Consider the following 71,313-nt stretch of genomic DNA (forward strand, 5'->3'; position numbering starts at 1 on the left):
TGTCTGTCCTGAGGGGGCTGGGCGAGTCTGTCCTGAGGGCAGAAAACGGCCCGCGCCCACCCTGCCCGCCACCGCCGGAAGTAGGCCCGCTCGCCCTCACCCAGCACGGGCGGAAGCAGCTTCCGCCAGGGCAACGTCCAAAAGGGAGGGGGGAGACCGGCCGCCGCTTCCGGGCCCGAAGTCTCGCGAGAGCCGAGAGTTGGGGCCGAGCAAGATGTCGGCGCCCGCGCAAGGAGGAGGCGGCGGCGGCGGCGGAGGCGGCGGCTCCTCTTCGGGGGAAGCCGAATCCCGCGCCCGGCCGAGGCTGGAGGCGACGCGCGCCGGAGCCGCTCCCGCCGGGCTTGCCTGGGGACCCGGCGTGAACGCGGCCCAGCGAGGGCTGAAGGTCCGCAACGCCCTCACGGCCCTCGCCATCGGCGCCGTCGTCGTCGGCATCTGTATCCCTCTCGGCGGCGGGGGGGGGGGGCGGGCGCGCGCGCGCTCTCAAGGGCTGCTGGGCGGGTGGGCTTCGGAGGGGCGCGCCGCCTCCCCTGCACCGCCCACGTGCCCGGGGTCTTCTTCCAGCCCAGGTCTGCGCGCAAGTGGGGACGGGCCCCGGGCCCCGCTTTCCCCCCTGGCCGTCCCCACTTGCGTCACGCTATAAGCCAGTCAGGTGTGCCACACACATGTGCAGGGCCGGTGCCACCATGAGGCGAACTAGGCGGTCGCCCAGGGCGCAGGCCTCACAGGGGCACAGAAATGGCCTGAGAGGCAGAGTTTTAAACAGGTTAGTTTCTTGGGGGAAGGAATGCAACTGACAATTTTCAACTTTTGTTTTAATTTTAAGATAGGTACCACAACGGTGCTATGGAATACAATTCGGGCTCTTACACACAGCCCAAATATTGCACTTCCAATCGACTTTCAGTGCGCCTTAAAAATCGTTTGCAAGTGGATTTTGCCAGTTCACACAGTAAAACCCACCTTCAAAGTGCATTGAAAGTGCCCTTAATTATAACATCTTATAAAAAAGTGTTGCATTTAATTTTTTTCCACAAGTAGGCTTACCAGGTCCTGTGTCAGCGAGGGCACCCCGTCGGGCCCTGGATAGCAAGCTCCGTGTTCTCCCCCCCCCCCCCGTCTCATGGGAAAGTTCTCTTCAGTTTGAGAAGAAGGGAGGAAGGCCGGAGGCAGTAGCACTTCCACTTCAAAGCCTTCCTATTGTAAATCAGCTATCTGTTCTCAAGGTGTCAATTCTGTCAAAGGTGTCAGTACTGTCAAAGTTCAGTACCACGTTGCATTTCAGCAATAGTAAACTCCACTCCAGACGTTGCAGAGAGTTTTTAAAAGTTTTATTAAGAAAGCAAACGGGTCAGTAGCTCTATACAAACTTAAGGTCAGAATGCCGATGGGGAGGATAGAGGCTATATAGAGAACACACACTAGAATTGGCTACACGTAATCTTTGAAATGCAAAACATCAGGGTTCTTTCAAGCTCCAAGAGGTGCCAGGCTTCTGGCAGAATTGACACCTTGAGAACAGATAGCTGATTTACAATAGGAAGGCTTTGAAGTGGAAGTGTTACTGCCTCCGGCCTTCATCCCTTCTTCCCAAACTGAAGAGAACTTTCCCACGAGACGGGGGGGGGGGGGAAGGGGAGAGAACACGGAGCTTGCTATCCGGGGCCCGACTGGGTGCCCTCGCTGACATCCTGTCAGTCCATGGGCCGAAGGTTTTCTGGAAACCATAGAGTTTCGGGAAGGGCAGCCATGAAGGAGCTAGAAAAGATTTTGAAGTGTAAGGATGTGTCACTGGCCACCAGGACTAGATTAATTCATGCCATCGTATTCCCTGTTACTATGTATGGGTATGAAAGCTGGACAGTGAAGAAAGCTGATAGGAAAAAAATAGATTCGTTTGAAATGTGATGTTGGAGGAGAGTGTTACGGATTCCGTGGACTGCCAAAAAAACAAATCAGTGGGCTATGGATCAAATCAAGCCTGAACTGACCCTAGAAGCTAAAATGACTAAACTGAGGCTGTCGTATTTTGGTCACGTCATGAGACGACAAGAGTCACTGGAAAAGACAGTCATGCTAGGAAAAGTTGAGGGCAGCGGGAAAAGAGGAAGACCCAACAAGAGATGGACTGACTCCATAAAGGAAGCCACAGCCATCAATTTGCAAGATCTGAGCAAGGCTGTCAAAGATACGACATTTTGGAGGACTTTCATTCATAGGGTTGCCATGAGTTGGAAGCGACTTGACGGCACTTAACACACACACACAGAGTTTCGGCCGAAGTTGGTGGAGCGTGCGCGTCGCTTCTGGGTAAACCCTGAAGCAATGTAGGCACGTCGCCAATGCACTTGGTGCCCACTGGCCCTCAGCTGGTCGGCGGGCAGCCTGCTGGATTGGCAGGATTTTACCCACCACCTCCGGGCACTTGGCAGCCCTACCTACAAGACATGTTTTTGAATATTGGTTATCAATGGGGGGGGGGCACAAGTAGTTAGCCTTGCCTAGGGCACAAAAATCACTGGCACCAGCCCTGCATATATGGCCAGTGTAATCAGCAAGTAGAAGTCCATACAAATTCCGGCATTACAAATCCAGAAACATCTGTGTAAAGTCCAAATGACTCTTCTTCCAGACTGGTAGCATAGCAGGCAGACTGATAGAACAGCAGGAAACGTGCCCTCTGGATTAGGTTCAACATTTTCGCCACATCAAAAGCTTCATCAGTCTTTAGCTTTGAAAATTATATATCACCACTGAGTTTTCAGCCAAAAGAAAACGTCCTACCAAGCTTCTTGGTACACCTTATTGGCTTATAGTGTGATACGCTGTTTCATACTGTATATTCATATTGTGTATTTGTATTGTATATTGATAGATTGTATAATTCTGAGCCTTCATGCTGTTCTTTGCAACTGACAACATTTGTTACAGCATAGGTCATGTATTTGATTAGACTTTCATCCCCACTCGCGTGCAGGGCAGGGCTGGAAGACCCCTGGGTTAGGCCTGTGGTGGGCAGACTCCCCGGGTGGTCGCTGGGAACGGCTGGGAGGATGAATGTGGTTTTCCCGTTTGTTTTCCTGACTGTGCTGTGCACAGATGGCTACACCTTTTACTCCGTCTCCCAAGAGCACTTCCTGGACGAGTTGGAGCTGGAGGCCAAGGCCGTGCAGGCCCAAGCAGCAAAGACTCCTGCGGACTGAGGCCGGCTGAGCTAGGGTTGCCAACCTCCAGGTACTAGCTGGAGATCTCCTGCTATTACAACTGTTCTCCAGCCGATAGAGATCAGCGCACCTGGAGAAAATAGCCGCTTTGGCAATTGGACTCTATGACAGTAAAGTCCCTCCCCAAACCCAGTCCTCCTCTGGCTCCCCCCAAAAAACCTCCCACTGGTAGTGAAGAGGGGGGACCTGTCAACCCTATGCTGATTGCAGGACGCAAAGGGGCCAGCTGGACACAGACAGGCATGGAAACACTCCGCTCCGGCCCTACACTGGGGCACCTCTGCCCCCCTTTGTCATGACAACAAGCTCCTCCCCCCAGTCATTTCAGCTGTTTGCAGAGCAGCAATAAAAGAGGTTTGTGAAGGTGGATGTAACCTTGTGTCCGAAGCTGCCTTTGGGACCTGGGTGGGGAGGAGTGCTGCTAAATGACAGCAGCCTTGGTGACAAACCAGCTGGTGGGCACTGTTGCCCTTGCGCCGTGGAAGTGACGCCTGCAAAGCCTTTTTCATGCCTCCTTCACTATCCTATTTGGCCACCTTCATTCCCAGGAAGCCGGGAGGGGTTTCCAACCTGTTGTGAGTGAAGCTTCCCTGCTGCAGAGGTGCCTTGGGGTAGCAAAGTGAGTGGAGAAGGAACCCTAATCCTACAGGGTAGGACATTTGTGTGGGTCAGGATCCAGGTACATTCATTATTGTCATGCACCATTAGCTAGGCGGGAAGAATCATCCTTCAGGTAGATGTTGGGGTTGTGGTGAGGGGAAAAGAACAGAAATTGGGGTGTGGGCAGGCCTTCAGGAGTGTGAGGGAAAGGCCACAGTGAAGCATATTAGGGTCTCGGTTCTGCAGAGAATCCAGCCAACCATGAACCCTGAACATGGTGGGGGGGAAATATTCCCCAGGAACTGCAAGTCAAGCCAGAAGTGGGACGGGACCTCTCTAGGAGCCTGAATTGCCCCCACCCCAATAAGAATCCTTGTCACTCTGTGCTTGCAAGATGAGCTGCTGGGAAGCTGTGGCCATCCCAGCAGAGATTCTGAGGCAGGTCTAAAGGGATGGGCCTGAGAATCCATGCAAAGTAACCTGGGCCAGGACTCAGTAACCTGGCCCCATCTTGAGCATCATCTTCACCTTTCCTGCACATTTATAGCTGTGTTATTGACATTGTTCTCTTTCTCAGTAAATGCTCCCTGTTGAGTAAATTATTAAAGCAGCATTTGGCATCTCTGTCAAATGCACATTTCCTTATGAGGCTTAAGAAAGAGAAGGGAATTTTCCATTTTGTTCTGTCAGCAATCCAGGCCTGGGGAGCGTGTGACCAAGGACTGTTTCCCTTCCACAGTGAGCATACAACAGTCATTTTCATTTCATTTAACTTCTGCATCCTGTAAAACTTTGAAGAGTGTTATGTAACATTGACAATGCCATAAACTGTGTATCTAGGACCAGCAATGTGAGATATAGCCATTGCTGTTAGTCTCTTGCCATGAAAACCCCCAAAAGGGGTTGCCATAAGTTGGCTGCGACTTGACGGCACTTTACACACCCACACACAAATGCCTTTACATTCTGGAGTTGCTCAGAGGGAATTTTCCATTCATCAGTTTTAAAAAAGAGTCAAGGCACGGAATGTTCCCCCTCCAAAATACATATATATTTATTTTAAAAAATTCATACACAAGGATGAAAGCAGCAGGGCTTGTTTCCAAACTAGGTTGCAATTTGGGTAAAAGAGCTACAAGGGCAGTTCCCATCAACATGGCAGGGTAAAAAGAGGAGGTGCCAAAGCTATCAGGAGCAGTAACCTGTGGGCTAAGGCAAGCGATGCACGAACGAGCCCCAATCCCTTTAATGTTTTGCAGGCTTCCCCCTTAAGGCAGCTGTGGAAAGATTTTGGAGAGCTTTGGGAACTAAGCCAAGCAAGGCACCTGCATACCTTTCCTCTGCCAACTTCCAGGGGCCTGAGTCAAACTGCTTTAATCTGGCTGGGAGCGTAAGAAGCTGGAGCACAGCACAACAGCGCTGACCTTAGGTGCAGGTCACCCTGCCTCTGTTACAGCATCACTCCTGTGAGAATGGCCACTGAAGGCATGCGCACCTAGCCTGTACATGAGGCATCCCTGAACAAAAGGGCCTTTGCTGCTTTGTGCAGCCCCAAAGCCTCTGTTAAGAGGCAGCTGGCAGTGGGAAGCCGGTCCCTCTTTGCTTGCTCAGGGTGGGAAGATTTCCCCAGGGGCTGTTCCTTCTGCTCTGGCACAGTCGGTGGTGGCAGTTGGCACAAGGCAGCTGCTGCATCAATCTGCTCCCAAGGAGGACGTTGCTCATTGGCTGTCTGCTCCCATCTTTGGGTGGTGGGCAACAGGCTGAGGTAGTCCACAGAAGAGTCTATAGACAGGATGGCTACTACAGAAAGAAGGGGAGATGTATGAGAGAGAGACACACACACTCGACACAAAATACACACAGACCTGGCCCTTCTGCAGCCAGAAGAGGCTCTGGAGCGCAGGGTTAGAGCACGTGCTTTGCGTGCAGAGGGTGCCAGATTGAATCCTGGGCCCAGTTCACAGTCAGAAGTCCTTCCCTCAAGCTTCCATCACAGGGAGGAGAAGCCATAACCGTTCCCTCTCCATTCATGCAGCACATTTATAGCTGACAATGTTTTAATTGTCCTGTTTTATATCAACCATGTTCAGTATATTTTAGTTGGCAAGCAGGCTATGACTTAGTCACTCCCTGGCAAATCAGGTTGAAGAACCAAAAACCTGACCATACAGGTGGCTGTGTGCCCGTGGGATTTCCAGGTCGAATGCGGCACCTGTGAACCTTGGCTTCCATTCTTAAAGGGAATATTTCATGATTTTAAAGAGAACGGGTAATTTCTCCATCCCACCCCCTCCAAATAAATCCTGATTATGAGGAAGTCAAACCCATGAAAGCAAAATAAAGCACACAAAAGTAGTCTACACCACAGTAGTGGAATGCCTTCCAGCACCAGAACTGAAGAGGGACTTTTGTTGTTTTTCTGTTTGTATCCTGCTGATTAATTTAAAAAATAAATTATTAATTTCTGCCCTGATGCTGTTATTTGTAATGTTCTCCTGATTTGAATGGATCTGCTTTAATTTTGGCCCTAATTGATTTTAGTTTGCTTCAGGTTGCTCTAGAAGAAGAAAATTGTTATGATGATGTGGAGGTTCTGTGCTGGGGGTGGATTTTTATGACACTGCTGTATTTCTGCATTTGATTTACTGTGCATTTGGATTATTGTGAATCACCCAACAGGGTTTGGACTAAGTGTCGGTGGGAGACAAATCTTTGAAGTAAACAAGGAAGTGTCGTCAAGTCACAGCTGTCTAACGGCGACCCCATAGGGTTATCAAGGCAAGAGTTGTTCAGAGGTGGTTTGCCATGGCCTGCCTTCGCCTCACGACCCTGGTATTCCTTTAATCTTTTAGATCATATAAAAGATCTTCAAAGCCATAACTGGTTGCATCCGTCTAGTTAGAAGTCAAAGAATGCAAGTAGAGAACGAAAAGCAGCTTACAGCATTAGAATTAGTAATTAGCAAGACAAAAGTAAAATGTGAAGAAACAAAGTTATTCCAGCGGCATGGGGGAAAAAGCATCTTACTTGCATTTTTGGAAAGTCACTTTGCATAATATTTACCATTAGATGATATGTATGCCATGGGCATGGAGAGCATATATATACTCAGGCTACTAGTTTTTCTTTGAACTGAAGAAGTTATATGTCAGGGTTGAATGGGTGAAAAGTTTAGAAGACCAAGGTGCCCTTGAGACTGGCAGATTTAAATCCTGATACTCAGGCATGACACAGGAAACCAACCAGAATTTATAATATCTACCTTACAGGAAATTTGTTAGAGAATGGCCTGCAAATGGATGAGTTTCTTACAATGTCCTCTCCTTTGAGACCTCAGGTTACTACCGGTCAGCCAAAATGAGGAAATGGATACACGTGACCACTGTAGAGGCAACACTTCTGTAATGAACATGGAGCTGAAAAGAATTGTTGGATGGAAACTGAGGGAATCAGAATTCTTCATGGAATGTAAATGGATTCAATCATTCTGTTAAACTGAAAAAAGGCATGGTTGAAAGGGCACATTAAAAATAATCTACAGAATCAAGGGTATGCCTACTTACTGAAAAATGTTTTAAGAAGTAAATATTTTAGTTCCTCAAATCAGGCTAAAGACCTTACACTCCTTGGGCTGCTGGATCCCAACAAACGAGTTGGACCCTGCCAGCTTTTCTGCTGCTGGAAAAATGCTATGTTAGGGATCATGGGACAGGGATTGTGGTAAGGAGGGGGCAGTGGGCAGGAATCAGTGGAAAGACTGGCTGGGTCCAACCCACTGTTTTTAATAGACTACCATGGGAATCGAAAAGATGGACTATATCATCTCATCAAAGGCAGATTACATTCTTCAAGTAGCTCTTTAACTTTTACGTGTGTCTGGTAAGGCTTGGGGACTGCTTGTGAAATCTTAATAAAGGATGCACAAAATTTAGAGAAGGGGAAATTCTAATGGCCCATAGATTTAATATGGGGATTAACCTGAGATGGTAAATCATTGAGCAGAAATTCTATTCCTATCTGTTACTCTGTGTGGTTGGGGACTACCTGTGTGCTGTAGACACCTGTCTGTGTGAATGGGTCTGCTCTCCAATTTGGTTCCAACTTCATACTAAGGTAGCTTCAAAATAAGGGAGAAAAACTTGTTTTTGCCACCTCTCACTGCTGTCTTGGGTTCTACGCCCACCTTAATAGAAATGCGCCAGTGCAAGCTGCAACTGGAGGGTCATTTGACAGAGGGATAGACTTATTACTGCCAATACTACTGAGTAGTTAATGGTGAAGTCAGAGAAAGCTTTATTGAGGGAAATGAGTCATGTACTAAAAAGGACATAATAATATCAGGCATAAAACAACACACCCACATTGAACAGCAGCACTAGAACACCCACATTGAGATGCAAATATTTCAAACACTTACACACATGCATGCACTGAGCAATGTGTCACTCAAGAAGGGGAAGGCACGAGGCCAAAAAGATAAAGCGAGGCAGCAACACAGAGCTGGTAACAACTACCTATCTGCACAGTCTCCAAAGCAGGGCATCTATCGTATCTAGGCAGCCAATGATTTAAAAGGTAGTTCTATGGGAAAAGCAGCAGAGATGCTTCAAGTGCACCCAACAGCAGGGATCTCGGAACAAACCAGAGCAGTCAGGAGCCTGAGCCCACTGGCAGACTGCTTCCAGACTCAGTTATAGGGCTTAGGACTTATGATTTGTTGTTCTCCGCCCTGAGTGCAGCTTTGGCTGGGGATTGAGGGCGGGATAGAAATATAAATAAATAAAACACACACAAAAACCCAATTCCTTTTTCCAGGCCTTGGAGAAAGGGGAAGAAAATTATCTTTTACTAATTTAATAGTACCAGTTTCCTACCCATTTGTTTTGTCCCCCTATGTGCATCAGGGATTAGATTGCTGGTTTTCTTTTTGGATTGCCTTTCTCAAAAGATTCTGGCCACTTAAGAATTTTTGTTGCAGGCCTTCAATCCTGATTTAAAAGCATAATCTAAACAACAAACATTTTCCTCCCTAGCGAAACAGTATTAGAGAGTGGGATGCGTATGATGAAAACTCCTTAATTGTGTTTGTAGTTTAGCCATTAACCCTCTTGGGAACTCAGAACTGTGTATGTGGGACGCAGAGCCAACTCCCTTGTGAGGTAGGTTAAACTGACAGGTTGTAACTGGTTCACAGTTAGCCAAGGAGCTTTATAGCTAAGTGGGAATTTGAACTCGAGATGAGTCCAGGATTATGAGCACTTGATAACTGTCACTGCCTTTCCTGTAGAAATAAGGTCCTGGTTTTTTTTCTTTCTCCCCTGCCCCAGAAAATTTTAGGTGTGGTAGCATCCTCTCTATTTTAATGACAGGTCAGCACATTTCTAAGAATGAGTGACCACTGATTAACGTATTTATTTGCTTGTAATTCATAACAGTGGAGAACCAGTGAAAACCTACAACATTTTTATAGCACCATCAATTTACAAAGTAGAAGGATCCCAGTGTGATGTATTTATAATCTAAAACGTGACTCGGAGGGGGATAACAAAGGACAGGAAACACAGAACAAGGAATGACAGAGAGCAGCAGCCCCCACATCCATCCCTGTCTGCTGCAACCTGCTTCTCCATTCTCTCCTTGAGCAAGAAAAACTGGATTAGAGTCAGAAAGGATCTATTCAGGCTAATAGTTAGGTCACTGGATGGAACAGAGTGGAACAGGTTGGTTTAAATGAGCCCAACTGCCCACTTCTGGATGGCTCCCTCCTGGCTGGATGAGTTATCAGGAGTGCTTAACTGGACAAAACGGTACCTGCTGTAGTTCTTTGAAGTATGGGCCAAACTGCAAAATAAGCAACATCCACCAGTCTCTCCTCTGCAGCTGGTCAGGAGGAATTCCAAATTTAGTATGAAGATTTTTGACTGGGGAAAATGCACGATCATTAAGTTTATGGATGCAGTGGTAAGTGTCATTTGTATTATTTGGGAGGAGGCTGGCTTCAGATCATAAATTTGGGTTCTGTTGTGGTACCAATGGAATTTCTTCAGTTTAACCTGCAGAAGTTCTGTTTGGAAATCTTTGATGCTGAATAACTCAAGAAAGAAAGGTGCTCTCTCATTAATGCAATTATAATTAAATTTTGACACCAAGAATGACATTTTTAGAATATTATTGGGGGAGTAAGGTTTAGGCAGCCTACTTCCCTGAGACTGAATAAAATAAGACTTAATTCAGAGTAAACATAAGACTTAAAACAATAAGACTTAAAACAGAGTAAAAGAGGAAGACCCAACAAGAGATGGATTGACTCAATAAAGGAAGCCACAGCCTTCAATTTGCAAGATCTGAGCAAGGCTGTCAAAGATAGGACATTTTGGAGGACTTTCATTCATACGGTCGCCATGAGAAGCGACTTGATGGCACTTAACACACACACACACACAAACATGCATAGGATTGCACTGTTGGGTTTTATAATTCTTGATGGGATTTTAATTAAGATGAATGGTTTGATTCAAGATTTTTTTTCAAAGAGAAGTGTAAGATGATGTTGCTACTTGAGTAAAGATTTCAGCCAACAGATTCAGTGGATGAAAACACCTGGCAGATTTTCCCCCTCCCCTTGGTGAGGAGGTGCCACACTGTCTTCAGCACTGTTAGTGTCAGGTTCTATCTGGCATTTCTCAAATTGTTGATATCCATGTAACATCTGATCTGTTAACTGTTTTACTGAATCACATGAATGATGATTTCCAACTAGCTGTGATGCTGTCTGGGTCAAGCCTGACAATGGCTGCCAGGATTGTTTGGGTCCGACACTGGAAGACCTTTGGCTATGCATGATTAAAGAAGGGCGCACTGAGGGCATTGCAACTGGCAGAAACTAATAGAAACTGATAGATATCATTGCTGAAATTGTGGCCTTCAGTTTAACTGGACAAAAAGTGGGCTTAATGTATTGCTTATTGGAACAGATGTCCTAATATAAGGATTGGAAGAACCCTTTTCTGTATTCATTACTTTTTACAAAATGCTTTTAAATAAACCACTCGCTGTTGGTGCACCTTCCCCTTATGCAAATGAGGTAGCTGCATTTCAGTGTGTGACATAAAACGCTCTGCCTGGGCCGCTAGGAGGAGGTCTAGAGGAGTAAGAGGACAGTCCAAGTTGGGGCCACGGGGCTCCAGCCTCTTGCAGAGCTCAGCCAATGGGCCCAGCAGATGATCGGCACTTTCCCCACGACTGATGTGTGCTTAGTCCAAGCACTGCTTGCAAACGCTGTGTGAAGTCTCCCAGCTGACCTGTATGGCGTCTGAATGAGCTACCTGCTAGGCTATGGATGGCAGAAAAATGTCTGGTTGAGGTCATCCTCATGACAAAAGTGTGGGAAAGCCACCACTGTGAAGTATGCTGGTTGTTCAGCATTCGGTCATTAGAAAGCGTGAGGATTCTATTCATCACAAAATCAGGATGATTTGTATTAATACAGTTTGGCCAGATTTCAGAAGAAATGTAATGAAGAATGGCTGGGTTACAGAAATTTTAAACAATTGCACTGATAGTGCTGGGGATCCTATTTCCATTTGGTACCCATCCAAAAAAGGCCTCTAGGGTCTCCCTTCAGCACATCATGTTTTGTCCAAAATCCATATACAAGGATCTCCCTTTATCTCTCTTATGGGAAATCCAGTGTGTGTTTTCCTTAAATTAGGTGTTTTCAATTGGAAGGGATATCGCAACAAGCTATGAAAAGCAGGTCAGTGGCCGTGCTGACAAACCTCCACCTCGAACCTTCCGTTTGGTGCCCACCCAAAACAGGCCTCCAGGTGCATTCTGCTTTGGGAAACGGTCAGGGCAGGATGGAGCAGGGGGAGGGGGCTATTTACAAGAGCCTCCATTACATTCATAGGAGAGAGAGAGAGAGAGTGCAAAAAGAGGGTGTGGCTATGCTCTGGGCTCCGGTGGATTGATCATTTTTGGCACTCCCTTTTTCTGGTGAAACAGCATCATATCCTGACTCGTTGTGTTGGTGTTGGGCCATGGATTTACTGCTGCTTAGCATGACTCTGCCCAGCTCTCTGATCTGCTTCTTCTGCCAGCAGAAGCACTGCTGGTAGAAGACGGAGGAGGGGTAATGCCCGCCACCCACAACATCTACTTGAGCTGCTTACGTGATGCCAGAGTCAAAGTGGGCATCTTAACCTACAGTGGTAATGCCTTCCTGGTGCAAAGGATTAACTGGATTCATAAGCACCATAACTCGTCTCTTTATCTGTACCCAAAGATTTAAAAAAGGAAGACCAATCAGTATCCAAGGCACCCCTGAGGACCTGATGACACCACCTTTTCTCTCAGATCAAGGCAGGTCAGAGCTGGTTCCCTCTCTAGCTTGCCCAACACAGGCAGGGTCAGCCTCTGGCCAAGGACTCAGGGGCTGCAAGCCTAAGAACACTTTCCTGGAAGTAAGCACCACTGAATAAAATGGGGCTTACTTCTGAGTAGGCATGCTTTGGCTTACTCCCACGGCCACCTACTGACCCCAGAAGACATGTCTCACCATGCATCCCACGTCGCTGGCAAAGGTCACTGCCTTGCCTTGCCGCTGCTCCTGGGAGAGGACGGCACTCCCTCCACTGACAGAGTTCCTCCTCATGATCCCTGCAGGGGAGTCAACAGGGCGAGTAAAAGCAGAGGGGTTACAAAGAACAAATGTACAAGGCCATTAAAGAACCCTCTAGGGCCTCTGCTAATAACTAAATGGGGCATTTCTAGATGTAACACTTCCAGAAATTTTGAATGCAAAATTCTGTCTGTCATAGCAAAATCAAACAAACGTCCAGTGGCACCTTAAGGACTAAAAACATTGATTTCAGTATGGGTTTTTGTGAGTCACAGCCCATTTCTTCAGATATCTTAAGGGAAAATTATACTGGGAATTCTTAAGGGAAAGATTACACAGGGTATAACTGTTCATTCTTACAATTTCTTGTGGGAATCACACCTAACCTTTCTACCTCAACTCCTCCCTTTTCTCCTTTCATGGAGAATTTACCCTTGAAAGATTCATGGTTGACTTTATACAAAGCTTCTTGGCTTTGGCTCCCCCTCCCCCGCCACCCCGGCCATGTTCCCATTATCCACATCAAATGTGCATCTCGGGCCACATCCTGAATCTCCAAGGTTTGCATGTTATCTCACAAATTGCTATGACAGCCTGATTAAGCCAAACTTTGCAGCCACTTGCACAGTCCGCAGATGCCACACACCTTTTCACTAGGCATATATGTAGCCAGGACGCGAGGGGGGGGGGAGGATTTTCTCTGCTTCAGAAAGCTTGCTTGCTTGATTTCTGAAGATGTGTAAGGCAAATAACTTCCCCAGTTTTTCTAACATTTGTAATGACAACTTCAGCCGAACGAGCCGGGCTTTCAGAGTGGCCCACCTTGCATTCCAGGCAGGCTGCAGTGTCCCATTTACTGGACTCTGCTTCCCTCGGGTGTGGGGCGGGGGTGCAAAAGGGGCTTACCTTGGGGCTGCCCCGCATCCAGGCGCTGCAGGCTGTTGCGCCGTGAGAAGGGGCTGAAGCTGCTCTTGGAGAGACGGCGCTGACGGTGGGAGAGCATGGCAGCAGGGGACACGATGCCAGCAGGTGGCACCTTGCCCAGGCGGGCATAGAGCTCCTCGATCTCCTGCTTCTGTCGGGCCTGGAGCGTTTGTACTTCAGACATGTGCCTGAGCAGAAGCGAGAAAAGGAAGAAAGGGGGTGTCGGTCAGTCAGAGGGTGGTCACCAAGCGGTGGGGAAGGGGGCCCCTCGCCCTCTGCTCACTTCTGGCGCAAGAGCTGCAGTTCCTCCCACACTTCGTCATCTTCGGCACTGTCCGTATCGTCGCTGCTTGGATAGGAGGTGCTCTGCAGGTAGTTCGTCCAGAGATGGAGGGTGGGAAGGGCCTCCCCTTCCCCCTCTCCTTCTGCCACCAGAGTGGTGCCCTCCTCTGCTTCCTGGACCGGTGTCCCACCTGGAGAGCCACTGTCCGACTCCGAGGCACCAGAGGAGTTGGGCCCATTGCTCTTGAGGGGAGTCTCGGGGGGCACATCCCGTGTTGGCGTCACGTGGAAGCGGCCCAGGATCTGTAGCTTGGGCTCTGGAGGTTGAGGGCAGGTTCATTGCGGGGAGGGTAGGCAAGTCCTCCCGCAGGAATTTGTGTGGTGGGGGGGGACAACAAAAATTGTTTTTCTTAAGTTTATTATAATTCCAAAATAAATCGTCAACACTTCTCCCACTGCATGTACCAGGAGCATAAATCATCGCATTGTCTATGTTGACCTTTAATGTGAAGACCCTGGAAGACACCAGGCAGACATCCCCTCCATTCCCCACATGTGGGAAGGCTGTCTGCCCTACCTAAGAGATCTGTTGTCATTTGACATTCTCCATGGAACAGAATCAGGCCTTGCCCCAGGCCCCCAACACAGGCACCAACCCTTTGGTCTCAGCCACACACCCTTCCGTCCCTCTGAGCATGCCTCACCTTCATTGATGGGGGAGAGCCGGGCAAACTGGGAGTCAGGGGCAGGAGTATCCAGTACAAGCAAATGTGACCCAGGATGCGGACAGGTAGAAGTAGACACCTGTTGAGAGAGGGAGGGATCAGGGCACTCGTATCCCCTTATGCTCCTGCCTCCTTGCCCTCCGAGTCCCCTAATTCCCAGGACAGCAGACGGCCTCAAGATCCCCAGGCAGCAGAATCAGCACAGGCCCTGGGCCTGGCCCAGCATCCAAGCCAGGATGGGGGTAGGGGGAGAACGGGAGAGCAAGATGCCTGTATTCCAGAGAGGCAACAGCATCAAACTTTTCAGGCACCAGCTTAAAATATTTTAAAGTCCCAATATCAGGTTTATTTTGTAGGTACCCCTGAACTTAGAAGCCCACATTCTTCACATCTCTGTTGTGGAGATGCAGGAATGAGGGCTATGAAGCTTTCCCAAAGCCGGCCAAGCAGTTGCTGACTGGGGAGAGATTTAAATGCTGTCCAAGCTCAGTAACTTTGTCCCAACGGCCGGCAAACAGACCCGCTGACGAGACCCACTCTCATGGAAGAGCACCAGTTCCCTCCCCTGCATCTTGCAGCTGTTCTTTCTACTCCGTTCAGTGCTGAGGTGGAGAGACTTTACCTTCTCTGTCTGTCCCACCCACAACTCATAGGCAAAAATGCTTCCATTCCAGCCCTGCTTACCAGGCTGTTGTCAGGACTCCCCGAGGCGGAGGTGTTGGAGGGCAGCGGATGCCCTGGAGATGCCTGTGACCCAAAGAGCTGGACTGGTTTGGCAGGAGGTCCCATCTCCGGGTAGATGAAATGGGCAGCAGTATGGCTAGGTGGGCAGAGCCCTGGCGACTGTGGGACGGGGGAGGTGTAGAGAGGGCCTGTCTGGGCAGGGACTCCAGAAACAGCGGGCAGAAACGACTGGGCCACACTCATCACCGCTAGGGAGAAGACATTGGCAAGAGAGAACAGGGATGGGGAAGGGGAAGGGGAGGAGGTCCAGAGAGGGAGAGGGGGTGTGTGCCCAGCGGTGCTAACAGATGGGATCGTGGGAGGAGCAAGGGACAAGGGAGGAAGGAGGGCACTTGGTGGGGGCGTCGGCTGGGCCATGGGGAGCAGGCAGGGAGGAGTTGTGGCCCCCCTGGGATATGAAGGCCAAGGCTGCACAGATATACCAGGGCCACCTGCAAAGAGAAAGGCAAAAAGTCCTAGGTGGATACTGGGGCTGGAAGGCAGGCAGGCAGGGGAGGGAGGCCGAATCTCTCTGGCCCTGTGGCAAAACACGCCCCCCCCTCCTAGCACAGCCACAGAGCCCTGATGCACTCTGCCCACCCTTGACCCTCCCAACTTCCCCTTCGCCTTGGGCCCTCAGTTAATTCTCTGCCCCCCCCCCTACACATTTTGTACTAGAGCAGAAAAACTGTGTGACCAAATAATGCACATTCAGCATGTCTGTGTGGGGAGTGTGTATAATCTCTTACTATTTAAAATAATTTATTTTGTTAACAGAATTCTCAGTTTCCCAAGAATATAGACTATTTGGTAAAGAAATAGGGGAACAGAAGGATGGAGAAGGACGGCTGGATGGGGGACTACACAATCCACTGAAATCCTCCCCCCAGTGCAGTCTAAGTCACTGTAAACATGGTCCAACCTCATCTGGCTTCTGAGATTAGCATGGAGGCCTGTGCAAACTTACTCCTATATTGGTTCTTGTAGGTTATCCGGGCTGTGTAACCGTGGTCTTGGAATTTTCTTTCCTGATGTTTCGCCAGCAACTGTGGCAGGCATCTTCAGAGTTGCTGGCGAAACGTCAGGAAAGAAAATTCCAAGACCACGGTTACACAGCCCGGATAACCTACAAGAACCAATGAACTCTGACCGTGAAAGCCTTCGACAATATTTTACTCCTATATATTCATTTCAGGGGTCTTAGACGGGGTTAATTCTCCACAGGACTGCTTCATTCATCAGAATCTACCTACATGCTTTTAAAAGGTTCCTCTAACTCACATGGACTAATTAAAAAAAACTTTTAACATTTTAGGATGTCAGAATCTGTGGATGTGCCAAACACATCCCTCTCAAAAGCTATTAGTCTGCAACGTGCCATCCGTTGTATTGCCACCTGGACAGTCAGACAGGATTCAGCCATTACAAAGCACCAAAGACCCACAGACTAGCAGAAGTCAAAGTGATTCAGTTCCCTGTTTCCTGCCCAGCTGGGTCCTTTCCTGTAAACGGGAACAGCTGGAAATTGTTCCATTCTAACCTTCGGGTGGCAATGAAAGCAGAGGATTCCCAAAGGCTTGGGTGCTTGCTGGCAGGTCCGAGGGGCTGAAGAGTTCGTTCTCAGTCGGGGTCCCCACCAACAATGCTTGGCCAAAGGATGAGACGGACTGGCCAGGGCTGGAGCAGCCCAGATCTGAAATGAAGAAACATCGAGTCTTGGGATGTAATTTCAAAGCCCCTTCCTGCGAATCAGGCGTTCCTTTCAGTATTACCACAACGATTTCTAGATTGAGCATCCACCTGAGGTCACGTGGCCCCCATCCACACACCTGCTAAAGCCATTTCTAAAGAAACTGCAATTCTTTGAATGTGTAATTCAGCTCTGATGTAAAACGGAATCCTCCTTTCATCCATGAGCAGGTACTGAAACAGTGGGGGGAAATGTACCCTTCCATCTCATTCTGACTATGGACTTAAAAAAAAAAAAGTACAATAAAGCTAAAACTATGGCTATCATGCAAGAACAACATGATATAAAATGCAACAGCAAGAAGACCCTCCTTTCAGTCCTAAGGACCATCACCAGGAATCAGCAACTGAAGTTTGTTTCTGCTCAGATAAAACTGCAACAGACGGCCATAAGCTTATCAATTTTTACCAGAGCCAAACCACACTTGGTGGTCTTGTAAGATTAAAAAAAATTGGACAGATGTCCACAAAGAAATTCAAATAATTTTGAAAGTCAACTTTGCAATGGATCCCAAGTATATCCTGTTAGGGACAGTACCAGCTGATGTTGTGAAATCATCAGAAGAATTGTACAGACACATGGCCACCGCAGCAAGAGTGGTGCTGGCTGCAAAACGGAAGACGGATGAATGTCCAGATGTGGAGGAATGGAAGAGTCAACTAGCAGAAGATGCAGTGAGATGGCAAAGGCTGGCAAACCAAACGAATAAAAGACCAAATGAAGAATTTCAAAACAACAGGAAGCTTTATTACTCATATGCTTGTTAAAATGCTGTACAAGCAAAACTGAGTTTGGGTAGATATAGGCTTATGTAAAGGAATAATTAGATATTAAATTTAAAATAAATTAATGCTAATGCTAAAAATATTAGCAATATAGAGAATAAGCTAAAAAGTAGAAAAGAGGACCATATATTAAGAGGGTAGAGATATGACATAATATACTCTCTAAGAAGGACAGAATAATATAGTATATATGAGGTAGTTTTATCAACATTTTGTATTTCCACCCAGAACTTTTCTGTATTATTTTCAATTTTTCTATTTCTATACTGAAATGTTCCACGTAGTATTCTAGTTGACAAATTGGGAAAATGTGATTTAGATCCTATTATTGTTAGGTGGATATGCAACTGGTTGACAGATCACACCCAAAGAGTGCTAGTTAATGGTTCCTCATCCACTTGGGGAGAAGCGACTAGTAGAGTTCCTCAGGGAACTCCACAGGGCTGGGCCCTGTGTTGTTCAACATCTTTATAAATGATTTGGATGAAGGAATAGAGGGGATGCTTATTAAATTTGCAGATGATACTAAATTGCGAGAGGTAGCAAATACAGTAGAAGACAGAGCCAAGATGCAGGATGATCTTGACAGGCTGGAGAAGTGGGCTAGAACTAATAAAATGCACTTCAACAAAGACAAATGTAAAGTTCTGCATTTAGGTAGGAAAAATCAAATGCATAATTATAGGATGGGGGAGACTTGTCTGAGCAGTAGTGTGTGTGAAAAGGATCTTGGGGTCTTAGTAGACCAAACACTGAACATGAGTCAGCAGTGCGATGCAGTAGCTAAAAAGGCAAATGCAGTCTTGGGCTGCATCAACAGAAGTATAGGGTCCAGATCACGCAAAGTGATGGTATCGCTTTACTCTGCTCTGGTTAAACCTCAGCTAGAGTACTGTGTTCAGTTTTGGGCACTACAATTTAAGAAAGATGTAGACAAGCTGGAACGTGTCCAGAGGAGGGCAACAAAGATGGTGAGGGGTGTGGAGACCAAGTCCTATGAGGAAAGGTTGAAGGAGCTGGGTATGTTTAGCCTGAAGAGGAGAAGACTGAGAGGGGATATGATAACCATGTTCAAGTACTTGAGGGGGTGTCATATTGAGGATGAAGCCGAGTTGTTTTCTGTTGCCCAAGAAGGTCGGGCCAGAACCAACGGGTTGAAATTAAATCAAAAGAGTTTCCGTCTAGACATTAGGAAGAATTTTCTAACAGAGCAGTTCCTCAGTGGAACAGGCTTCCCCGGGAGGTGGTAAGCTCTCCTTCCCTGGAGGTTTTTAAGAAGAAGTTAGATGGCCATCTGGCAGCAATGCTGATTCTGTGACCTTAGGCAGATGATGAGAGGGAGGGCATCTTGGCCATCTTCTGGTCACTAGGTGTGGGGGGGAGGTAGTTGTGAATTTCCTGCATTGTGCAGGGGGTTGGACTTGATGACCCTGGTGGTCCCTTCCAACTCGATAATTCTATGATTCTATAAACTTGTACTTAGTTCCTCTTGCAGAATAGTTAAGGGAACAATCTCTAATTATACCATATATTTTAATCGAAGTACTTCGATTAAACCCCCTGCATTGTGCAGGGAGTTGGACTTGATGACCCTGGTGGTCCCTTCTAACTTTTTTTTTTTAATTTTTTTATTATTTTCAAATTAATTTAGTCTTAGTTATTTTTCAATTCACAAAATACATAATGTAAAAGATTTCTATCTTATCTCTAAGCAGGTATATATATTTAACTTCCCCTCTCCTCTCCTCAGTCCATTTAATATCCATGTTTCTCTCTTTGTATTCAGTTCTAATTCATTATAATAAACCAAATCTGTCAATCCTACAATAGATTTTTTAACTTTGGTAATTTAATTACTCCTAACATTCTGAATTAGATCAATTCATATCTCCTGATATTTCCCAATTTAAGTTCAGTTACACAATATGTGGTCCCTTCCAACTCGATGATTCTATGATTCTATAAACTTGTACTTAGTTCCTCTTGCAGAATAGCTAAGGGAACAATCTCTAATTATACCATATATTTTAATCGAAGTATTTCGAAGAAGGCAGACCCATCATTCATAATTCAGCTGAACTGAAGGCTGTAACTAATGGCCCCATTCTGCTGATTCTTCCACCGGCAGAAAAGAGTCATCAGATATGACCCAATATATTCAAATAAGAGAGTGCTCGTCTTTGTGGCCGGATGTTCCTCCTGTCTGGGCGAGTCGACCTAGCTTGGAAGTCCCTCAGGGATAGGGTGGGAAGTGTCTGAGGAGGGGTGCGGGAAGGGTCGAGTCCCGAGACGCGCTCTCACAACTTGTGACAGATTTATAATTTTCTCAAGTGAAAAAAAGATTTCCAAGACTGCCACTTGAATAAAACCCGAAGTTTCTAAAACTTGAGCCTAGAGGAGAAATGGATGGGGATGGCTTATTAGGGTACTTACCCCACACTTGCCTTTGGTTTCCACTCATAACGCCTATCCTTGTAGGTCTCTTTTATCCAAAGCCTGCTACAGGAACGTGTTGGTCCAGTCTCATTCTGATCTTGTATGGACTAGTGACCAAGTCAACCCCCTGAGAAGCCGCATCATGACACCTTCCACGAAGGGAAATGCTTGCTCACCCCCGCCCCCCCAAGCAGAACACTCCTTTGGACGGAGAATTCTCAGAGATGCAATAAATAACCCATGAATGAAGGAGTATGTATTTTTTTCATTTTCTTCCACAGCTGGGAAGGCACTGTCATCCTGCCTGTTTTCTTTGGCAAATGTTATTTCTATCCTTTATTTCAAGCCATTTTTACATTATCTACCATTTTATGCCATTTACTGGCAAATGATACAAGCACAGAAATCAACTTCAATGGCACAAATTCGATGGTGTTCGATTAATATGGGCGGTAGGGCAAAGGACAGCCACAGTTCTGTCCCAAGCATAGAGAAACCATAAAAGAAAAGAGTCCTATCCCTTTCAAAGATGGGTCTTAAACGTTTGTTAGCTTCTTTTATCCTATTCTGTAAACGGATTTCCCTATCTATTAATTTTGATAAGACCAAGATTCTGATCTTTTCTAAGACTTGGAAGCAATCAGTTTGGAAAATTGAGGGAAGAGAAATTGAACAAGTGAAAACGTTTAAATATTTGGGGGTCTTTTTTCATTATAATTTAAAATGGATTGCACACCATAATCAGTCCCTTACCTTGGCAAAAAACAAGATGGCTGCAATAACTCGTTTTTACTATAAGAAGGATAACCATTTTGTTCCGGCCGCCTTACAGATTGTCCAAGCCACTGTGATCCCGCAACTTTTGTACGGAATCCCAGTTTGGATCCAGGGTTTTAATAAAGAAGTGGAGCGTCTCAGGGCAGTTTTTTTGAGACGCATCCTTGGCGTCACAAACTCTGTTTGCTATTTTTCTCTGTGAGCTGAGCTGGGTCTGCACACTATAGAATCTGGTGCTTGGATCACTACTATCAAATACTGGTTACACTCTCATTTTCGATACCCCCCCAGTAGTTTATTGGCAGCTTTACATGCTGACTCAACTGTTTCTAGATGGTCTCGGCTTATCTTAAATAGGATCAGATCACTCGGGATTGATCTTGATTCCTTGTCCAATTCCAGTGAATTACCGTATTTTTCGCTCCATAAGACGCACTTTTTTCCTCCTCAAAAGTGAGGGGAAATGTCAGTGCGTCTTATGGAGCGAATGCAGCGGTAGCGGGGTGCCGAGCTGGGTCGCCGGGCCGGCTGGGATGCCGCCAGCCAGCTGGGGGGGTGGGAGGCTCCTCCCAGCCCCCCAGCGCAGCGGTAGCGGGGCGCCGAGCTGGGACGCCGGGGCCTGCTGGAATGCCGCCAGCCAGCTGGGGGGGGTGGGAGGCCCCTCCCAGCCCCCCAGCGCAGCGGTAGAGGGGCACGGAGCCGGGACGCCAGGGCCGGCATCGGGAGGCCCCTCCCAGCGGAGCAGCGGCAGCGGGGTGCAGAGCCGGGCAGCCCAGGGAGCCGGCTTGAATGCCGCCAGCCAGCTCCAAGCCGCCCAGTGCAGCAGCAGAGGGGCACCGAGCAGGGCAGCCCCGGGAGCCGGCTCAGCTGCTGCCAGCCAGCTGGGGGGTGGGAGGCCCCTCCCAGCCGCCCAGCGCAGCAGCAGCGGGGCGCAGAGTCGGGCAGCCCCGAGAGCCGGCTTAAATGGCGCCAGCCAGCTGGGGAGGTGGGAGGGGCCTCCCACCCCCCCAGCTGGCTGGCAGCACCCGAGCCGGCTCCCGGGGCTGCCCGGCTCTGCGCCCCGCTGCCACTACGCTGGGTGGCTGGGAGCCCCGGGAGCCGGCTTGAATGCAGCCAGCCAGCTGGGGTGGGTGGGAAGCCCCTCCCAGCCGCCCAGCGCAGCGGCAGCGGGGCGCGGAGTCGGGCAGCCCCGGGAGCCGGCTTAAATGGCGCCTGCCAGCTGGGGAGGTGGGAGGGGCCTCCCACCCCCCCAGCTGGCTGGCAGCACCCGAGCCGGCTCCCGGGACTGCCCGGCTCTGCGCCCCTACGCTCTGCTGTCACTACGCTGGGTAGCTGGGAGCCCCGGGAGCCGGATTGAATGCAGCCAGCCAGCTGGGGTGGGTGGGAAGCCCCTCCCAGCCGCCCAGCGCAGCGGCAGAGGGGCGCAGAGCCGGGCAGCCCTGGGAGCCGGCTTGAACGCAGCCAGCCAGCTGGGGTGGGTGGGAGGCCCCTCCCAGCCGCCCAGCGCAGCGGCAGCGGGGCGCGGAGTCAGGCAGCCCCGGGAGCGTCTTATGGAGCGGTGCGTCCTATGGAGCGAAAAATACGGTATATATTTTTAGGACAATCCAAAAAAGGATATGGGACAGTGAATCCCAAATAATAAAAGCTGGTGCTGAAGGTATCTGCTCCCCTCGTTTTTAAGGCCTTTCTTATTAGATAAACTCTATGGCCCAGTATTTTTCTAACTTAACTATACCCTCTCACCATAGAGCATTTTTGTTGGCCAGATTTAATATATTTCCTTCAGCTGTTATTAGTGGTAGATACAAGGGAATACCACGCGAAGCAAGATGTTGTAGGTGTCAATGCAAAGAACCTGACACAATACAACATATTCTCTTGTACTGTCCACCTTTCACACAGCTTCGATGCAGCTTAATTAGCTCTCTTCCTCAATTTACTACTGCAATGACTACTGGAAACATAGGCCATTTATTGGATGACAAAAGCTTCGAAGTTACCACTCAAGTAGCCGAGTTCCTGGCCAAGGTCCTATTGGAGGGAGAAAGAAGGAGGGGAACCCTCATTTAATTGTTTATTATAAAATTTACTGATGAACTGTGTATTCATTCTTTTTTTAGATCCATATCTAGCTGCTTTACCTGTTTGTTTTGTTACTGTAAATGCCAATAAAGGTTCTGTTTTCTGTTAAAAGAAAAGAGAACCTTTTGAACCAAACCAGAGTTGTCACGAAGTTCAGTAAGACCCCCCGCTTGAATGAGCACCAAGAAGACCCTTTGCTATCCTAAAACGTGGATGCTACATTTATTTAAAATCCAAGAAGGACTGGTATGTTACAGCAAACCAAAAAAGTATTTTGTGAGCACTATAAAGATGAACAGGTTTGCTGCAGCATAAGCTTTAATGCCCACTTCAGCAGAGGTGTGAAGTGCTTCCTCAATTGGTAGATACAGATACATGGGCATCTGGAAGAAACACTGTGGGGTCAAGAGGCATAGATTTCAGAGCCTTTTGGCCCCACTTTTCACAATTGTTTTCTCTTTGCCCATCATCATATATCTGATAGCCAATTGTGGGTCCATCTGCAGATACTTATATCTGTGGATCGGGCCCATACTGAGAAAACAAATACTTCTGCAGATTTGATTCTCCAGGTTTGCAGAACAACATGAAACTCTGAAAAAATACATTGGGATTTAAAAAAAAAACCCTGCATTTTGAGAGTACACCTACCTCCTTTGTTGACACAGGTCTCAGAGCCCCCACCCACCCCCAGCATTTGGGAAGCGCCTAGCGGTGAGGCAGCTGCTGCTGGGGCCCAGGCTGCCTGCCTCCTCTTCGCCATGGGAGCTGGCAGCAGCAGTGCTGTCCAGGAGCGGAGACACCTCCGCCCCATCATCCCCACCCACTCCAGCAGGTCCTGTGAGGCCAGTCGCAGGGGTGTCGGCATCAGGCAGCCCTCTGCAACTGCTGCCAATGCCAGGCAGCCGTCCCCTGAGCACCACCAAAGCTGGGCAGCCCTCCATGGCCGCCAGGCCCGCCACAGCTCCTGGGATCCTTGCCGCTGCCAGGTCCACCTCCCCACCACCATCGCTGCCAGACTCCCTCCCTGCCCCCCCCATCACCACTGTCCCCTGGCCCTGCACGTTTCTTGTAGGCCCCCACTCGTGTATCTATATCTGCCAGCTGAGGATGGGCTTCACACATCTGACGAAGTGGGCTCTGGTCTGGCTTAATCAAGCTCTGGTCCACTGGGCCACAACAAAGCTGTTCAGTCATTCAGGTGCTACAAGAGTCCTCTTTTTTACTTTGAACTCTTGACCCTGGCGAAGATGAGCAGTTGTGGGCAGTCCTGAAGGAGAACATATGAATGCAGATCTGTCACATACCGCTCAGAGATGAGGACGAGGAGATGGAGCGTGAAAGGTCTTGCAGCTGGCCCTGAAAGGAGACAGGGGGACATTTTGGGTGGTGTACAGAGAAAAGAGAAACCACACCTGCCTCCTCCGGCCCCCAGTGGTGTGAGCCTGAAATGTCAAAAACCTTTCTGTGCACATGCAAAGTGGCTTTTCCTTTCCAGAGGCTCCCTGGAAACTGCCCCCGTGCCTCTGATTCCCCCACTCATGAAGTGGGGTTTCCTGACCTTCTTAAAAAAAGAAAGCCTCCGTGACAGGAGAGGAGGAGAGGCAGTGAAGGAAGAAGAAGGCCTCGGGGGAGCCAGGCTCCCCTCTGAGGGCTGTTCCAATACAGCCCCCAGTTGGTGGGGGCAAGGAGAGGGGTGTAAGGCCTATTTTTAAAAAGACCCCTGCACTTCTAGGTTCCCAAAAGGGATCCCAGCCGGGATTCTTTGTAACCACAGAAGCGCTGAGCTCCCTGGAATTGCATTTGCCTTCTTCACCCAACATGGGTGGCTCTGTCACTCACAGAGAATCCGTCAGCAGCGAAGGGAGAGGAGAGACCCTGCCCCCCTGGGCTGCCCACAGCCTCCTGGTCTTTGCTCTTCCCATCCTTGCGCAGGAGGGTCTCCACACGTTGAATTATATCATGGATTCGTCGGATGAATCCATCTTGTTCTGATTTCAGGATGAACTCCTTGGCAACCTGTGGAGGACAGGAATGTTGGGGGCGGGAAGGAGTCAAAACAGCTCTAAGGGGGGTCCATTTCCACCACAGCCCCCACCCCCCCACCTGTACCCCAAATAAGATCCTCACAGCCTTACCATGACAGTTGCAATCTCCTCTGCACTGTCCCCATCCAGGTCAAATTTAAAGGTGACCATCTTGTTATTGTACGTTTGCAGTTGGCACTCAACCACCCGGTCATTCTGGTCTGAGATCTGCAAACACAAAGAAATTGGCACCAGGGCTGCGAGCCTTCTCCAACCCGTTTTGGATTAACCAGTGGCCAAAAACAAGCAAAGGCTCCCAGAGTTGGGCCTCCAGAAGGGCAGAGAGTGATAACAGCCACAAAGATGCCACGGTGCTCTCTTCGATCAATCCAGTGGGTGAACAGACAGCAACTTTCTTTCAAATATGTACTCATTTACTTCATTTATACCCCACTTTTCCCCCCAACCCAAAGCAGCTCTCATTATTTTCTTCCCCATTTTATCTTCCAGCAAAGATACTGGCCGAAGGTCACCCACCAAGGTCTTCCAGGGCAAAGTGGGGATTCGAACCTGGGTCTTGCAGATCCTAGTCTGACACTCTAACCATTCCACCACACTGACTCTCCAGAAGTAGACAATGGTTTGTCTTGGAGGTGGAAAACATTGTGGCTCTCCTTTAAAAGGAAACATTACAGAAGTGACAGAACTTGTTTGAAGTCTACATTTACATTCTAAAAGCGGGATTTCCCACAACACTCGTTTTGCTTTAGAGCCTTTTTTTTGGGGGGGGGGGGGTGTCTCAAGTGTTATGCTCCAACATAGAATATTATATATCCATAAATATCATGAAAAGCAAAACCATCTTGTCAGCCTTTCCTTTTAACACCAAGAGTTCACTGAACTTGCTTGTTGCCCTATTTTGAAAGCAGCCTGCCTCATGCTTAAAGGAAACAGCCCCATTCGACTGATTAAAAGAAACCTGCCCACTGGACAACCCCTTGCCTTCATAGCAACACATGGAGATGGTCATGATTAGTTCCCGTTAATTAGGGCTCGTGTGAGCACGTGCACACACACACACACACCACAAGGCTGTTGCCACCCAGAGGGCACTCACATTCGTGATGCGCAAGCGAGACCGGGCCCGGCGCCTCAGCAACCTTCCAGACCCTCGCTTGACCGCAGGCTTCACTCTGCACTCTCCGGCAGACAGACCTTCGTAGCCGTCACTCAAGCCAGATGCCACATCTGATGCGTAGCTGTTTAAAAGTCATCAGAACATAAGAACATCAGAACATCAGAAGAGCCCTGCTGGATCAGGCCAATGGTCCATCTAGACCAGCATCCTGTCTCAGGGCTGAGGCCAAGACCCTGCCTGATGTTGCCTCCTTCCTCTGAATGTGGAAGTTCCCTTTAGTCTGCAAGGCTAGCAGCCATGGCCATCACTCACAATCTCCTCAGTTCAAGCACCCTTGTGCATTTCATTCCAACAAACCCCACCGCAGCTCTCCAGCCCCACCCTTTCTACCTGTCCAGAGGGGAAGAGAAGTCGCTGGTGGAGACGGGTTGCAGGCTCACGGCAATGCTCTGTGGGGACAAAGAAGAACAGGGGGACTGAAGGGCAACTCCCCAGCTCCAGGCGCCTGGGGTGTCTTCTAACCCGACAGCCTGCCCCAGAAGCAGCACTTTGCCTCACCGAAGTGAAGGAGGGCTCAGGGGCAGCTGCTGGGCTGGGGAGACTCTGGGGCACATCAGGCAAGTCCACAAACCCAGAGGAGCTCAGGTAGCCGTCTGTCTCACAGTCCGCTGGAGCAGAAACAGAGAAGAAGGTATGGATGCAAAAGGGGAAAAGAAGAAGAAGAGTTGGTTTTTATATGCCGATTTTCTCTGCCACTTAAGGAAGAATCAAACTGGCTTACAATCACCTTCCCTTCCCCTCCCCACAACAAACACCCTGTGAGGTAGGTGGGGCTGAGAGAGCTCTAAGAGAGCTGTAACTTGCCCAAGGCCACCCAGCTGGCTTCATGTGGAGGAGTGGGGAAACCAACCCGGTTCACCAGATTAGCCTCTGCTGCTCATGTGGAGGAGTGGGGAATCAAACCCGGTTCTCCAGATCAGAGTCCACCTCTCCAAACCACCGCTCTTAACCACTACACCACACTGGAAGTTGCCTGGCTCGCCACCATCCCACCAGCCCAGCACGTTTCCTCCAGTGGCCCATGTTTTAAAATGGCAAAGAAGTCGGTCTGGTTGGACCTTAGTGTTTATTGGTTCTGCTTCCAAGAGGTCGGCTAATGTTTGACCTCTAGCAGGTCAGTGTTCCTAAGTCATAAGCATATTGCCTCCACTTTACCCAATTTTACCTTCATAGCCATAAGAGTGACGAACAACTTTAAAACTGCATGTGGAATCCTCAGGGTGTTCAAGTTCCACAGCCTATATACCCGTTCCAGGAGTCTGCAGTGCAACTCCAGCAGCAGCAGGAGCTAATATGCCCCAGCTTGCGGTGTCCAGCCACTGCTACCAAGGGGCAAAGGGCAAGGTGACCTCGGAGGAAAGGAGAGGGGACGTACACGTGGCAGAAGAATAGCTGTGCCGGTACAGGAAGGGCTGGTGCTGGTCGACCTCAGGTTCTTCTGGCTCTGGGGGGAAAGTCGGCCCGAGTGCCGAGTCCCGGGACCCAGGCGTGGTCGGCGTGGAGGCCTGGGCCGGGCTGAGAGGCGGGGGGGAGCCCAGCTCCAGCAGACGCAGGATGTCCGGAGGGGGGGTGGACACCTGCTCCCGCCTCTTCTGCTCCTCCTGGGACCGCCTGGCCTTCTCGCGCTGGCGCTTGATGGCGAGGACTCTCTCGCGCACCGCTCGGGCCACCAGTTTGTAGTCTGCCTCACATACAAAGCCCAGCGTCACCTGTTGGCAGGGGAGATGGAGCAGAAAGGAGACTTACAGTACAGTCCTAACCAGAATAGCCTCCTTCTCAGTCCATTGGTGTCAACAGGCGCAGAAGGGTGTAACTCTGCTTAGGTTGGCACTGTTGGGGGGTATCCACAACACCCCCTAGCAGCTGCAGGACCCTCCAACGCCAGGCCTGGGTTATCCTCCGTCGGCTGACTTCAGCAGTGGAGAGCAGAGGCCGGTGAACCAGTAGGAGGCCCCTGTGGAGAGCAGAGGGGCCGATGCAGGGAGCCCAAAGTGGCCAACAAAACGCTTCTGAGCTCACCCTTTCTCCCCAACCACTATTAGTGTAATCTCCCCATTAATTACTTCCTAATCTTATTTCTTCTTTGCACTCGCAGCTGCTTAAAAACAACAGGAAAGGAACCACACCACGGGTCCTTTTAACATGCCAGCGCAACCAGAACAGGGCAGGATCACCCAGGCCAACAATCAAGCCTCTCCTCTTGCCAGGGCCGAAGGAGCACGGCACCTCCATTCACGATCAAAAATATCACCACAGGAAATGTCTGGCAAAAAAAGATATCGCTCTCCCTCCCCTCCATTTTATCCTCACAACAACTCTGTGAGGTAGGTTAGGCTCTGTGTATGTGCATGTGTCTGTGGCGGGCCCAAAGTCACTCAGCCAGCTTCCGTGGCAGAGTGGAAATTCAAACCTGGGTCTCACAGGTCCGAGTCCATCACTCTAACCACTGTATCACACAGGCTCTCAGCCACTATTTTATATTATCATAGGCCCACATTATCATTTCAGTAATGAAAAATAAAATATGTTAATGAGGACACCGTATGACTAAGGAGAACAGCAGAATCCCCAGCCCTTCTCCTTATCCCTTTAAACCTCCTTTGTCTGTGTTGGAAATCCTCTGTGGTGATTAATTAATTACTTCCTACGTGCTTTTGGTGCCCCGGCAGACACGCGTTCGCCATTTTCTGGGAGGGGATTAATTATTGTATTTCTCTTAGCTGCAAAGGGTGTTCATTCGTTTTCTTTTCAGCAGTCGTGCTTGTAATTTCGAAACCGCATTTGTAATTAAATCCTCTCCCAGCCAAGGAAAATGGATCTGATTAAGAATCTATGTGTGAATGTCAGTATGCAGGGCACCAGGAATGAACAGGAAGAAATTAAGCACACAGCTGAAGAAATGACCAGGAAATAAGTAGGAAGGAACAATGGGAGGAGAAACAGGATTCCTACTGAACATACTTCCATAGGAGTAGGATCCTGACCTTAGTCACTGCCAGATTTTAAGGGATTGTAGCACTATAATAAATGCTGTAAGGAAACCCCCTTTCAATTCTATTTGCAGCTGAATAGAGAAAAAGTGAACTTCAGAAGTGCAAAAAGGTCATTGTGGGAAAGTGGCCCCACTCTTTAGTTCAGACAACTTCTGAAACCTGTTTTTCAGAACTAGAGCTGAGCACAGAAAGATCTAAAAGGATAAATGGCAATAAAGGCCACTATTCAAAGTTCCTCTTCTGAAATTAATCTCAGCCAAGCTCTACATATCTGGGGTGAGAAGAGGGGACTTCCGTTCCCTCCTGGCCTTGGACCTCTCGTTTTCATGGTTCCCCCATTTCCCCGCTCCTGAGCTCCTGCTTGGCTCCCAGTAGCCAGAATTAACCCACCACACACACACACACACACACACACACACACTTTTACAGCGAGCCACAGCAAGATGTACCATTTCCTGGGCAACTTCCTCAGCCACATCCTTATAAAGCTCGAAATGGAACTCCAGGGCATTGTTGTCCTTATACTTCCCATGCAGATTTTTGGAGTCATCCATCCGCAGCCAAAGCTTCAAGTTCGACTTCAGCCCATCATCCTCTTCAGCCAGTTCCACATGGACCCCTGTGTCCTCCTGGAAGAAGGAGTGGTCTAAAAGATCCTGGATGGTGTATCTGGAAAGAAGGAAGGAAAGGGGAAGGCTGAGTGGAAAGAAGGTGGCCGCGCTGACTGGTCCGCTTGGGTCTGCTTGGAAAGGGGCTCCCCACCATAGTGACAGAGCGAGCCCACGGGCCAGGAGTGTGTGTGAGACAAGCACACACAACCATTCCCATTTGGGGCATTTGCTCATGAATATTTTGCTTTCAAAACTGCTCTTCAGAGATCAGCAGACTATTGTCATTTTTCTGAACATCTGATGTACGGGATTTCTATGAGATTGTAATTTTTAAATACTATATCAGTACCATTGTGGTTTCCTTCTCATTTTGATTGACATGATCCATCTTTCTTCTTGTTTTTTTTATGTCTTTTTAATATGTCTGTGAACAATCAAAGCCTTCAACTAGGAAATCCACTCTGCCATGCGATACGCTGGGTACTCTGAGCTAAACATTATCTCTCAGACTAACCTACCTTATGGTGGTTTTCCAAGGATAAAATGGGAGGGGGAACCTATGTGTACCACTGGGAGCTCCTTAGAAGGAGGACAGGAAGAAAAGCCAATCAATCAAATAGATAAATAAAATATTTCTAGTGAGGACCTAAAACAATATATGCAATTTGAAAACAACAGGCCTGGAATCACGGGTATCCTCTGATCTCTAATGGAGTCCCTCAACAGCCATGGTTCACCCTCCATCTTCCCTGCTCCCCCACCCCCCATGGGGCTCCTTTTTTCTGTCTTTGCCAAAATATTCTTGAATTTTATGAATGAAAACCAGGACGCTTCGATCGGAATAACTCATGCCTGGTAAGTTAGTGCCTGCCTAATCTTGCCCATGTATACAAACGATTGTATACATGGACATCACCAGACGGCCAGTATAGAAATCAAATAGATTATATAATTGGAAGCAGAAGATGGAGAAGCTCTATTCTCACGGCCAAAACAAGACCAGGAGCCGACTGCGGTACAGATCATGAATTGTTAATAACGAAAATCAAGATAAAGCTTAAGAAAAACACCAAAACATTCATAGCACCAAAATACAATCTAAGCAATATTCCGGAAGAGTTTAAAGACCATGTAAGGAACAGATTTGCATTACTGAGTTCAAGTGAATGTAAACCTGAAGAACTATGGGTGGAAACTATTATCAAGGAAGAATGTGCAAAGACTATTCCTGTAGCCAAAAGAAAAGAAAAACCTCGATGGATGTCTGAGGAAACTCTTAAAATTGCCAGAGATAGACGAGAAGCAAAAGTAGAAGGTGACAGAAATAGAATCAAAAGTCTAAGTGCAACGTTCCAGCGACTCGCACGTAGAAACAAAGAGACCTATTATAATAACCAGTGTAAAGAAATAGAAGAGAACAACAAAAAAGGAAGAACAAGAGATCTGTTCCAAAAGATCCAAGAAATCAAAGGGAAATTTAAAGCACGGTTAGGCATGCTGAAAGATCAGCATGGAAATACATTAACTGAACAGGACAAAATAAGGAAAAGGTGGGAACAATACACTGAAGAACTATACAGAAGAGATGAAAGGATAAAAGATTATTTCCAAGAAGAATCTTTTGAAGAAGAACCTACAGTTTTAGAAAGTGAAGTGAAAGCTTCATTGAGAGCAATCGGGAGAAACAAATCACCAGGAGCAGATGGGATAGCAATAGAGCTATTCCAAGCCACTGAAACAGAGTCCATCAAAATCTTGACAAGAATATGCCAATGGAAAACAAAACAATGGCCCACAGACTGGAAACGATCCATTTACATTCCAATTCCCAAGAAAGGAGACATCAAAGATTGCAGCAACTATCGGACCATCACATTAATTTCTCATGCAAGTAAAGTGATGCTCAAAATCTTACAGCAAAGGCTGTTACCATATATGGAACAAGAAATGCCTGATGTTCAAGCTGGTTTCAGAAAAGGAAGAGGCACTAGAGATCATATTGCAAATATACGCTGGTTACTGGAGCATACGAGAGAATTTCAAAAGAAAATCGGCTTGTGTTTCATAGATTACAGAAAGCTTTTGACTGTGTGGATCATGAAAAGCTATGGCTGGTTTTAAAGGAAATGGGTGTGCCACTACATCTGATCGTTTTGATGCGCAACCTGCACTCTGGACAAGAGGCCACAGTTAGAACAGAATATGGAGAAATGGAATGGTTTCCAGTTGGCAAAGGTGTCAGAAGGATGTATTTTGTCTCCCTATCTCTTCAATCTATATGCAGAACATATAATTAGGAAAGCTGGATTAGATTTAGATGAAGGTGGAGTGAAAATTGGAGGGAGGAACATTAATAATTTGAGATATGCTGATGACACTACATTATTGGCAGAAAATAGTGAAGATTTGAAACGACTACTGCTGAAAGTTAAAAGAGAAAGTGCCAAAGCAGGACTACAGCTGAACATCAAGAAAACAAAAGTAACGACTACAGGAGAATTACACAACTTTAAAGTTGACAATGAGGAAATTGAAATTGTTCAAGACTTTCTATTCCTTGGCTCCACCATCAACCAAAAGGGAGACTGCAGCCAAGAAATCAGAAGGAGATTGAGACTGGGAAGGGCAGCCATGAAGGAGCTAGAAAAGATTTTGAAGTGTAAGGATGTGTCACTGGCCACCAAGACTAGATTAATTCATGCCATCGTATTCCCTATTAATATGTATGGGTGTGAAAGCTGGACAGTGAAGAAAGCTGATAGGAAGAAAATAGATTCCTTTGAAATGTGGTGGAGGAGAGTGTTACGGATTCCGTGGACTGCCAAAAAAACAAATCAGTGGGCTATAGATCAAATCAAGCCTGAACTGACCCTAGAAGCTAAAATGACTAAACTGAGGCTGTCGTATTTTGGTCACGTCATGAGACGACAAGAGTCACTGGAAAAGAAAGTCATGCTAGGAAAAGTTGAGGGCAGCAGGAAAAGAGGAAGACCCAACAAGAGATGGATTGACTCAATAAAGGAAGCCACAGCCTTCAATTTGCAAGATCTGAACAAGGCTGTCAAAGATAGGACATTTTGGAGGACTTTCATTCATAGGGTCGCCATGAGTCAGAGGCGACTTGTCGGCACTTCACACACACACACACACACACAATCTTGCCCAACGGCAGAGCAGAAACAGGCCTCAAGCTGCAGCCGTTTCCCCACCTCTCTTTCTTGTTCATCCGGATGCAGCCCTCGATGATCTCCTTCAGCTCGGGCACCTTCACCTTGTAGAAACTGTTGGGCTTCATGCCCTACGGGGAGAAGGTGCAGAGGTATTAGCTTAGAGACAGCCAGAGAGGGAGAGATGGGCAGGTGAGAGGGGGCACATGACGCGTCCACTTCCTGTGTCACCCCTCACCCCCATTCGCTGACCCTTGGCGTCCCTCTCTGCCACCCACCAGCACAGTTCCCAAGCAGCCGGAGCTCAGAGCAGAGCCCTTCTGAATATCAGGGGGACTTAGGATATCTCATCATTAGAGGGCCTCCAGAGAAGTACGAAGCTCCTTTCCCTTCATATCTCGATATCCAGAGATAATCTGCTCATCACAGCATAGACACTGGACTTCTAAGTAAGAGAATATGCCCCCACCCCACCCACACAAACACACACCACACACATTGTCAGGCATCTCTTCTTATAAATAACCACCTGCCATCAGTGAGGCCATCAGAGGCAGGAAAGAAACTATCCAGGTATCCCTCAACCATGTTTGAATCTAGCCCAACTGAGAGCCCCCTTTTCCAAGGAACATTTCATTGTGAACTTTGTCACGTGCATCAAATTCTGTTTCCTGTGAATGGCCGTGAGACCCAATTCTGGCTGGAAAGCAAGATAAAAACATCCTAAACGTATCTGCACTCTCACCGAGGTGACTTTGCGATAGATCTGAGCTGCATTCTGGCATTCTGAGTAAGGATACTCGGATGTCGCCATCTCTAGCATGCACATGCCAAAGGCATAGACATCCACCGCTTCGTCATACTTCTCCTCGTACATCTCTGGAGCCATGAATTCTGGGGTCCCTGGGAGGGGGGAGGGAGAAGGATGGAGTTCAGCGGAGACTGAGAAACTTTGCCAGAGCTCTCCCCACCCCCAAATCTTCAGCTACCAAACCCACCCACCCTCTTCACAAGTCCACCAGGATGCCTCCAAAACCCCACAAGCCAACAGAAAACACCTCAATATATTTTACACAGGGAACAAGCTGAGGACAGTAAAATGCCAAGGTTGTCTCCACACTGATAAAGGATTCCTTTGCTGCAATTAGCTGCAAGTGGAATTGAAATGAGGGTTTCACACCTCACTTAAGCTAGTCTGTATTTCCCTTACAAATCCCACAGCAGCCGTTCCCCTGGGTAAGATCCTGCTACATATGTACTTGGGTGAAAGGCCTGCTCAACAAAAGTCCAGCTTCTTCTGCAACTCTCTCGATAAATATTGTCCATCCCCTTTTGTTGCAAAGAGCAGCTGTGAGGACTTCTGTTTTTCCTATCCCTGCTTAATTGATTATTTCCTCTTCACTGTCCGTGGCCACAGGATTCCTCAATGAGTCTTTAATCAGTTCCTTTTCCAAGAGATGTCTTTAATTACTGCTTTTGGCTTTTGCCCAGTTCTTTTATTTTTCATTACTGGAATTTTATAGTTGCACAATTATGATTCTGAAAGCTGCACAAAAAATTAAGGAAAATTAACAGTCACTTCTGCTGCAATAAGAAAAGCAGTAATTAACAGCCCTCCAACAAGAGCTGATTCAGGCTCAGTGTGTGAGCAGGAAGTCATGGATTACGCTTAGAAAGGTTGAAACAGGAGGGAAATTTAAAGGGAAATTTAAAAGTAAACATAAGAATCTCAGTACCATTTTGTAAGTTCCATCATGGACAACTGGCCCCTCAACAGCATTTCAAGTGGGAAAAAATGCCACAAATCAGGCCTTTAAGAAGATGAAAAAACAACACAGAAAATGCTGGAGTGAGCTGGGCTGACATCATCATACAGATTATGTATGAAAACAGAGCAACCAAATAATGACTATGCCAGACTAAAAAAACTACTGTGGAATCCGCCATGAGCTCAGCAGGTCCAAAATATTGCCTTGCCTCTTCCCCAACACATTCTCAGCTGAAGCTGCATGCCTTCTTAACATCACCACCTGGTTGAAGCAGGAACGGCAAGGGGTGAGACATTTTTGGGGGGGGGCATGCCACTCCCCAACCATGCCACTCCAAAGGCTGTCCCAAATCCCAAGGATCTTCCAGACATCATGCAAGAGTTCTGAATACCAGCTGGCCTTTAGGTTACTGGGGATGTTTATTGTGCTTTTTATTCTGCTTTAAATTGCTTCAGTGCACAGATACCTGTCCTGAATTGTTGTTCTCCTACCTGCCCTTTTGGGATGGAAGAGCCAACACTGCCCACTTTCTACCCATCAAGTACCTATAACACTCTTGGCAAAAGATGCACGCTTGAGTGTGGCCAAGCCAAGGTCCCCAATTTTTACGGAGCCAGTAGGCCCTGTGATGAAGACGTTGTCGCATTTCAGGTCACGGTGAATGATCGGAGGGGAGCGTGTGTGCAGGAAATGCAATCCCCGCACGATCTGCCTGCTCCAACGCTGAAGGACCTTCAACTTCATCTCCTTGAAGCGTTTCAAGTACCTGAAGAAACAGGGAGGGATCAGTCTCACAGCCAGTCTCACAGTCTCTCCATCACTCCTTAAACTCTGGACGAACCCTTTTGGAGCGGGGGAAAGGTAGACTTTAAGCCCCACAACATGATTCTGAGCATGACCTCTTAGCTCTCTTGAGCTGTTCTGCGCCTTCTACTCTTCTAACCATCTATGGGGTCACAGGCATACCTCAATAGCCCAGGTATCTTGCTTTTTTAGCATTCTGCCATTATAAAACCCAAAAGTTTATTCAACATAAAATAATTAATTCCTTGTCTGTATAATCATAGTGTCTCGAGTGCAGCTTCCTCATAGGATTTGTTCTGCGTATGCTTTGAGATATGAGCAGCAAATTAACCTGGCTGGCAGTCGGGTTGTTAACCACTATGTCTCACCTTTGTCCCCATCCCACATCCTGGCAAGATGATGATGATAGCTACAAATGGCCTGCATCATATACCTAGTGAACCATGGGACAGCCTAAGACATGGGCCCCCCATCTCACTGAGCCTCACTGGGCACTTTTAGAATGTTGAGAACGTATAAAGGGCACCAAAACAAAATGGCTGCTATGAGGGACTTGGCCACTCATGGCCAAGGGATACTCCTAGCAGATAACCAAGATACTTGAGAAATTAAAACCTCTAACTGAGCCTGTTTTAGACCAATTCTTAGAAAGAAAAGAAAAACTACTGGTGTAACTACTGCTGTAACAGAATATGCAATGGAACTCAGACTTACTTTACAAAAAACAAATGTCAACAAAGAAAAAAAACAAGACAACCTGAGGGACAAGACATAAGAAAACAAGTTGCACCCAGGAATAATAATGGAGGTTCTGAAAGTTCCTAAAAAGCAGAAGAACCGGATCTTGTGCTCCTTTTTGTGAAATGACTACCTGGAAGATAGAATTGCCTCAGCTACAGAAAGAATCTATATGGTGGGGACCTGTTCTGGAGAAATTCATACATCACCCAAAAAAGTATTACAGACACATTTCTCCATCACAGAACAAAAGTAATTATCCTGAAGGAAGAAAGGGAAAGGGTTCACTACCATTCCAGGACATCCAAATCCCAGTTTTCCAAGATATCGCCATGGATACATTATCAAGGAAGCAACAACTCAAGCCAGTAACTGAGGGCCAGTGTGGTATAGTGGTTAAAAGCATCGGACTCTAATCTGGAGAACTGGGTACAATTCCCCACTCCTACGCATGAAGCCAGCTGGGTGACCTTGGGCCAGTCACAGTTGTCTCCGAACTCTCTCACCCCCACCTACCTTATAAGGTGCCTGTTGTGGGGAGGGGAAGGGAATGTGACTGTGGCGTATAAACCACTACTACTACTACTACTACTACTACTACTACTACTACTACTACTTTTTTCTTCTTTCCTGCACAAAACCCACCACTGACTAAACAACTGGTGAACTCTGAAGGCTCCATGCTGACAGCAGTATCAACACCGAATTCTTCTCCTTCCTGCACTTCATGCCCCTGTTCCCGCAGAAGCCATCAAAAATTCAGTAATCAACGGAAGCGACCTCAAAGGTGGCGGCATGAAAACAAACTGGAGCACTCTTATAAGGCATTAAAGCAAGCAGCCGGAGGAGAAGCCTTGGGGGAGCTTTCTTCAAGATCAGACTTCTGTTTTCCTTTAGAACTGTGACATTTCACCATGGCAGTTAGTCATCATACAAATTCTACTCAATCTACAGAACAAAGAGAAATCTGTGTCTCAATCCACCAAAGGATAGCAGTTACCATTAGGGGGACTAAAATAAATTGATTTCTCAATTCTTTTGTTAATCCTCACACACAGAGAAAAACCTTTTTTTGTTGGTCAAGTTTCCTACAAGGTCTGATACTTTCATCCTTAGGCTTGTGGAGTGAAAGGGCAAGAAGGAAGGGGTTGGGTAAAGTTAAAGCTTTCATTTTAAATGTTTAAAAAACAAGAGATTTTATATCTCATAAGAAGGGGGTTACTGCATTATGTATTCCCAGCAATGTATTAAGAGTTTGAAAACGTTATAAAAAATACTGTTCGCACTTTCTATGTATTCCCAGTGATGTATTAAGAGTTTGAAAATGTTATAAAAAATACTGTTCACGCTTTGTTTGGCCCCTTTAGCTGTGAAGACGTCTTCCAACCATTTTTTAGCCGTGGTATCCAAAAACCCTTTTAAAGTGATGTTTTTTATAACATTTTCAAACTCTTAATACATCGCTGGGAATACATAATGCGGTAACCCCGGAAGTCCTGTCTCAAAATAGTTTAGGGTAACAAATACACGGGTGCATCTCTGAGTTGTTGTTATTATTATTATGGTGGTGGTTGTTATCCCACCCTTTCCCAATGGTGTTAGGCTCAGGGCAGCAAACAATACATTCAACCTACATGTTTATACTCTTAAAACCAACACATACCTATATAGATAATTACAACCAGTTACTTAACTACTTAAAAATAACGCCCTAAGAAAAAGAATTCCCCTTTCATTTTTGCCAGCTCTCCTAGGGGAACCGCCTCCTGTGGGTGAAGAAGGTGCCAATGGCAGGAGAAAGCACACCGACAGGGTCCAGCAGGGGAGGCCAGTTGGTATAAAACCACCGCTGCCCTCAGTCATAGGCCTGACCCAGATCCTGCAGGGCCCAGCATATCTCGAGGACAGACCAGCCTATCTAGAAATACGCTGGCGGCGGGTCCTGCTGGAACCCTGCCAGCGTTGGGCTGGGGTAACCCCTATGAAAGCCTTAACTTGGCTACCTGGGGGGCCTGCTGTGGGCAGGGTGGAACTAAGGTCCCTTTCTTATGGAGACCTTGCTCCAAGGTTTCTTCCTTGCTGCCTTTTCTTTCCTCTGAAGCAAGGTGCTGACCACCTGTTGAGTCTACGGCCTAAGCAACAGCTGCAGTGACCAGTCTGAATCCCACTGCTCTGCTGAGGGGAGGGGATTGCCAACTCTCTTGCTCCGTCCCAACTCCAGGATCATCAGAAGCTGCTCAGACAGTTTTTCGGCCAGCACAGATGACCCCTCTCAATTAAAAAAAACAAGCTTTCCAAACACGTTACTGGCTGGTAGGAGATTCTGACAGTAATTAACATGACTACACCTCTGGCAGCCTCTGGGAGAACAGCTGGCTATTAAAGAGTCGGGGATGCCTGGCCTTTCAAGCTCCTTTGGGAGCAGGAGGAAGTTGGACAGTCCCCCAGCATCTCCTCAGGAAGACAGGGTGCTTCCATGTAGCCCCACAGAAATCAAAGAGCAAGAGCTTTGTGCAGTTCTCAGACAGTTGCCAGATGGCTTCATCCTTTCAAGTCCCCCCATGTCCAGGAAGAAGCTGATGGAGAATCTCCCGTCCCCAGCAAGAGAGAAGCAAGTGATGTCCCCTTTCCATCTGAAACTGCAGCCAAACAAAGAAGGGATCACAGGGTCCGATCCTTTATCACAAAACAAGCCTCACAACCATGCAATTGCTGCAAAGTGTCTAGATCGGCCTTGGGACTTTGGCAGCTCTGCCCACAGCCAGAGGCACAAATGCAGGTCTCCATCCACACAGGTAGTTCACACCCTGATGGGAACACCTGCAGGAGTTTGCGTCTCCCTGATGAGAAACCTTCCTCTCCCAGGACACTCCGGGTGGTGTCCTCACAGTCCCTCAAAGGCTGCTGAGACTTACAGACGGCCAGCCAAACCGCCCAGGAGAGCAAGTAGAAAGGCACGGAGCTGGGGGGCTTCAAATTTCCTTTAAAAAGAGCAACACTGGCATGTAATGTGTAGTTCAGCCCTGAGATGTTTCCAGGAAGGGATGGATGCCACCTCACTCATTTTCCTGGCCCCAGGCAAGAGGTACCCACAGATCACTGGACGCCCACTGGTCCTCAGAGCCCCTTCCTGCGGGACTGTCCTCCCAAAGGCACAACTGTCCCATCAGCCTCCCCCCAGCCCGCCTTGTGGGGCCCGTGCTCACGTTTTGAGAGTGCCAGACGTCATGAGCTCCGTGACCAGCACAATGCAGACCTGCCCCTTGACAGAGGACTTCCAGGAGTCGTAGAAGCGGACGATGTTCGGGTGCTGGAGCCCTTTCAGCATCTCCACCTCCTCGCTGAAGCGCTGCCGCTCCGCCTTGGACAACTTCCGTGTCTGTGGGGAGGGAGGGTGTGTGGAGAAAAAGAAGAAGAAACCGCTTTGATGTAGCCAAATTAACATTAATTTAAAGTTCAATTATATTTTTATAATGTAAAATTTTGAAATCCGGTGTTTTCATTTGAATTTCAAATGTGGTTTTTGAGGTACCTTTTTACTGTTCATGCTTTTAAGGCACTCATGTTACCCTCCCAATTTGACACCCAGCTCTTAAAAAAAAAAAATCCTTACATCTTTAATGATACTGTTCATGTGGCCAATTCGGCCCTGAACAATGAAATCCTTCCATCTAAGACTGTTGTTGTAAGAACTGGAGGCAATACATCCCCTTTGGCACGACCAAATGCACACTCCACCGCTGGTTCCCCCACCCCACCCCAGTACTTGTGGGGGTGGGGATCAGCAGGCCCAGCACCCCCGTGCCTCCTTCCACAAGAAAGGTCAGGCAGAGCCCCGTCCCTCTTGGGGACCTAACCAGCCTTTCCCTCCCACGTCTCAAACCCGAGGAGGGTCGAGCACATGGAAGTCAGACTATCAGGCGGGAAGAGCCGTGTTCCTGTTGCCTTCCACCGCAGCTGGACGGAGGCCGCCCCCCCCCCCCCGCCTCTGCGCCGGGTGGTGCTGGAGCCGGGCCTGCCGAGATCCGGCACTGCCCAGTTTGAACCAGCCCCTCTTGCGAGGAGCAGGTTGTGGTCCCTGAGGGAACACAGCTGTTCCACACCAGAGAAGCTGGACAGCGTCTAAAAGGAAGGGGGAGGGAGAGGGAGGGGCCAGGATGTCCAGCAGGCCCGGTCCTTGCGTGATGCACTTATGGCTTCTTGAGGGCCCCCCCCCCCCGCCACATGGGCCAGGCTCCACGTTGGGAAAGTAGGGGGGCCGCAGGAGGGTACATCTCACTTTCCTGCTCGAAATCCAACTGTGTGTGAACGTCAGCGGCAGAAAAGAGCAAGTGTGGTGCTTCACAGCCAGCGAGCAAAACATAAGCCATGAAAAGTCTTCCCAGGGCCGCCCTAAACACAAACCCCTCCAGCCCCAAGTCCCCCCAAGGGCCGCTGAGCCTCTCACCCCTGAGCCACAGCAAAGAACTGGGGGGGGGATCAAGGCTGGGGCTAAGGAACACGCCGCTGAGTGGGGGGGGGGAAGCTTCATTTTGCAGCTCTGGGAAGCCGCTGAGGCAGGACTCCGGGGTCCACCCTGAGGAAGAGGAGCCACAAGCAGTGGGCTGGGGGGGTGAGGGGGGTCGCAGCTCCTCGCTTGTCCCACCACACACTCTTTCTCACCACGGCCTCTTGCAGCCGCAGCTGGGCTCACTCTCAAATGGGTGCCGGGAGGAGGGGAGGGAGCAGCCGCTCAGGCAGGCTGCAGCTGGGAGTGAAGCCGGGCGGGCCGGGGCCCAGCAGCGCTCCCTCCTGCCCAACTAGAACCGGACGCCGCTTGGGCAGGCGACAGAGGTCCCGGCCCCACTCGGCTGTCCCTGGGGTGGAGGAGGAGGCCATTTGGCTCGGAGGAGCCCTCTGTGACAAGAAACTTCCCGCCTGGCGTGTGAAAGAGAGTGAAGTCCCAGAAACACAGGGCTGCCTGTGCCCCCATTCTGCGGGCCACCCCACAACGAGCTAGCTCCGCTGGAAGAACAACAGGAAAAACAGACTCAACGTGTTAAGAAGTGGCTCTTTTGCCAGGGACTTGGTGTCTATGGCAGACCGGTCTCCATCTGTTAGGCTGCGCTGCCTCCATGCGCCTGCGGGAACCGCCTCACCTCCCCATTGGCCAGGGCCTCGGTGGCGGAGCTGGAGGTGGATCATATTTTTACACATCGGGTGTTTATGAAGTTTTGCTACAGATGCAGCTGTGTGCGGCCAGCCGCTCTGAAAGCGCCATTGTGCACAGCTCAGGGGCGGGGGGGGGGGCGGGCGGGGAAGAGGCATGTCCCAGGAGCAGTTCCCGCAAGGAAGGTGTTCGCGTTCTAGCAGGAGGCGTCTGCCTGCCTGCCTGCCTGCCTGCTGCAGGAATTCTGTGGGAAGGAGGGAAGGCAGCATGCTACAGCCCGATCTCAGAAGCAGGGTCAGCCCTGGTTAGTATTTGGATGGGAGACCACCAAGGAAGTCCAGAGTTGCTGTCCAGAGGAAGGCACTGGCAAACCACCTCTGTTAGTCTCTTGCCATGAAACCCCCCCAAAAAAGGGGTCGCCATAAGTCGGCTGCGACTTGACGGCACTTTACACACACACATTCTGTGGGAAAGCCTGCTAATATGTCCGCACACACATGTACATTAACAATGCTTCTCTGCCTGCCAACTAAGGGGAACAATATTAGCTCTAGAGAAGGAGGTGCCAGAGCTCAATTCAGAATGGCAGAAATGCCTTCTAACCTAGAATACCTTCCCCCGCAACCAGGTATGCGGATTGTCCAAGGAGTACTCACTAGGGCATAGTTGCTTTAGGACTAAATCCCTGATAAAGACTAGATTAGCTGATATTGTATTGCAAGAAGATTGTAATCCCCAAATCTCTCTGTTCTGTGCTCAGCCTCTTGCCAAACAGAGCTATTTACTGGATGAAGCTTTTTCATCCAGAAAGGGTGTTTATCCCTCTCTGACTACAAACCATGGAATCCCAGGGCAGGATCACAATCTGCTTTACGAAGTGAGGGCTCAGCCCATGAGGCTCAGGAGCCAGTGAGGATCTGGCCACCTTCCAGAGCTTCTAGGCAGCAATTCTCCTAAAGTGACTGGCTGCTCTTGGATGAATTATTGTGTGTCACAAATCTCTTAAATTATGTGGGTAAATATGAAACCTGGAAAGTGGCCGACTTTGCTGTATTAGCCACTGAACTTAGCCAGGGTTTTATGGCTGAGAAAGCTGTATCTGCAGGGGTGATAATTAGAAGATGTAAATCCTTTTTTATATTCTCTTGGATGATTGTCTGTTATTACTGAGTGTACTTTAGGTGACATTGGGAAGGCTTTCTAGTTTACAATAAGCTGTGGTTATTTAATGTGGAGAGAAAGACACTTTTTCCATGCTCAGAGCCACTCTCCTGTATATGGGCTGAACACTGGCAGTCAACAGAGAGTCCAGGCTTGAATCAAATTGAGACTTGGGCTGGAAGGAACTGAGAGAGCACTCCCCCACCCTCTTCTCACCCAGATTTCATACACATCTGGAACTGGGAGCAAAAGCTTCCAGGTTAGAAGAGGGGGCTTCCTGGGAGATTTAGGTTCTGGGACCTCTCTCTCTCTCTCTCTCTCTCTCTCTCTCTCTCTCTCTCTCTCTCTCTCACACACACACACACACACACACACACACACACTTTCCCCCTTTCTTTTTAAAGAACATTAACTGGCACCTCACTAGCAGCCAAACGTGTCATAGTTTTCTGAGTTCGATGCCAGTCTAATCTTAAAGGAAAAACTGTTTTCTGAAAGCGTTTGGATTTCTGAGATCTGGGGTCTGTTTTGTCACCTACAGACTCTGCCTATCAGATAAAACTCTGCCGGAGGCCCTGCTCTGAATCTCTGCCATCAGAGGTTAGGTGGGGGGCTGTTAGAGAAAGAGGTCCTGAAGGAAGATATGGAGGGATTGTCGTCATCCACTCTCCCACCCCCCGCAACAGGAAGTGATCAACCCACAAGTCTATAATTGGCTTCTGTCCTGAAGGAGGCGGGGGGGGGGGCTAGCAGCATGAGCCCCCTTGCCCTGGAGGTTCCCCATCTCCTTCCAAATGCCCCCCTGGCAATCTTGCTGACTTTCGTAACAAAATCCATGCAAAGCCACCTGTGGGAACGATGCCAGTTTTCCCTCAAAGTTCTTAGCTTCCTGCTGTTCTTGGTTCTAGTGGACATGTTGGCCACCCTTCCCAAATCCTTCTCTTGGCCTATTTGCATCTCCCCCTGGGTTCCTAAGGACCACCGTCCTCTCCCTTTGTGGTGCTGGACCATTCTGTCTTGAATTTGCTTGGGGCTAGCGTCACTGAACGTGCAAGGGGCCCACAGTGGCTACCAAACCTCTCGGCTTTTTTCCCCTTGACAGCTGAACAAAAATTAATTTCTGAAGCTCAAGGACTCGACAACCCAAGGAAGCAGGAGAGGACGGGGAAGGGAAAACTAGCCCTGGAGCAGGTCTGGCGCAGCGGCCCCTGAAGAAGAGACGCCGGCACTTCAGGACCACTCGGCCCAGTGGGGCCGACCGCGGGCATTCGCCCACCCGCGGAAACCTCTCCCAGACTGCCGGCAGCGCCAGGGGAGGCAATTAGCCCGCTCACAACAGCAGCCGTTGCCGGTGAAGGCTCTGAGCCAAGCGGCTCCCGAGGCTCTGGCAGAAGGGCTGGGGCTCAGCAACCAGCAGCCCTCTAGGGCAGGGGGCCACCCACAAACTCCCTGGGGAGTTAAATGGCCAACCCGCCCCTGCAAGGAAGCTCCTCCACCCCAATTGGCGAAGATTTTAATTTGTTTCGTTACCCTTAGCCTATATATTTATCACCAAAACTTCTAGGAAAAAAGGCTCTGTCTTTTTTGGGGGTGGGGGTGGGAAAGGTCCCTGGTTGAACAAGGTCTGACCCAGCCAGCCACTGAGCCTGACAAATGGCTCTCTGGGGGACATCTGTTAACTTTTGGAGCTTTGTTCTGCACCTTCTCTCCAGACACCTCCTCAGGTGGAAAAAGACACCAGGAGCGGCTCCTGGAGCGTCCCTAGGGGACTGTGCACAAGAGACATCCTGAGGGAAACGCTGAGGGGCTTACTGTTTTAGTAGCCTTGCTGCAGTCAGGGCCTGGCGGTGGGCCTGCTCTGGATTGGGGCCGTTACCTCCCAACTGACGAAGGAGAGACAGGCTGTGCCTGCAGGCTTGCAAGCTGAAGGGAGATGAGCAAAGAAAATGATGCATCTGCAGAAACTGGCTCTAGGCCACAAAAGCTTGTGCAGAAATAAAACCTGGTGAATCTTTAAGGTGCCACAAGACTCCTGCTCAGTTTTACTACAACAGGCTGACATGGCTGTCCCTCTGAAACTATGATGAAGGGAGAGGAGGGAGGGCCATGTGACCACCAGAACTTATGTCCAGCCAAGTCAGGCTTGTGCCCCCCCACTTGGTGGTCTTCTTGCTTTGGACGGAGGTGGGGCAACTGTCCCGTGTCCCTCATTCCTCTGGTGGGCGACAGAGCCCAGAGTGCTCCTCATTCCGGCCATCTCAGGGCAGCTGGCAGTTGTAGCGGGGTCCTTTCTTGCAGGGAGGGAAAACTCTGCTCCCTGTGCCTTTTGAATGTGAGGGATGACCCAAGAAGGAATCTTGGCTGGTGGTTGCTTTCGGTAGTCCTACTTAGGTGTCACGCAATGCCCGCCCTCCTGCCCATGCCAAACTGTCAGTCAAGCTCCCTTTCCCCCAAAGAAAGCTGCACACCCCACTGCTAACTGCACCCCTCACCGACCAAGGCTCCACTTGGGCCTGGATTCTACCCACGCCAGCTCCAAAGCCCCAACAAGGAAGGGAACACACGCAGCTGCCTTAAACTGGGCCATCCCTCCCTGCACGGATTGTCCGTGCCCCTGAATCTCAGGCTGACAAAGCCTGCTGCTTTAAATTCTTTAAAGTAAGGGGGGGAGCGTGATTGAACCTGGAATGATCTTGTGCATGCCAAGAATGTGTCCTGCCACAGCCTTCCCCGAGCTTCTTGCCAGAGAGCACCCGAGAAGAAGGATCTGTCAGCCCTGGGATGAAATCACTGGAACACCCAGTGCCAGGAGCGCTGACCTGATCCACCCCAGCGGCTGACTCAGCTCTGCCAAAAGCTTCCTGCCTCCCTCCACCCCAGGGACTAGCACCACTAGTCACTCTCGTCTCTGAGCCACCTTCTAAGTTGCTCTCCAATCTTGGCTGTGCCTGACCCTCGCAGCCGCCCTACCTCACAGGACCCCACAACTTTTGCTTTACAGGATGACTGGGACATGTGCCACTGAGCCCATGACATGGAGGGCGAGGCTTGAACCCGACCCCATCCTCTGTGGCCATACAGACCTGGCTGACTCTCTCCACCCCCGTTCCTTGTCTGGATTCTCTCAAGGGTCTTCCCTTGCAAACGCCCCACCTCTTCCTGAGCACAGACCCGGTCCCTTCTACAGCGGGGGGGGGGGGCGGCACAGGGAAGCAGCCTGTCCCCACAGTCCCCTGTTCGGCTGGAGCACTGGGTGCAAACAGCAGCTGCTACAGGAGCTGAAATTGTGCTGGCCCCATCCCAGGGCTTCTCGCAGCAACGTAACACCCACCGAGTTTTAGGGAGGACAGGGAGGGAGGGAGATCATGTGTAGAAAGCCCGAATGCTAGGCTGAGATTCCCTCCTCAAATGACATTTCCAACCCACACATACATATATACAGGCTGCCCCTCTCCAGCCACATTAAGACCGATACATGCAAAGGGAGATAAAATGGGATGGAATTTCCTTGTGAATTAATTAAGCAGATTGAGCCCCCAAACCTACCCTGAATGCCAGTGCCGAGCCACAGATGACATGAAGAAAAGATAACTATAAGAGTGCCTCTACACAATGTGCAGAGTGTCTTTCCCTTCCCTGTAAAGCAGCACTAAAGTTAAGGCACAGAGGGGCCCTGGGCAAAGGATAAACCATCTGCTCATCATTTCTTAAGCAGATGCCAGCAGACACACAGCCTGGGTTTGGGGAGGGGGGGATCTTCCCTGCCGCCCTTCAGTTTCGGTCTGACTTCCCCACTCTCTCACACTTAACATAATTATGAGACAAAGAAGGCTTAAAAACTCCAAGTCTACTCGCTCTGAATGTTCAGCGCCTTTCCCATGTTTGCCCAAACCCCGTCCTGAAACAACCGACGCATGATTTAATGGCCGGTTCTGAGCAACTGTCTGCTTGTCTGACAAGCCCATCTGCACGAGGAGCTGGGGGAGCTGATCTAGAGGGACAAAATCACAAGGGCCCGGCAGAACGGAGTCTGTCAGGAGCAGAGCGGAGATACAGCCCTAGGGCTTCCCCACTCCAGAGCGGAGATACAGCCCCACGGACATATTGATTACAGTTACCCTTGGGAAAGAGGAAACCCTTTCCACTCTGCCCTTTCCAAAGGGAGGATGGCTCTCCAGAGACCAGGGATGGGTATAAGCTGGGGGGGGGGGGGAACGGCCTCCCTTTAAGGCTGGCTTATGACTGGCACTCGGGGGGGGGGGGGCAAACTCCAGCCTCTTTCTGGTCTGTGCCCTGGTCTCTTTACCATCCTGCCAACTGCCATGCCCTCTCCGGAGCGGGTACCTCCTTCTCTGAAAGCACTGACCCATACATCTGGCTTTCACTGGCCCATGGTTTCAGATCCTTGTCTTTCCAGACATTACGTTTTCCGAGTTTGACTCCTGGGGCTGTTTTCAGTCGGGAAAATGGCATAGGAGGAGGCTCATGTGTGCTTCTCCACATGCCGCAGTCCTGATCTCAACTGGGCTGCTGTGCACCAGAGAGAATTGTCTCTCCACACAGAACTCCAAGCACAAGTCTGGCTGTTCGAGTCCCGGGGCAGACCTGTAAATCACACAAGGCATTCCTAGGCCCCGAGGGAAGGCGGCGAGGCTGCCCAAGCGGTCTTCTCAGTGCTGCCAGGTGGGCTCCTGGCCTCAGCTCCCCCAGGCATCCTTTGCCTCAATCTGTGCTCTGGGCTTCTTGACTCACCACAAGGACACAGCTGCGCAGCTACCTGGCCAGAGTGCCCAAGAGGTGGGCGCAGACCCTCGGAAGGGCTTCTCCCTCCCCCCCACACCCCACTGGCCAGGACTCAGGGGGCTGCAGCGGTGCTTGATAGTGCTGGCTGTCCACCTCCCAGCCACGAAATGTCGACCCTCCTACCCATGTGGCGGAATGGGGCTGGCTAGGGAACCAGGGGAGGGGGTGGCACTGCTGCGGCGGGACCGTTCCTATGGGGGCTTGGAGGCAGGTCCTGGATCAAGTCACCTGCATGAAAGCACTGACCCATACATCTGGCTTTCACTGGGCAATGGTTTCAGATCCTTGCAAATACATGCCCCAGCCCCTCTGATCTGAGAATAAGCACCTGCCTATTTACCCCCGCCCCAGTCTGGGGGCCTTCTAGGTAAGTGGACCGTTGTAACATCAGGGAACAGAGCTCTACAGTTTGTGTAGACCAGGGCCACCCTTACACAGCTGCAGTGAAGCAGAGAGAAACATTCGTTCAGAGCAGGCCCACGGCTCAGCAGGGGAGCATCTGCATTGCATGCAGGAGGTCCCAGCTTCAACCCCCAGCACCTCCAATTATAAGGATCAGGTAGATGATGTGAAAGACCTCTAGCAGAAACCCTGGAGAGCCACTGCCAATTGACATAGACAATACTGGCCTTGGTAGACCAATGGTCTGAATCAGTATAAGGCAGCCTCGTGGATTCACAGGCCTCATGGCTCATGTATAAGGTCCCAGGTTCAATCCCTAGCGTCTTCAGTAAAAAAAATAAAATGACTCTGGTAGTAGATGATATGGAAGACAGAGATAAACTAAATGGTCTGACTAAGGCAGCTTTATGTATGTTCAAGAAAGGAAGAGCTGCTGCTGCTGCTACTAGAACAGCCAATGTGTCGGCCGCCGCCACCACACACCTGGCATCAGCAAAGCGTTTTCTTCATTAAAAATAATAATCAGGTGCCAGGGTGCCAGGGCACCTAGAAATTTCATCGTGGTGCCTGGTATTTTTAGCAATCATTTATCATCAGTGCCACTTGGTGATTCTCAGTCACTACAAAGCTTAGGTGAAGGATAGAAGTTTGAGAGTTTTTTTTGTATGATGCCAACCAGAGTTGCCCCATATTTATTTATAGGCTACAATATTTTTATTATAGCTTTTTAAAAAGGAAAAGAAGCTGCGAAGAGTTTAGGATTAGGCTTTACGGCAGCAATGAGACAGTATGAGCAGTAAAGTATAAGCACCTAAAGGCTGGAAAATGTCTGGCTCCTAAATTTTTGGGTTGGGTCAAAAAGCTGAAGAAAAATTATCAAGGTGTATTTTAAATCAGTAGTTGATGAATCACTGGAGTGTTATAACTTTTTAAAAGTTCAAATTGTTCTTTAAAAGTCTAGCCCTTTTTTGTTGTGGAGATGTACCTTTCCCCTTATATCTCTGCAAAAATGTGGTCTAGAGCTTACTTTTTTGTTTAAATGGAAGCTGGAAATTCAGAGGACTTCAAAGATAGATTGTTATGGCATGATGATATAACAATTGCCAATTAAAACAAAGAAAAGGATCCCAGAGGCACTGGGTGAGGAATGGCTACCTTGGGGAACTGGGGCTGAAAAAACTTGGAGTATGCTGCCATGTATTGTGCCGGGGGTTGGACTAGATGGCCCTGGTGGTCCCCTTCCGACTCTATGATTCTATGTGGAAGCTCTGCTGCCACCACGGCCATGAGAAAACCATCGAGTATGATCACTATGTGGAAGTCACTTAAGATGATCCACACAGGTTCTTCCCTGGTTTCCACCAAAGACAGGCTTTCCTGGTAGGTGTTCCTCCCATTTCCAAGAAGCTTTATTTATTAAAACTGTTACATTTTGCTTTCCCCTAGCAGTTCACCCTAAGCCTGTGCATTTTGTAGAAACAGACCTAACTGGGTAGATAATTGGTAGCTAGGCGTCCATAGCAAGGAAGCATCATTTAAGTGTATAGTCGTTGGGGGTTTTGCTATTTTTAAGAACAAAATTTTTATCTGTCCAGAGTCTTGAGGGTGTGGTAGGGTACAGCCCCAAATTATGTAAGATTAAGCTACGGTGTCAGGTAAGAAACTGCCCTTGGTCTTGCTACTGGATGACAGTGCCAGGTATCCTGGGCGGGAAAAGTCTGGTTTCCTAGAGTTTCCATACTGGCACCCTGCAATACTGACATTAATTTCAGGACAGAGGCGATCCCTAAAGCATCCGGGCTTCCACTTCTGAATCTGAATCTATTAGTTTAGCTATGTCTGTTGACCTAGGTCCCCACACTCTGTTCCCCTTCCTCCAGAGATCCCAAAGTGTACGCCACTGAGTGGCCTCGGCCTCCTCTGCCCTTCACTACCTGCAGGAAAATCTTCTCCCTGGAAAACCAAATGTTTATTCTCCAGACTACTCCAGACTACACTCACTACCTGTCTCCTTGACTTCCCCCAAAAGGCAGTCGCCACCTCCCTGAATCCCACTTTAAACTCACAACCAGAAATAGACCTGAGCAGAACTCTGCTACCGGGAGGATGGGCTTAAGGGACACAGACTGAACTAGTACCTGCAGCTGAGGTTTGTGGTTTGCTGACCACAGATGTTTTGAAAGGCAGTGTAATGAACAACTGCAGGAGAAAATAGGACAGGGCTATTTTTTGAAAGGACAAGCAACAAAAAACCCTGCGCTTCTGCGAGAGGCTTGTCCCGGTGAAAGACCTGCTTTAAAAACAGGCTTTGGAAAGCTTGACAAATGTTCCTTCTTTTTTAGCTGCTCTCCTGTAAAGCACCTGCAGATGGGAGAAAGGCCAGGGAACCGTGACTCTGCAGCATCCGTTTCTGCTTGAACGCTCTTCAGCTTCCCAGCCCCTGAGCAACCCATAATGTAGTCAACCGAGTGACCCCTGGGGGTGGGGCGATTCTAGGAAATGCAACTTGGCCCTTGGCAAGGTAACCTCCGCCTTCTCCTCCCTTCATACTCCAACCTCACTGCTCTGAGCAGATGTCAGGCAAGTGGAGACAAGGAGGCGGGTGCAGGGAGGGCCCCAGAGACCTGAGATTCTTTTTACAGGTGACAAAAGATTTTCAGTTCCCCTCACACTTCTTACCCCTGCTGAAAGTAGCCAGGGGGTCCTCCAGAGCAAGAAGCTGCCACAAGATGGCAAAATGAGCCAGCCACCTCCCAGGTATGTGCACAGCCTTTTTTGGATTCAAGCCCCTGTCCCCACCTCACCTACCTCTCACAACTCAGTGGCAGCACACACATCCTCTGCCAGCATGCACAAGCTCCCCAGTTTGACCCCCAGCAAGGCCAGTCAAAAGCCCCCCCCCCCCCCCCGGCCAGCAGAGCTAAGAAAGCCTTCAGCCAAAGACTCTGGAAAGGGAGGGCACCACCGTGAACAACGCTGGGACAGACGGGCCAAACGAGGGCCTCCTCATTCAGGAGAAGGCAGAGCCACCAGCCCTTTCCGCTGGAGAAGGTGGAGGGAACGGCGGGGGGGGGGGAGCTTGACTGACCAGCAGGCTTCTTTGGGGCTACACCCTAAAGTCCTGTCCCATCCCCCACAATATGACTTGCTAGGAGACCACACGAAGTAACAGTAAAGATCATGGTCTCCTTCAGCAGTGCCAAGTATCCCTTTCCTGATCTCTGAGTACGCCATATTCCACCCCCACCTCAAAAGAAGTGAAATGGTTCAAGGACTCTTGTCCCCACCTCCTCATCCTTAGAAATGAAGCCCTGTCTGTTGCCAAGCCCTTCACCCGGAACAGCAACACGGTCACCTCTTTGCTGCCTCCAAAGGTTCCCTCTTATCCCAGGGGACAATGCTGAGGGCAGAAGCTCCATAGTACACAGCTCCCATTCACTATCCCCAATCTCTGGGGCAGAAACACCCCCACACACCCCCACACACACCCCCCACACACACACACTCCTCAAAGCTCCTGCCAAAGATGACCGGCAGCCATTACAGCAGCAAGGACAGTCCCAGAGTATGAATGAGAGTGGGTCGTGGGTACAGCCCCTCTGCTGGGCCTGTGCTCAAGTCTTGCCCTTTACTCAGCCCAGGACACTGAGAAGCAGCCCTCCCCACCCAGTCACTTTCCCCATCTGCAAATGGAGGGGGGGGGTTGACATGAACTCTGCATAGCAATAGGCCTTTGGCCCACCCCCAAGGTACACAGGAAAGGGACCCGGGCTCCTTGCACTCTGACCCTAAACAGTCTGGCTGCAACCCCTTGGTTTAAAATGCAGACGGGAAAAGACACAGAGTGCAAAAGGCCGAACCGGGGGAGTGGGGGGAGGGGATACCTCACTCTTGCTCTTGAGCTTAGCAGGAAGCAGCAGCAGCAACTCAAGGGAAGACAAAGAACAGGGGCTGCATGACGGCTCCGGAATCCCCACCTTTTAAAGTGCTTTATCTCTCTGAGCCCCACAAGAACTACCATGAAGAAAGCCAGTTTTGTAGCAGAGAGAAATAGTGATCTGCTCTCCTGTCCCTTTTTGTTTCTCTTTTCCCTATGAAGCACCAACATTTGGGGAAAGTCTTTGTTTCTTTCAGAAACAATGGCTCCAAATAGTAAATGTATCATCTACGAACCTGAACCAGACTGTAGGTTTGTAAGGTGCCGATTCTAATGCTGTCTTTTCAAAATATTCCATGTAAAAGTTTGCTATTACTGGACTGAGTGGACTTTCCATAGCTACTCCATCAATCTGTTCATAAAATTCTTTATCCCATAGGAAATAACTTGTTGTCAAACAATGGTGAAATAAGGCTGTTATATCTTCTGGAAAAATCTGGTTAATCAATGAGATTGTGTCTTTTACTGGAACCTTGGTAAAGAGGGATACAACATCAAAACTGACTAATATATCCTGTGGATTGAGTCTCAACGGACTGATTTTGTTGATGAAGTGAGTTGAATCTTTGATGTAAGAAGTGGTTTTTCCAATGTGGTCCTGTAGAAGGGTGGTCAAATATCTAGCTAATTCATATGTTGGGGAACCAATGGCGCTCACAATAGGTCGGAGTGGGACAGAATCCTTATGAATTTTAGGTAGCCCATATAATCGTGGTGGTTGTGCTTCTGTCTTGCATAGTTTTCTGTGTGTGTCCGGATGAAGAGTGGAATTCTTGATCAGTATGCTAGTTTTCCTGGTAATTTTGCAAGTTGGATCTCGTTTTAGTTTTTTGTATGTGGCAGGGTCCAGAAGTTCCTCAATCTTCTTTTTGTATTCTTCTCTTTTCATGATCACTGTGGCATTGCCTTTGTCAGCTGGTAGAATAATGATTTCTGGATCTGCATTGAGGGTCTTGATGGTGTTTCTCTCCTTGCGTGTTATATTGCTAGCAGGGGGCTTTGCTTTTCATAGAATTCTTGCTGTCTCTCCTCTTATTTCCTCAGCATCTTTTTCTTGGTGAAGAAAAATTAATGGACTTTCTAAACCATCTTAATAATATCCATCCAAACATTCAGTTTACCATGGAAAAGGAAATTGAGGGTAAACTCCCATTTCTTGATACCCTTGTCATCCGTAAAACAAACTTTCAGTTAGGTCACACGGTCTACCGGAAACCAACTCACACAGATCGCTACTTACACAAAAACTCCAACCACCACCCCCGACAGAAAAGAGGAATAATCAAAACATTAATGGACCATGCAAGACGGATCTGTGAACCACAGTTTCTCAAGGAAGAAACTAATCATCTAAATCACGCACTGCTAGCAAATGGCTATTCCAAGAATGAAATCAGAAGGGCCATTAAACCAAACAAACATCAGAAAACTCAGGATAAACAGTCTCCCATAGGAAAGGTATTCTTGCCATTTATTAAAGGAGTCACTGATAGGATGGAGAAACTTTTGAAAAAACATAACCTACAAACAGTGTTTAAACCCACCAAGAAAATACAACAAATGCTATGATCAGCAAAAGACAAAAAAGACCCCCTAACCTCTGCAGGAGTATATCGTATACCTTGCAGCTGTGGACAAGTTTACATCGGGACAATAAAACGCAGCATACAAACAAGGATAAAAGAACATGAAAGATACTGCAGACTTGGCCAACCTGAGAAATCAACAGTGGCTGAACATGGACTGACACAAACAGGACACAGGGTCTTATTCCAAGACACTGAAAGACTGGACAATTCTACCAACTATTTTGTCAGATTGCACAGAGAAGCCATTGAAATTCATAAACATCAGCACAACTTTAACAGAAAAGAGAGTTTAAGAATGAATAAGGCTTGGCTTCCTGTCCTGAAAACCTCCAGACTAACAAAGACTACAGTCAACAATAGCCATGCAGATTAGCTTTGGATTTCACACATTAACAGATCACTTCAGGATACAATGGTTCCATATTAACATACCACACCCTTATTAGCACATTATCTTGATACTTACAGGACAATGATTAGCACATTACCTTTGATACTTTTTGCAGGACAATGATTTAGCACAAACCCAACCCCTTTCTGACTATACATTACTCTTCCTACACACTTGACACTGAGAGACACTGTCCTTCAGTGTTACTCCTCTGAAGATGCCTGCCACAGCTGCTGGCGAAACGTCAGGAAAGAAAATGCCAAGACCACGGTTACACAGCCCGGATAACCTACAAGAACCAAAGTTACCAGTTTATTTTTCAAAATGTCTGTGCAACTCTTAAGTAAGCCCCATTAAGTAGACATCTGGAGGATTTTAAGTAGGCCTGCTAACTGTGGGGAAAAAAACATTACCCTGGATGGGCTGTAGACCACAATTCTTCAACCAAAGAGGTTTAAAGGAAAACTTGAGCGTGAAACTGCTGGATTGCAATTCAGCAGCAATCACAACTAGGGCTGTCGATTTGGTTATTCCCGAACTGAAAAACAGCCGAATATCCCCTGATTCGGCGGTTTTTAGCTCGGCTGGAACTGAACTCAAAAAAGGCGGGAAAACGGGGAGCCGAATTCAGTGAATTTGTGGTGTTCAGCGAATAAATTTGGCAAATTCGGGGTTCGGCGAAGCATAACCATCAGTAAGCAGCATTCTCCTGCAGCCAATCGGTGGCCAAGCTGGGTCTTCTTCTGGCCAATCAGTTTGAGCGATTGAGTGCATGAGCCCAGCTGCTGCGTGGCCCGGGAAAAGAAAGAGTATCTGTTTGTGTGTGAGAAAGAAATCCCCGTAGGGGGGTGCTTATGCACATTCGCTACTTTCCGTGGCTGCAGGGGGTGCATTTTTGGGGGTAGAGACCCCAAACTTTCAGCGGAGCTTCAAAGGACCCTTCTTGCGAGACCCCCCAAGTTTTGTAAACATTGGGTCAGGGGGTCCCAAGATATGGGGTCCCCCCCTTTTCCCTATTGGGATGAATGGGATCAGCCAATCCTGTGTGCATCTCGAGAGCGGCAAATCCAAGGCAAAACCTCCCGTGCTTAAATGGAATCGTATTGGATTATCCAGTCCTCCCAGTCCCTCCTGATGGAACAGAAGACATCCACAGTAAGACCCCTTTTGGGGCTTTAATCTATAATTTTTCTCCTATGTGTGTGTGGGGGGGGGAAAGCAGAGTCTGTGTGTGTGTGGGGAGGGAGCAGTTTCTGAGGGTGGGGGGGAAGCCAAAGGGGGCTTTCGCCTGTTCTATCTGGGGGAGGTGCCCCCTCGAGTCTCTCTCTCCCTGGTTTGAGGGGGGGCTTCAGTTGTGTGCCCTCAGGTTTTCCCTCATTCATAAGATCGGTTAGGTCTATTTTGATGCTTGCTCAAAAATTGTTTTCAAATTGTGACTTATAGAATGCATTTGCCTGGTCCCGAGTCCGATGCAAAAGGGGAAATTCCATCCCCTCCTGCTCCTGATGCTTAGCTAGCATGCCTCTGTCCCTTTCCATGGTTTGCAAACTCCCAGGCATCAGGTGTTGCTTTGCATGGTTGCAAAGGTGTTGCTTTGCAAGGTTGTGTTGCTTTGCATGGTTTGCAAACTTCTTCTGTCCCTTTCCATGGTTTGCAAACTCCCAGGCGTCAGGTGTTGCTTTGCATGGTTGCAAACGTGATGGTTTGCATGGTTGTGTTGCTTTTCATGGTTTGCAAACTTCTTCGCACCTGCCCCGCCCTTGCTCCCCGGAGCTCAGCTGTTTGTCGGGGCTGGGAGCTTTGAGTGGGCTAATAGCAAATGCACATTAAGGAGGGGGGACCCCTTTCGGGGCCCATATCTCAGCCCCCGCTGATCCAATCTTTACAAAACTCGGGGGTTATTGCAAGAAGGGTCCTTTGAAGCTACGCTGAAAGTTTGGGACCTCTACCCCAAAAATGCCCCCCCCGGAGCCGCGGAAAGGGGCGGTTGTGATTTTAATGGCTTTATCCGGCCGAATTTCCCCCCGAACTCCGGACCTCATGCTGAATTGCACGGACCCGAAGCGGAGTTCGGACTTCGGCATTATCCGAATAAAAACGGGCCGAATTTTGCCGAATCCGAATTTTACCGAATTTTTTTTCCCAACAGTCACAACCGCTGGAACTGGCAGCTGTTTCAGCAAGAGCTGGGATTCTCCCCTCACCACAGGTGTTCAGTAGCTCAGCATAACAAGTGTATTTGTCTGGATTAGACCTGAATTGTACCCAATCACATTTCACCCTGGATTCCTGCATGTGACCTGGCCTTCTGTGCTCCCCCAACACCACCACCACCACACACACACACACACACAACATCAAAGGATAGCAAAGTGAATATCCATTCAGGGTACGTGAAGAAGAGGGCTGTAGTCCAAAAAACAAATATTCTGTTAGCCTTTAATGTCCCTTAAGGTTCCACAAAATAGCAAGGGGGGTAAAAAGTGGTTCTGGCCAGGAAAAAGACTGACCATGGAGAAGCTGATTGTGCGGGGGTCCTGGGAAACAGCAAGAACAGAAGGGAGGAGCCCGGTAAACTTGGCACGAGCTACAGGAAACGATGGGGGGTGGGGGAGTTCTTCCACTGAACCTGAGAACAAGCCACTGGGCCCTCAAGAGGAGCCCCGAAGGGGGCCGGGCAGGGCTTGGGACCCTGGTTCTGGGGGAGAGGGAGCGTCACTCCTCCTCTTCACTCTGTTTCTCCAACGCTAAATGCTCCTTCGGGCACTCAGACAAAAGAAGAGGAACCACAGTCAGCCCATATTTTTCCCCACCAAAGCTCAAAGCAGTCAGATGAGAGTATTTTCAAGCAGGGAAACGGCATGGAGGGAGGGGAAGGGTTAGCCCGCCCGCCCTAGTGCTGCAGCCCCCATCCATCCCCACCCCAAAGCTGCTTTTTAGAGTAGGCCAATTTCTATACCTGGAGTTCCAGTAAGGGCAATCCAGCACCCCTCCCCCCCGCCAATCACCTAGCCTAGAGAGTAAGGCTGCCAACATCCAGGTGGAGCCTGGAGGTCTTCTGGAATTACAACTGATCTTCAGACTACAGAGATCAGTCCCTCTGGAGCAAATAGCAGCTTCCTCCCCTCCCCAGGCCCCACCCCCAAATCTCCAGGAATTTCCAGACCTGGAGTTGGCAACCCTACTAGAAAGATCCAGAGTGGCTCAGCAGGCAGAAGCAGGAGAAGCCTGGGGAAATAGGAGATGTTCCAGGGGCAGGTCACTGGGAGCTTCCTTCTGGACCGAACCAGGCAAGCAGGGAGGGGTGAGAAGGGCGGGGGGGGAGCTGTACATTCGTCCGCAGCCTTATCTCCGGCTGCAGGTCTGCCTCAGTTGCATCAGCATACGCAGAAACCGGGTGAAAACAACCCCTTCATTTTAAATCCTGTTTAGTTCTTAGAACGAATCCCGACAGCCTGGAGGATGGCGGACCTGCTGTCTAGCTCTACCGATGCAGACGGGACCCAAAGGGCAGGATCCGGCAAGAAGATAAAACACTTTCTTCTGTCCAACTAACAGAAGAAAACTTTTCACATTTCCAAGAACGCTTCATCGGGCAGAACGCTGCTCTGAACTGGTGAACAAAAACCTGTCACACTCTTAGGCAAGAGCTCCCCCCCCACCCCACCGCTGAACAACCTTCACTGGGGACAGCGACAGATTCCTAAGAGCCAGAGCAAGCAGGATGCTAGGATTTCTCCAGCTCCGGTGCAAAGCCTGTTCCCTCAAAGAAAAGTTCTCTTACACAATTCTTCCCAAAAATAAAGGGTAGGGATGGAGGAAGGGTGCCATTTTTGGAAACAAAAAAAAAATTTGTCTCCCGTTCCACCACTTTTCCAAGTCCAAATGCGGATGCATCACCTCAAGCACTGTGGGAGACACGGAGAATCGGTCTGCTCCACACACCTGTGCAGCGCATGACTGCTTTCACGGTGCCAAGCAAGTCACATTGAACTCTACTGAAGTTAATCCCTCTGGAAAAGGCAGCTGGCAGAAGTGCGGCTGCCGGCCCAGCCCCCAATCCACATTTCCCCTCCAAGCCAGCGCCAGGCTAGAAGAAGGGGTCCAGGCTAGAATGCCTTGCCAACACACCAGTGGGCATCCTCTCTGCACTCTGGTGATGCCAAGGAAGACCCTCGCGCCAGTTCAGCCTCTCCTGGTCAAGCAAGCAAGCACACAGCCCCAGCCCCCATGTTTAAGCCATTTGAGCTGCTTGTGTGCCATGTATTTCAAGGCTTCCGAGAGGCACTTCAGGTTGGGAAATGGCATGGGGGGAGGCTTAAGTCCCCCTCTCCCCATGTCCCACAGTCCTGATCTGAATTGGGACCTGCCTGTGCCTGAGTCTTTTCACCCAGAAACCCCACAGCACACATCTGGGAGCAATGCAGAAGACAGACAGCCTCATGTGGTTAGGCCCCCAGACCCAGAAAATCCAGGCATGTCTCTGAGCGTGTGCAGAGTGCCTTTCATTCAACAGTGAGTAACAGACCTCCTCCCCATATAGCTGGGGCTGAGAACAAGGTCTCCAACCCTAGAGGGGCCATTACTGCCAGGCAGGTCACCCCGGTTCCAATGTCCAAACCCGTCAGGTAGAGCCGCTGTTCAGATGCAAGCAGAGAGCAAAGAGAGACAGACAGACAGACGTTGGCAAAACCCCACCGCCCGGAGGAAGACCCCCCCAGCTGCAAGGCGTCTGGAAAGGGCGGACAGAGCCAGGCCCCCCACGGCCCCCTGCCGCCCCCCTGCAGCGGCCCGCCATGCGACGGCTAGCTCCGCAGGGGGCCCCGAGGGCCTCCCCCGCCCTCGTGGGGCGCGCTCCTGCCTGCCCCCAGCCAGGCTTCGCCCAGGGCTGCCCCCGGGGGCTCCCTGCCGGGCACAGCCCCTCCGCCTCCTGGCTTCCCGGCCGGGCTCCGGGAGGCGGCTCGGGGCCGGGGAGAGGGCGCTCTGCAGGCGCTCAGAGGCCCCCGCTCCGCTCCGCCGCCTGCGTACAGACCTGCAGCTCGCACCAGGCCACCTCGACGGTGGTCTCGGTGTCCAGCCCCTTGTAGACGGTCTTGAAGGAGCCGCGCCCGATCTCGATGTCGAACTTGAGGAAGCGGCCGTCGGGGGAGGTGGCCACGGCGCGCGTCTCGGCCTCCTCGCTCTCCTCGCGCGCCGGCTCCCGGCCGGCCCCGGCGGCGCCGGGGGGGCGGGCAAGCACCCCCATCGCGCCCGCGCTGCGGCGGCTGATCTTGTAGGCTGAGCTGCGGCGGCGCCCTCGAAGGCGCGCCGCCGGGCCGGCCTCCTGGTCGGCGGGGCCGGCGGCCGCCTGCGCCGCCTCGGGCTGGGCCAGCAGCGCGCCGGGGCCCGCCTCGGGCGGCCGCAGCACCAGCATCGCCAAGCCCGCCGGCCGGCCGCAGCGGCGGAGGACTGGCGCCGGCCGCGACGCCGCCCGGACGGCCCCTCGCCGCCCGCGCCGGGCCCAGCCCCGCGGCGGGGAGGCGGCCACGGCGCCGCCTCCGCTCGCCTCCACGCCCCCTTCGCCCGCCGGCCACGTGCCGACGGCCCCTCGACGGCCGCCCGCCCTCGCCGCGCCATCGTGCCCCGAGCGGCCGCGCGCGCCTGGCGGCAAGTCCCGGGGGTGGCGTCGCTCCGACGGCCCCCCCCCCGGCCCCAGCACCCCGCCAGTGGAGGCTCTGAGCGCGTCCCGGGCCGCCGCAAAACCCCCGGAGACGCCCGACGCGCGCCGGCAGCAACTTCGGGAGCCAGACGGGGCGGCGGCTGGAAGCGGCCTCCCGGCAGGCGGCTCCCCAAGAAAGGCCCGCCGAGCTTTGTGGGACTGACTTCGGAGTCAACGTGCAGCCGATGGGGCCGCATAAGGCAGGTGGGAACGGCGCGACCCCATGGCGGATCTCCCTGGCAAGGCCCCCCCCCACGTGTCTTCATTGGACTCCCACCCGGCGCGATCTGTCCAGCTGCACTCAAACCAGCTAGATGTCCTCAGCTCAGCCAAATCACCCTGCTGGCGGCCCAAAAGTCAGCCTCCGCACAGGATGACCCTATCTTATGAAATCTGCCCCGTTTGGATCCCACCCGCCTTCTAAAGATGCTCACAGAAACAAATGTCCCTCCCTTTTCTCCTCACAACCACAATACAAGGGAGCAAAAATAAAAAGGAGTCTTGTGGGACCTTCAAGACTAAGGAGTTGTGTTTTCCCCCTGCAAACGTTTCTCGGCTGGAAGATGTTTCTCACTGTTTTCTTCCTGTCCTCAAACACAAATGTCTGCCTAGCGAGGACCCGCACCCTGCACCTGGCAGGATGGTCTCCAGACCTTGTGCAGGGGTGGAATCATGTTAGTCTGTAAGGGGATACAAGACTCCTGCTTAGAATGTCTCCAAAATGCTAACCAGCCATCCCCTCTGGAATGATTGCCCATGAGGTAGGGGAGGCCTAGAGAGAACGGCTGGCCTAAAGTGTGCGTTGTGGCCAAGTATGGCTTGAAACCTGGCCATCCCTGCTCCTCGACCAACGTAACACACCCCCACAGCACACTGGCAAGTGTGGGCCTCCTCCCGGTAGCAGGGCTCACTGGCTGGAGGTGTGACTTGCTCTCCAGGTGCCTTATCCACAGTGACCCTGTACTTCCTTTCCCGCACACAGCACTCCAAATTGCATTTCGTTGTCCTGGGAAGGTGGATCATTCTCCTGTTAAAGAGGGAGACAGGAGATCATTCCAGGGTCTAGCAAATTTGCTCTAGCAAATTCTACAGAGAGTGCTCCCCCTCCCCTTGGGGCATGCAATTTCCCCACCCCTCGGTCACATGTCCCAAGGGGGACGGGGCACTCTTCCCTCCAGTTCTCTTTCTGTCGCCACGGAGAGAGAACGTGTTAGCTAGTGCTCTAGCCATGGAATCCAAGAAAATTCCATTATTCAAGAACAGCACCTCTTGCGGCTCTAAAATGGCAAAGAATGATACTCACTCTGAGTGTCTCCTTTGCTTGGGAGAGGGCCATATTCCCTCAACCTGTAAGAGCTGCTCTAAGTTCACTCAGAATGCCTTGAGGATGAGATCTACTCGTCTGCTGTCTCATCTCTACAAGGAATCTCTTCAGCCAAGAGGTCAATCGGCTGAACCGAGTACTTCTGCTGGTAAGACTTATACAGATCAGGGTCCCCCGTCAAAGAAATCCAAACGGGGGGGTCCCTCCCAAAAGCCTTCGTCGGTGATACTTAGCCCAGCGAAGTGCATCGCTATGTCGTCCCAAGATGGCCACCCGGCGAAGTTCATTACCCCGTCGTCCCAAGATGGCCGCGGCCGGGGTTCTTCGCGCCAAACTTCCTGCCCAAAATCACCTCGGCACCAGTCGCCGTCGAGATCTCCCAAGTCTTCTCAACACTGATCACCATCGACCTCTCCTCGACGTCGATCTGCAGCGGCATCCTCTCGACACCAATCACCATCGACCTCTCCTCGACGTCGATTCGCAGCGGCGAGACTCGCCGAAGTGGCTAATCAGCCCATTTCCTTAGAGGACTCTCCTCATCGCTCCCTGGCTACTGTGCCAGTTCGGCCGAGCAGTAGTCAGGATGACCCTGACGGGTTTAAGCATAACCTCCTGCATCTGTATAAAGACGTCCCTCAGGTGCTTCAAAAGTCCCCACGGCCTGCTGAGTCAGCACCTCGGGCAGATCTTGCAGCCCCTCAGCTCGGTACCGAGCAACCAGCTGTTCCGGTGGGCATTCAGCAGGACTCCCAACGTTCTGCAGACCAGATGCAGTTGGAGTCTCATAAAGGCTCTTTACATCTAGAGCCCGGCCAACGACCTCGACTTCGATCGCCCTCTCGCCATCAATCTCCAACTCTGTTTTCGTCCAGAGGCGATAGGCATCGCTCAACTTCGAGACAGCATGGTCTGGCTCGTCGGTGTAGGTCATCCTCGAGGCGACGCACACCTCGGAGCCGGTTGAGCCGTCAGAGCCGGTCAAGCCATCGGAGCCGGTCGGGCCGTTGGAGTCGAGACAGCCGTCGAAGCCGGTCGGGCCATCGGGAGTCGAGACAGCCGTCGGAGTCGAGACAGCCATCGGAGTCGAGACAGTCGCCGGAGTCGAGACAGCCGCCAGAGCCGAGACAGCTGCTGGAGTCGAGACAGCCGACGGAGCCGGGATGGTCGTCGTCCTCTCCATTCCAGCCCAGCGGGACAGAGGCGCCACCATTCCTCTAGGAGCCGGTCTCCCTCTCGTCGGAGCCAAGAGGTTTCTCGACGCCGATACCCCACTCCTGTGTATTCTGGCTCGTCGATGGATCACCGCCGTCGACGGACTCGCTCCCACTCACCATTGCGGAGCCCCCGCCTACATCGGCATGCGCCGTCATGGTATCCTGATGCCAAAGAAGTCACCAGTCGACTAAGGCAAGCACTATCTCCTTCTGTAACAAGGGGCATTGAGCCATCTAAATATGATGATTCCTACTCTCCTGAGGAGGATGAGGAGTCCCGCGCTTCAGCCCTCTCGCCAGAGGACACTGTGGGAGACTCTAAACCGGGTTCCCCCACGAGGGACACTCGATTATACGCGGAGCAGCTAATCCGCATGGCTAAGGCCCTTAAGATTGAATGTAAACCTGAGGACTCGGGTCTAATTGATGATATAATGGATATTCTTCACAATCCAGATCTGGGCCCCGTAGCCTTCCCCATTATCAAAAGTATATTGGAAGTGCTTCATGTTAACTGGGGTAGACCCGCCTCAGTCTCCTCCTCCTCCAAAAAGGTGGAGAACATGTACAAAATACATAAGGAAGGAGGGGAATTCCTTTTCCAACACCCTTCCCCGAATTCAGTTATTGTAGAAGCCCTGCCAGGGAAATATAGGTCGGGTATACACTCCTCTCCACAGGATAAGGAGGGTCGTAAACTTGACATCCTAGCCAGGAAAATGTATTCCTCCAGTGCGGTGAATATCCGCATCTCTAACTTCCTCGCCATCATGGCGAGATACCAATACTGCCTTTGGGATCATATATCCCCATCAATCCTCATGATACCTAAGGATCAACGTCCCTCGGTGGTAGCCATACAAACTGAGGGTATGTCCTTAGCAAAGCAACAGTTGACGGCAGCACGCCATGTTGCTGACGCTACCAGCAAAGTTATTGCTTCCTCTATAGTCCTTCGTAGACATGCGTGGCTACGTCAGTCTGCACTCCCTCATGATACTAAAGTGTGTATCGAGACCTTCCATTTGAAGGGACTTCTCTATTTAGCGACCAGACAGACACGTTTCTGGATCGTCTAAAAAAGAATAAGACTAATGCTAAGTCCCTGAGAATAGCCCCTCAGGCACCCGACTTCAAAAGATGGTACTTTGGCCGGCAATCGGCCCAAACACCCCGCCCATACCGCTTTCAAGGGCAATTTTCACGACCCTCTTTCCGCCCTTCTTTTCCCCGCCCCCAGATTGAGAGGAAATTTCAGGGCAGACCCAGAGTACGGAAAGGCCCTAGGGGGTCCCCGGGGCAGTTTTCAAAAAACAAACAGGCATGACTAAACGTACCTGTTAATTTCCGGGATCGGTTATCGCAATTTTTTCATGCTTGGTTTTCCATTACCTCAGATACCTGGGTGTTAAAAATAATAAACGTTGGCTATTTCATCAAGTTTATTAACCTGCCTCCATATAGACCTGCCTCCATATAGACCTTTGGGTTGTTCTCGATCACCGACTCCTACCCTACTGCTACAAGAAATTGATTGCCTCCTCTCCAAAGGGGCTATTTCAGAAGTTCCACTTGATGAGTGTAGAAGTGGGTTCTACTCCCGGTTTTTTCTCATAGATAAGAAGGGAGGTGGTAAAAGCCCCATCTTAGACCTTCAAGATCTTAATAAGTATATTAAAACTAAGAAATTTCGAATGCTGTCAGTCTCAGAGGTCCTTCCTCTTGAATAGACACATGTGGTTCGCGGTTCTAGACCTCCGCGATGCCTACTTTCACATTGCCATTCATGAAGAGTGTCGCCGGTATTTGAGGTTTGAATGCAGGGGTAGATACTACCAATACAATGTGTTGCCCTTCGGATTGTCCACGGCCCCCAGAACATTCACGAAGTTACTTGCCGTGGTAATAGCTCATCTGGCACTCAAGGGATGTGTAATATTCCCTTATCTAGATGACTGGCTGCTGGTGGGTACCTCCCAATCCCAACTGGCTACTCAAGTTGACCTGATTCTCACAGTCCTTAATACTTTAGGACTTGTGGTTAATTTCAACAAATCCAGATTGGATCCGGCGCAAGTTCAGACCTTCATAGGGGCACGTTTGGATGCAGTCCAGGCTAAGGCATTCCTTTCGGTTGACAGGGGCCGTGCCATTCAGAAAATGGTGTCCAGGTTCACGAGAAAGCGCCTCCAAACAGCCTATCATGTCCAACAGCTGTTAGGCCTTATGGCCTCCACCACGGCTGTGGTGGAGTTTGCAAGACTCCGCATGTGCCCAATTCAAAATTGGTTTCTAAGGGCATTCAGAGTAAATGTGGACTCCCAATATAAGCAATTGTCTGTCCCCAGATACGTCATTGCCTCCCTGCAGTGGTGGTTAGACGATGCCAATATCCTTTCGGGAGTTCCGTTCCTTCGCCCTTCCCCTGACAAACACCTCTTTTCAGATGCCTCCCTCTCAGGGTGGGGGGCCCATTGTGATAATCTTACGTCAAGGGGTACATGGTCACATCCAGAATCCCAGCTGCATATAAATCTTTTAGAGCTTCGTGCCATCCGTCTCGCTCTATTCTCGTTCACAGGGCATCACATCCAGATCGCTACGGACAGCTCCACTGCCCAGTATTATGTAAACAAACAGGGCGGCACAGGGTCCGTTTTGCTCTCCAGGGAAGCCAGCGAGATCTGGGAATGGGCCATAGCTCACCGGGCTACCCTAGTAGCAATTCACATTGCAGGGGTGACCAATACTCTAGCGGACGTGCTGAGTCGTCTTCCCAACCAGAGACACGAGCTCACCTTATCCGACACTTGTCTCCATCAGATTTTCCATCTTTGGAGACATCCTCAAGTGGATCTTTTTGCACCCACCTCAACACTGTTTGTCGCAAGTTTTGCTCAAGGACAGGAGTCGGACCGGGCTCTCTGGGGGATGCCTTTCAGATGACTTGGGAAGGAGCTCTCTTTTATCTCTTTCCCCCATTCCCTCTCCTCCAGAAGACCATAGCCAAACTGAGTGTAGACAACACAGATTGTCTACACACTGTGTAGACAACATAGAGTTTTTGCTGTCACTCAAGGATGGTGGTTTATCAAATTCTTCTATTAAAGTTTATTTAGCTGCAATTTTGGCTTTTCACCCTAATATTGACTCCTTCTCAGTTTTTTCCCATCCCCTTTCCAAAATTTTTTTTGAAAGGTCTCACTAACTTGTACCCTCCGGTTACTCCTCCTGTCCCTCAGTGGAGCCTCTCCTTGGTTCTATCACAGCTCATGAAGCCTCCTTTTGAACCAATGGCTACGTACCATCTGTCATTGCTGTCTTTTAAAGCTGCCTTTTTGGTGGCAATCACGTCAGCAAGAAGGGTGAGTGACCTATCAGCACTATCTCAATCACCCTCATACACTAAGTTTCATTCAGATAGAGTAGTACTCAGACCACAGATTTCCTTTTTGCCCAAGGTAGTCTCAGCCTTCCACCTTGCCCAGGACATTGTCCTCCCTGTTTTCTTCCCCCATCCCTCCTCGGAGGCGGAAAGAGCTTTGCATTCCCTAGATGTTAGCCCTTCTCTTTTACATCAAAAGGTCTCAAGTTTTTCGCAAAGATGACAACCTGTTTGTTTGCTTTGGACGACATAGGGTAGATCATCGTGCCTCCCCTCAAACTCTTTCAAGGTGGATCACCTCTACCATAAAACTATCTTATGAACTTGCTCGTCAAGAATGTCCTCCCATGATTAAAGCACATTCTACTAGGGCATATGCGGCTTCCACAGCGTTCTCCTCGATAGATAGATAGATCTCCGGGACATCTGCAGAGCTGCAACCTGGTCCATTCCCTTGACGTTCATGAAACACTAAGCTGTGGATGTGGATTCAGCGAGAGAGGCAGCTGTGGGACGTGCCGTGCTGCACTCCTTATTTCGGTGATTCTCCCACACCCACCGTCCTGGTACGCGAGCTCGCTACTCTCCCAATGTGGGACTGCATAGAAGCCATTCAGATGAAAAACAGAGTTTCACTTACCTGTAACTGTTGTTCATCTGATGGAACTTCTATGCAGTAACACATTCCCTCCCTCCTTCCCCGCTGTGGGACCATTAGGCTAGTCCTAGTTATGGTTCCGTGGTGGCTTGTTGGAGAACTGGAGGTAAGAGTGCCCCCTCCCCCTTGGGACATGTGACCGAGGGGCAGGGAGATTGCATGCCCCAAGGGGAGGGGGAGCACTCTCTTTAGAATTTGCTAGAAGCTAACAAATCTTATCCGTGGCTGGCCTGCACCTGCGCAGTCCCAATGTGTTACGGCATAGAAGTTCCATCAGGTGAACAACAGTTACAGGTAAGTGAAACTCTGTTTTTCTTCAAGTGACCATCTGTGCTATCCCATGTGACCCGTTCTGCTCACAGAGGGCACCTCTGGAAAGTTCTGGAGTTCTAGTAAAAAACAATGGTGCTCAAATCCTCTTCCCACAGGAGGGTACTCTCCCTCTGTGCATACCTTGAGAGGACGTGAGATCAGGAGGAAAAGTCTGCTGAACAGAATAGATACAGAAGCTGTTGTGTTTTTCTGTGTCGGGTTTTGCAGTTGATGGCTTATGGGTTAAGTAATGCCTTGCAGGCACACTGTAGAACCCTAGTGAGGAATTGATCCTCCACACTGCGAGGAAAGACCATGATGGAATATGTTCCCACAGAAAGACCGTGATGGAATATGTTCCCGTTTCTCCGGGAGAGAAAGTCCTGATGGAGCAGAAGATTAAGAATCTGGTCTTTGGGCAGCTGTAAAGAGCCCTGACCTGGATAGCCCAGGCTAGCCTGATCTCGTCAGATCTCAGAAGCTAAGCAGGGTCAGCCCTGGTTAGTATTTGGATGGGAGACCACCAAGGAATGCCAGGGTTGCTGTGCAGAGGAAGGCACTGGCAAACCACCTCTGTTAGTCTCTTGCCATGAAACCCCCCCCAAAAAGGGGTCACCATAAGTCGGCTGCGACTTAACGGCACTTTACACACACACACACACACACAAAGAGTTGAGTGAACCAGAATTGTCTTGGCCTCTGTAGAGCTATGAGGATGCAGGATGCTTCATCTGCACAATTTTCTGTAATGCACAAGAGAAGGGGAAGATTTGGGAACATGTATAGCAAGTGTTGTTTCACACTGGTCTCAGTGTCTCATTATCCTGTGCCTACTCACAGTATCATTGACCAAGCTGTCATTGACCCAGATACAAGTAAAAAAGTGGGTTTTACCTGTCAGGATAAATGGTGGGGGTCGGGGTGGGGGTGGGAATAACAGATAACAACAAGTGAGAGAGCCAGAAGGATTCACGGGGAACATCTTATTTTCTTCCTGTATCCCCCTCCTCATGCTGTTTCCTTGTTCCAACCCTCTGGTAGCCCCCCCTTTTTTTGCTATCAAGTCAGCAACCCCATAGGGTTTTCAAGGCAAGAGACGTTCAGAGGTGGTTTGTCGTTGCCTGCCTCCATGTCATGACCCTGGCATTCCCAAGGCTAAGAGTGTGTGACTGACCCAAGGTCACCCAGTAAATTTCTATGGCAGAGTGGGGATTCAAACATGGGTTTCCCAGGTCCTAGTCTGACACTTTAACCACTACACCATGCTGGCTCATGGTAGCCCCATGGCCTCTCTCTTTACATAGTTATGGTTGCCCTCACTGACACCTAGCAACTCCAAAATGCCAATCAAGATCTCAGAATGTAGTATTGCAGGATCTCAGTGGGTGTTCTTCTCTTGAAGCTACAGATGTTGTTTCTATTATTTGTTTTTACACACACAGTGTGGTTTTTTTATTCAAGATTTCAAATTTTTTTACAAACCTGGAGTTTCTCTCAGGCTTGTAGGAAAAAAAAAATCCCCCCTGTCTGTCCCTGGCCCAATTGTGTGATTTTTAAAATCCACAATCTAGGGCCCAGTTCATAATTAGATATAAATACATAAATCACAAATCTTATGTACCTCATAAAATTTTATTGCAGTCTTTGACCAGTAAAACAAGAGTTCCAGATCTAGAACATTGTTAAAACAATGAATTAACACAACGGAAGAGTAGGGGTAGCAACTTGATCATTTAAACTAATCTTATGAATCTGCAGCTTTACATCGGCTTTACTATTGTTTCCCTGAATTTTAAATATCCAGAGGCAAAATTTAGCAACTTGTCTGGATACCCAGTGGTTTTTATCGGACAATAGGATTTCCAATTTAATTTCATCAGATTCGCCAAGAAGTCCAACTAACACAGGTTGAAGATAATTTAATCTGGTCTCCTTGTGATGTGGGCATCTCAGAATCATATGCTCAGTTGTTTCCACCTCCCCCAACGAGCATGAACATAATCTTTCTGGGTATAGAATCTTCAAGTCTCCTGTAAGTAGTATAGAGGTGAGACAAGTAAAACATGCAAACCCAATGCCCCCCCCCCCCCCCAGTCATCATATAGCTTTCAGTTCAGGTTCTTATATGAACTGACAGAGAAGGGGCCTGAAGCCAAGTGTGTCAACACAGAGCCCTGGCAGTGGATTAGATGCAGAGCCAAATCTGCTTCGAGACCTTGAATGCTTCCTTTGGCGTGGATTTAAGAGAGCTGCACCTGTCTTCCAGGATATGCTGATGACTGGGGCCAACTGGTCCTAGGTGTGATATTGACAGTGACACATGCACACAAAGTCAGTGATACAAACCGCCAGTACGATAATTGAGTACAGCTTCCTACCCGTGCAGGCCACTTTTCTGACCTTTTTTTTAATCAGTGGGCAGAGTGAGGCATTTGTTTCTTGGACATATTCTCTAGACGACATATTCTCAGTCTAGACAGACTGACAGACACGGACAGCATCTGGGACAGCCTGGGCCCTGCATCCTTGGTGGCTTGAAGGAGGACAGAAAGCATGAAGTGCAAACTTGGGGGTACCCTATCAGACTGGAAAAGCTGATCGTAATTTTCGGAGGTAGTTGTTGCACTTCCATGGGAAGAGCTGGTGTTTGCCGTTTTTTGAGATCTACGTCATGCTTTTGGTCTTTTAAAACAGGGTGTGGATCTTCCACAGTGTGGTCTGGAAAGGGGTCCATCCCTTGGCCTATCCGAAACAGATGAAGCCAAAAAATCCAAATCCTCGGCAGACTCACCCCTGCTTTGAGTGGCCTGTGGCTACATCCCTTTGGGCCTCATTGCTCGCCACCGGGGGGACAAAATTGGAGCTGCCAGTGTGGAAATCTAGTAGTACAGAGAGAGGAATCCTGCCAGTCATTTACTACTTCGTAGGGACCAAAGTGAAAAATGTGAACAAGGAGTGGTATCTTCTTTGTCCCTCTCTGGGAACTGTGCAGCATAGGAAGCTGCTGTACCTTGAGGGGGGTTCTTGGGAAATTCTTGCAGAAGCTTTGCAAAACTGTCTTGATGTCCCAAACCTCCCCAGTCTGGACAAGCTGATAGGTGAGAGCAGTAATTTCAGCAGTGTCGAAATGGTCCGAAGAACCGCCTCTAAGACCTCGGGGGGACGTTCTGATTCTGCTTCTTTATTCTCTTTCCCTCGCCCAGCTTGGCTGTGTTGGATTCACTTGGGTCCCTCTGGCATTTGCTTGTTTTCAGGTGTGGCTGGGGTAAAGGTCCTTTGCCAGCTTACAGTCCTTTGGTACCGAGACATGCAATTTGAACTGGAAGCACAAAAAATTCTCTGCGGAACCATCATAAGCTTCTTGTTTTGTGACAGAAGGGAACGAAGTGGGGAAGCACTCCCCACTTCCTCAAGGCAACTGAACACTAATTATTTGACTAAAGCTCTAGAATTTTCCACAGTTGCCTTATGCACTGGTGCAGAACACCTGTGTGCAACTATATGGAGCCCACAGAGAACAGGAAACATTTTTTTTTCCTGAATAAACGTGGCCAGAAAATTTCCAAATAATGATGGGGTGGCAAGAATTGTTGGGCCCCTCCCTGGTCACGTTCCACATCTCAACTTAAAATTCTTCGCAATCCCCCCGCCCCCCTGAAGGTATCCCTGAGGATGTCATCACATTTTCCTGGGGTGGACTTCCCTTGGCCTTTTGTCCCCCTTCTGCTCTTCAAAATATATCCCCTGTGGATTCTGCTTCTGCCAGGCGTGCCTGTTTGGTGGAGAGGCGGTGTTTGCTTGCTGCTTTAGCAATGGGGTGTTTATGTGCATCAGGGGTTCTTCTCCTCACCTTTGAGAGCCATTTTCAGTATCAGGGCTTGAGTCAAGAAGACCTGCACAAGAAGCAGAGAGGATTGCTCAAGGCTGGAAGCAGAGCCACTTACTCCAGGCCACGAGAGTCCCAAAGTGGAATCAACTCAGTAATTCTTGCTTTGGAAATTAAGCACAGGCTGAGTACCCACCTCTGGTATGTGTGTATAAATGGGATCTCTTTGCAGAACATTTCAGAAAACCCAGCTAGTCATAGGTCCAGTGCTAGGGTTGCCAACCTCCAGGTACTAGCTGGAGATCTCCTGCAACTACAACTGATCCACAGCCAATAGAGATGAGTTCCCTAGGAGAAAATGGCTGCTTTGGCCATGGCCCATTGGACTCTATTGCATTGAAGTCCCTCCCCTCCACAAACCCCACCCTCCTCAGGCTCTGCCCCAAAAAAAGTGGTGAAGAGGGACCTGGCAACCCTATCTAGTTTAGACACTCCTAACCATAGCTCCCAGTAGCCATGGCTTGTGGCTTTAATGCTCAGATGTACACAGTGAAACCATCATTGCCTTTGCTGAGCTGGATGCTCCCTTTTTCCAAACAGAGAGGCTGGAGGTGTATGGTGTAGATGTGGTGCTTAACAACAACCCACGCCCCTTTCAAACTAGGGTTTCACATCCTGGTTTGTGGTTAAACCTTAACTGTGTTTAAAGTATTCAGTTGTAACCCTTACCAGATATTAAGGAAAACAAAGCTCTGTTATCTGGTGCTGTTTTAAATTGCCGGAAAAGAGTGACGCCGATAAAATCATATAGTCACTGTGTGCCGCAGGGGCGTTTGGGTTAGAACCAGAGAGCTCGGAGAGCCGTCCCATGGGCTGTATGGTGGCAGGTGTTAAATGTACCATAGACTTTAATACTTTATAACAGCTCCAGATAGGACATTCTGGAGGACTTTCATTCATAGGGTCGCCATGAGTTGGAAGCGACTTGACGGCACTTAACACACACACACTCAACTGCTCCAGACTCTGGGACATCTTTATGACTATGATATTTTAACAATTTTATTTATGATAAGTAAGACGGGAACTGTAGTGTTTATTTTTATCTTTGTAATTATTTTGGACTACTTTGGAATAATCCTTTTACTATTTTTTAGGCTGAAATGTAACATTTCCGCATTTAAGAGGGAAACACACGGGGATTAGTTGCCTATTTGTATGGAAGC

At 49.4% G+C, this 71,313-nt stretch overlaps 1 protein-coding gene across 1 annotated transcript; it reads right to left on the reverse strand.

Moving 5' to 3' along the window:
* Positions 1-5,552: 5,552 nt before the first annotated feature.
* Positions 5,553-59,080, reverse strand: WNK4 (WNK lysine deficient protein kinase 4). The gene is made up of 20 exons (XM_056863369.1): positions 58,700-59,080; positions 39,442-39,614; positions 35,239-35,459; positions 33,670-33,827; positions 32,967-33,055; positions 29,596-29,815; positions 27,529-27,862; positions 26,652-26,761; positions 26,484-26,542; positions 26,073-26,214; positions 25,067-25,183; positions 24,771-24,947; positions 24,236-24,287; positions 16,639-16,791; positions 15,060-15,550; positions 14,355-14,454; positions 13,652-13,967; positions 13,351-13,556; positions 12,382-12,482; positions 5,553-5,624 (listed from the first exon to the last, which is right to left on the reverse strand). The coding sequence occupies exons 1-20, from the start codon at positions 59,078-59,080 to the stop codon at positions 5,622-5,624; spliced, it is 3,603 nt and encodes a 1,200-aa protein (XP_056719347.1). The 3' UTR covers positions 5,553-5,621.
* Between the last annotated feature and the right edge of the window lie 12,233 nt (positions 59,081-71,313).

Source organism: Euleptes europaea, chromosome 18 (assembly GCF_029931775.1).
Source record: "Euleptes europaea isolate rEulEur1 chromosome 18, rEulEur1.hap1, whole genome shotgun sequence".
Classification (NCBI taxonomy): domain Eukaryota; kingdom Metazoa; phylum Chordata; class Lepidosauria; order Squamata; family Sphaerodactylidae; genus Euleptes; species Euleptes europaea.

Excerpts from the sequence above, each read along its gene's own strand:
- WNK4 (XM_056863369.1), bottom strand. The coding sequence starts at position 59,080 with ATGCTGGTGCTGCGGCCGCCCGAGGCGGGCCCCGGCGCGCTGCTGGCC. Across the intron at positions 26,215-26,483 it reads TTCTCTTCCCCTCTGGACAG|CTACGCATCAGATGTGGCAT; the intron begins GTAGAAAGGGTG and ends ACTTTTAAACAG. Across the intron at positions 14,455-15,059 it reads GGAGTCCTGACAACAGCCTG|GTGTCTACTTCTACCTGTCC; the intron begins GTAAGCAGGGCT and ends CTCTCTCAACAG.